This window comes from Balaenoptera physalus, assembly GCF_965194825.1.
Source record: "Balaenoptera physalus genome assembly, chromosome: 13".
In the NCBI taxonomy this organism is placed as follows: Eukaryota; Metazoa; Chordata; class Mammalia; order Artiodactyla; family Balaenopteridae; genus Balaenoptera; species Balaenoptera physalus.
Genome location: NC_138892.1, coordinates 90,035 through 151,432, shown reverse-complemented (window position 1 = coordinate 151,432; position 61,398 = coordinate 90,035). Strand labels below are relative to the sequence as shown.

The following is a 61,398-nucleotide window of genomic DNA, read 5'->3' as shown; positions in this document are numbered from 1 at the left end:
GATGCAGAACACAGCCTCCTGCCTCGATGATTCACTGAGATTCTCCCCCCTCTCGCTTTTCCCTTTAAAAACTGTCATGGCTGAGTAGAGTCTTTGGATTTGGTCTTGGGATATGAGTCTGCCTTCTCCCCAGCTTGCCGGCTTTTCTGATTAAAACATCTTTCCTGTCTACTGACACTTGCCTCTCGATTATTGGCTTTTGAGCGGTGAACAGCTGAACCTGAGTTTGGTAACAAATGTAACCATTTGGTTATTTTTATTCACAGGCAGCATTGATTTCTTTCTTTCTTTTTTATAAGTTTATTTATCTTTGGCTGCATTACGTCTTTGTTGCTGCGCGCGGGCTTTCTCTTGTTGCCGCGAGCGGTGGTGGGGGGCTACTCTTGTTGTGGAGCACGGACTCTAGGTGCGCAGGCTTCAGTAGTTGTGTCACATGGGCTCAGTAGTTGTGGTTCACGGGCTTAGTTGCTCAGTGGCATGTGGGATCTTCCTGGACCAGGGCTTGAACCTGTGTCCCCTGCATTGGCAGGGGGATTCGTAACCACTGCACCACCAGGGAAGTCCAGCATTGACTTCTTTTTTTTTTTTTAATTAATTAATTAACTTAATTTATTTATTTTTGGCTGCGTTGGGTCTTCGTTGCTGCGCGTGGGCTTTCTCTAGTTGTGGCGAGCGAGGGCTACTCTTTGTTGCAGTGCGCGGGCTTCTCATTGCTGTGGCTTCTCTTGTTGCAGAGCATGGGCTCTAGGCGCATGGACTTCAGTAGTTGTGGCACGTGGGCTCAGTAGTTGTGGCTCACGGGCTCTAGAGCGCAGGCTCAGTAGTTGTGGCGTAGGAGCTTAGTTGCTCTGCGGTATGTGGGATCTTCCTGGACCAGGGCTCGAACCCGTGTCCCCTGCATTGGCAGGCGGATTCTTAACCACTGCACCACCAAAGAAGCCCCAGCATTGACTTCTTATTAGGCTGGCTGCTGTCATATTCACAGGTAATGTCCCGTGTATGCAATATGATGGATATTCTTTTGGAGAATCAAAATTGTGAAGACTTTCAAATATGCATTTGTTGGTAGTCAGATCAAAACACAAGAAATATGAAGTTTTTGAAATATGATCATATTTTTCACAAACCTTAATCGGTTACTGGCTCAGTGTTATATTTATGGTTTCCAGTTAAGATAACATCTCAGCCACAACAATGGCTGTACTCACCCCATCTTTATTCAAAACTGAAGTTCCACACAGAAAAGCAATGGACTTTTTAAATGCAATAATGACTTCTTTCTCATTTTCCAGGTCTTTTATCCTACTTCCTAGCCATTTAAAGTCTGGTAATATTTCTTCAAAATAAAATCCTTCTTTTTTAAAAAAAATAATTAATCTATTTATGTATTTTATTTTTGGCTGTGTTGGGTCTTCATTGCTGCACACGGCCTTTCTCTAGTTGCGTCAGGCAGGGGCTACTCTTTGTTGTGGTGTGAGGGCTTCTCATTTTGGTGGCTTCTCTTATTGTAGAGCACAGGCTCTAGGTGCGTGAGCTTCAGTAGTTGTGGTACGTGGGCTCAGTAGTTGTGGCTTGTAGGCTCTAGAGCGCAGGCTCAGTAGTTGAGGCGCATGGGCTTAGTTGCTCCATGGCATGTGGGATCTTCCTGGAGCAGGACTCGAACTTGTGTCCCCTGCATTGGAAGGCAGATTCTTAACCACTGCACCACCAGGGAAGTCCCTAAAATCATTCTTTAAGTGCAACTGGATACAAAATTTTGGAAGAGAGACTGTGGAGGCTAACATATAAACATTATTCATATCAGAATTTCTTGATTTATTTTTCCGGCAATCAAATATCCTACCCCCCCACAACCAAACAAAGTTGCCAACTCATTCCCCGTGAAAACTTTCCATTGACCATCCTCCTGGAGTTCTGCTACAGCCAGCTGGTCTGCATTGGGATCTGTAGATAGCACTATCCGAGCGTTCTTTCTCTGCCAGTCTCAGGGAAATTTCCAGCACAGATTCTCCTTCATATTTGGGCATTTAATGGTAGAAAAGTCTGGATCAGGATCTTTTTGTTCTGGTTATGGAAATGGAGGCTTAAAACCAAACACTTGCAGAGTCAACTGCACATAGTCATGTCCGACCCCATGAAAAGATATATGTACAAATGTCAAGGTGGTCTTTGAGTCTGATTCCCTGTGAAAATCAATCTTTTTCAGATCTTCCATGTGTCTCCTGTAATGTCCTGCAGAGAGTCTCTCTCCAGTAGGCTGGCATTCACTAAATCATTATTCCAGGAAGCATTCCAGGGTTCCACACAGTCCTCTATACGTTTTGGACTTTCTTCATCATGAGGAGATGTGATCTAAACACCAGTTTCCCAATTAACCCTTTGTCTGTTCTCTTCCTTGCAGTTGTGAGAGGCAGTAATCATCACACCTCCAACTGCTTTGAGCTCCTGGACTGCCTATGATGTAGGAACTTATTTTGGAAAAAGGTACACAGAAACATCTTTAGCCAGCAAGACTGAAATGGTGAGTTTAGGAAGTCTTTGGATGCTGCAGCTGCTAGTTACTTGACCCCAGCTGTCATACCCAAGACAAAGTTTCTCAACATCTCTCAAGGTATTTGTGCATCTTCTGTATTGATTGGATTACTGTAAGGTCATTAATATAGCAAAACCCTGCCACCAGAGCAGAACCAAGTCCTGCAGCTCCAAAAGTCATCCAGCAACAAAGAAACTCCTTGTTTGTCCCATTCAGTAACAGATTTTCAAATTGCTCTTTTGTTTTGGCATTGTTTACTGGTTTGCAAAGGGTGGCTCAATATTAAAAAAATCAATCAATGAAATTCACTACATTGATAGCAGTGAGGTGGAAAGACCACACAGTCATCTTAATTAATGCAGGAAGAGCATTAGACAAAATCCAGCAGCCTTTTATAATGAAAGCACTCGGAAAATCAGGAATAGAAGGGAACTTCTACAACATGATAAAGGCCATATGAAAAATCCATAGCTAACATCACATTCAGTGGTGAAAAACGGAAAAATTTCCCCCTAAGGTCAGGAACAAAACAAGGATGCCTGCTTTTACTACTTAATTCAACATAGTACTGGAAATTCCAGTCAGAGGAATTAGGCAAGAAAAGGAAATAAAAGTTACCCACATTGGAAAGGAAGAAGTAAAACCTTTTCAATATGCACATGGTATGATTCTATTTATAGAAAAACCCCAAAGTATGCGCAGGAAAACTATTAGAATTAATAAAAGAATTCAGCAAAGTTTCAGGGTACAAGATCAACACACAAAAGTCAGCTGTTTCTATAAACAGCAATGGAAAAATAAAAAAGTAAATAGCATCTAAAAAAATCTGGAAATAAATTTCACCAAGAAGTGAGAGATTTGTATGTGAAAAGTACAAACATTGCTGAAAGAAGTTAAAGATATAAATAAATGGAAAAAAAAAAAAAGGAAAGACATCCAGTGTTCATGAATTGGAAGACTTAATATTGTTAAGATGTCAAAACAATCTTTAGAAAGAAGTTGAAGGACTCATACTTCCCAAGTTCAAAACTGTACTACAAAGCTACAGTAATTGAAACAGTGTGGTATTGGCATAAGGATAGACATGTAGACCAATGGAATAGAATTGAGAGTCCAGAAATAAACTCATACAACTATGACCAATTGATTTTTGACAAAGGTGGCAAGACCATTCAGACAGAAAAGAATAGTGTTCTTGACAAATATTGCTAGGACAATTGGATATCCACATGCAAAGGTATGAAGCTGGATCCCTATGTTATACTATATATAAAAATTAACTCAAAATGGATCAGTGACTTACATATAAGAGCTAAAACCATAAAACTCTTAAAAGAGGACATAATGGTAAGTCTTCATGACCTTGGACTTGGCAATGGATTCTTAGATATGACACCAAGAGCATGAGCAATAAAAGAAAAAAAAAAGATAAATTGGACTTGATCAAAATTAAATACTTTTCAGGGAATTCCCTGGAGGTCCAGTGGTTAGGACTCGGTGCTTTCACTGCCAAGGACCCGGGTTCGACCCCTGGTTGGGGAACTAAAATCCCGAAAGTCACGAGGCATGGCCAAAAAAAAAAAAAAAAAAAAAAAAAAAATTAAATACTTTTGTTCATTAAGGACATTATCAAGAAAGTGTAAATACAACCTGTAGAATGGGAAAAATATTTGTAAAAGTCATAAATAAGAACTTAATATCCAGAATATGTAAAGAATTCTTATAACTCAACAGCAAAAAGTCAAACAACTCAATTTAAAAATAAGCAAAATACTTGAATAGTTGTTTCTCCAAATAAATAATACAAATGAAGGGGAAATGTATCTCAAAACCACAGTGAAGTACCACTTCATAAGTACTAAGATGGTTTATCTTTAAAAATGGAAAATAACAAGTGCTAGCAAGGATGTGGGAAATTGGAACTCTTGTACATTGCTTGTAGGACTGTAAAATGGTGGTTCCACTGTGGAAAACACATTGGCAATTCCTCAAAAGTTTACACATAAAATTACTATATGATCTTTTTTTTTAAAAAAAAATAAATTTATTTATGTATTTTTGGCTGTGTTGAAAGCCGCACGTGGGCTTTCTCTAGTTGTGGCGAGCGGGGGCTACTCTGCATTGGGGTGCGTGGGCTTCTCATTGTGGTGGCTTCTCCTGTTGCAGAGCAGAGGCTCTAGGCGCACGGGCTCAGTCGTTGTGGCACGAGGGCTTCAGTAGTTGCGGCACGTGGGCTCAGTAGTTGTGGCTCGCAGGCTCCAGAGCACAGGCTCAGTAGTTGTGGCGCACGGGCTTAGTTGCTCTGCGGCATGTGGGATCTTCCTGGACCAGGGATGGAACCTGCATCCCCTGCACTGGCAGGATTCTTAACCACTGCGCCACCAGGGAAGTCCCACTATATGATCCTGTAATTCCACTCCTAGCTACACTGTGCTATGCCCTCCTCCCCCACCCCCCAATTTAAATGTTGAAGCCCTTACCCTCATGTGATTGTATTTGGAGACACGGTCTTCAGGAAGTAATTAAGGTTAAATGAGGTCATAAGGGTGGGGCCCTAATTAGGATGTCATGATGAGGGTCACAGGATAGTCTTTTTAAAAAAAAAATATTTATTTTTTGGCCGTGTTGGGTCTTTGTTGCTGCGCATGGGCTTTCTCTAGGTGTGGCGAGCGGGGGCTACTCTTTGCTACGGTGCGCGGGTTTCTCATTGCGTTGGTTTCTCGTTGCGGGACACAGGCTCTAGAGCACAGGCTCAGTAGTTGTGGAGCACGGGCTTAGCTGCTCCGCGGCACGTGGGATCTTCCTGGACCCAGGCTCGAACCCGGGCCCCGGCACTGGCAGGTGGATTCTTAACCACTGCGCCACCAGGTAAGTCCCAGGATATAGTCTTTTAAGAGGAATCTACCTGAACACAAAGAGGTCATGTGGGCACACAGTGAGATGGCAGCTGCCTACAAGCCAAGAGAAGAGGCTTCAGAATGAAACCTACCTTGCCAGCACCTTGATCTTAAGACTTCCCGGCCTCCAGAACTGTGAGAAATAAATACCTGTTGTAAGCCACCCAGTCAATGGTATTTTGTTACAGCAGCCTGAGCAGACTCTGACACCCAAAAGAATTGAAAACTGCTCATATAAGCACATGTATAAGCATGTTCATAGCAGCACTATTCGCAATAGCTGAAAGATGGATCCAAACGTCCATCAATGGATGAATGGATAAACAACTTGTGGTATTTAATACAATGGAACATTATTTAGCCATAGAAAGGAATGAAGTACATGATATATGCGTGGATCTTGAAAACATGCTGAGTGAAAGACACAAAAGGTCACATATTGTTTTATTTCATTTATATGAAATATCCAGAATAGATAAATCCATAGAAACAGAAAGAATGTAGATCAGTATTTAAAAGGGGATGAGGGGAGGGAGTGTTGGAGAGAAACTACTTAATGAGTAAGGGGCTTTACTTCAGAGTGATGGAAATGCTTTAGAACTAGACAGAGGTGATAGCTGCACAACACTGTAACTGTACTAAACGGCACTGCATCGTGTACTTCAATTTTATGTTACGTAATTTCACCTCAATAAATTATTTAAAAAAGACTCAGGGGTGGTCCTGTGTGTCAGGATGAAATGATCTTTAAGAAGCAGGTGGATTTGAGCAATGTATGGGTAGGTGGCCATGGATACTGCTGGCACCCTGCCTGAGCACTTATCCCCTACCTACTTTGAGTGTTGAAACTCATAGCTGCCCTTTCCCCAGAGAACTGTCCTTGCTAAAACAGGAGCCACTTTGCCCGGACACTAGCAGTCACCCCTTCCACCTCCTCCTCCTCACACACTCGGCCGACCGGCACAAAGAGCCCCCTGGTCTCAAAGTGGGACCATCCTGGCGGGGCAGTTTGTCCTCCAGAGCTTCCCTAGGAAGGGGGAGACTGAAGCTGGTCCCCAGCAGAGACAGAAAACTGCCGCAATAAGTCATCTGAACAAGAGTTGCCTTCTCAGGCTTTGCTTCTAGGGAAACTGATGCAAAATGGTTGTTACGTAAAACCAATACTGATGGTGAATTATATGGTTTTTGAATTATATCTCAGTGAAGCCATTATATTTAAAAAACACTTATTAATCATTTATAATAACTGAAGGGTTGTTTTTATTGTTGTTTTTAAAAGTACATCTCACCAGGGTAACGCATTCCTGAAATTTCCTGGTCGGGTTAAATCTGTGAAGTTGAAATTGTAAGCATCAGTAATCTAAAGGGTAAAAATGCTTGTTCTTGACTCCCAAATACCCATTCTTTTAAAAGCACTGAACTCCACTGAAATGGTCTCTGTGACAATAAATCAAGAGATAACATGAGAGATCACGGCGGTCTCCCCTTATTAATGTGGCTGATGAGCCGCTCGTTCTCGTGTGACTTTTTGCTCAGAGAAATCCATACCCACAAAGCATGCACATCTATTCAATGTAAATAAAAATAAATTTAAAAAATGGAAATGATGTACAAGATGATCATAAAAACATCCTAGTGAACCACAAGTCCTGGAGATAAATGGAAAGGGCAGCATGACAGTTCTCAGCAGCCCTTGCCACCCAAGGAGGTACAATGTCCACACTAGTCCTCAAAAAAAATGAAGGAAAGCCTCCCTTGTTGAAATAGGGGTTTTAAAGGAAGCTTTCCTAAAGTCAATTTCTTACAGTGCAAACAGGTGTGCCTTGTGGTGTGGCTGTATTGACCCTTGATGTTTACAACTACGATGTTTGTGTATTACTAAGTATGGCCAGACCAGTCACCTGCTTTCACGTGATGTTAACAACAAACTTGGGCCTGTGATCTTGGATTCGCTGTTCATCAGTGTACTGGTTGTACCTAGAAAAACTCTGGAAAAACTTATGGAATGAACAGCTCTCTGCTCAAAACCATTTTCTTAAAATGGCTGGTTTCGTTGGGAGACTAAAGAGGAAAAAGGATAGTCAGGAATTAGAAATCATTCCCTTGGTAGAAATGCAACGAATAGGCCCTGAGGTCAGTTCTGGGAGGGGGAGAAAACCCACCTAAATTTCCTTTTATTTAAGAGACACACACAGAATGTTCCCCGATTTTCTTCACTGTCCCACATAACCTGGAGGGTCCATCCTTAATTCTGCCTCAGGGTCTGGTGTGGACCTCTTACATCTGTTGATGGCTCTTGCTGGTGTTGACCCCTTCCCTGCCCGTGACTACAGGGGAGGCAACAACTGTGAAGGGTCAGGTCTCATGGGCCATGGAAGTGGGGGAGCAAACAGGATGGTTGGGTCTGCAGGAGGTATGGCAGGGGATGGCCTGGAAGAATGTCTCAGGTGAGAGCTGAAGGGCTGCCGAAGGCAGGGGTATGCTGAACTCCCTCTCCCCACCGAGCCGGCCATGGGGAGAGGCCTCCTTCCGTGACTCAGGAGGGAGGCGGGCTCTCGATGCGGCCACGCTGCTCTCTGTCCAGCATATCCTCCTCCTCCTGCTCCAAGCTGATGTTCTGTGAACAAGCGTGCAGGTGAGGCCTGGCCTTGCACTTGCCCAGCTGTAGCTCTGACACCTCTAGGGGCAGTGCCCTCGACGAGCACGTGTTGCCTGCAAAGTCAGTCTATTGGGTTATGCTCTGCACCCCTAGGAAGAGAAGCCGCTTTCTCTATGCCACCTGACCTACCTCAAGCTCCTGCAAAACCTCATCCATGAAGTCCCGGGAGTTCTGTTTGTAAGACACAGCTAACCGAATTGCATCGCTGAAGAGCTGGAGGTAAGGTGAAGGTGGTGGGAAGGAAAACGAGGCCGTGGGGCCAGTGGCCTGGACTCTGCCTGCCCTGTACCCACTGGCCCCGTCCCCATCATACGTCCACACAGTACTCCACCCTCAAATCAGCAAGGTCACTCCTCAGTTCACCTTTTCCCTGTCGCCCTGACCCCATGCATGGTCAATGTACCTTTTCTTCACCAAGCCCAACCCATCACCGCCCCTACTGTCAATGCTCACACGAGCCCTTCCTGTCACCACATGCTCAGCACAGCCCCCACAACAGTGCCCGTCCTCTCCACCATCCTTGCAGCCAGCCCTTCTCTCCATCGTTTCCCTGGTAAGTTCAGCACCAGGCCTTCCCCGGCCTTACAAGACTGTCTCTGCAGTCTCCCATTACCTTCACAACGTTGGTACCATCAGCAGCTGAGACAAAGTACAGGGGCAGGGAGAACTTCCTGGCAAAATTGAAGCTTTTTTGGGTCATCTTTATGTCTGCTGTAGAGAGAAGGTAGGACATGGGCCTGTCTACAAAGGGAAAGGGAGAGAATTTTGCAGGGTGGGTCACTGGAGGTCCCCATTCTAGGAAGAGGGATGAGCAGGGACAACCAGGGGACGTGTCTTGGAAAGAGTTCATTTCACTGGGATTTGTGTCTCGAGAAGGCAGGTTGGCTCACTTGGATCCTTACTGGGAGGGGAGTGATGGCAAGCAATCAAGGGCTGTATGTTGGGAAAAAGAATGGACCATTGATGGTTCGTTGGCCCAGGAAAGGAAGAGGAAACGTGTGATGGTGGGTTCCCCCGTGAATTGCTGGCACCCAGATGTCGGGTGGCCTCACCATCGATTTTATTGGCCACCACAATGCATGGAATCTCTGGCCTGAACTCCCGAAGCTCTGTATACCAGGTGCTCAGGTTCTTGTAGGTAATTTTCCTCTGCACATCAAATACCTGCAATTAGCAGAGGAAAGAAGACAGCCCAAGTGTATCAATGTCTCTGCATGCCACCCCCAGGTGACACACACACAAGCAGGCAAACACGGGCTTGCGAACTCGGACCATGCACCGCTCTGAGCTGCATCCCCTCTAACCACAAAGGCTATGCCGTGCCCATCCTTCTCACCCTCTAGAACCTTCATCTTGTCACCTAACCTTATTTACCTATTTTAACCAGATTTTATCATTTTACTTATTGTATCATTTACTTATTGATAAGTCCGTTACAAATGGTAAGCTTTTTGTTTTTTTCTTAGTCTAATTACTGCTTAAACTTTGTTTAAAAACTCCTTTATAATGGGACTTCCCTGCTGGTCCAGTGGTTAAGACTCCACACTTTCAATGCAGGGAGCGTGGGTTCGATCCCTGGTTGGGGAACCAAGATCCCACATGCCACGCGTGGTGTGGCCAAAAAAACCCGACAAAACACCTCCTTTATGATAATCTTAAATGTTTCTAGAGTTTTCTTTCAGTTATTTTGATTTACTTTTAATTATAAACTTTTAATTTTGTATTTTAAACTTTTTAAAAGTACTTTTGTCTTTTATTATTTTGTAGCTTATCATAATCTTATTAACTTTCTCTGATTTATAGTTTTTACCTATTTAGAAGTATCCGCAAGAAGCGTGAGCACTGTGCCTGGCTCTAAGGGCAGGGAGGACAGAAGTCCTAAGACGCTTCAAGTTGCTGCTGCAGGGATCCTTCAAGCCCCTCACAGGAGCTCCTCAAAGGCCAGCTTTCTGTTGCCAAGCCACCCTCCAGAATAGACTCACACGTCCAAACTGCCCCAGCACAACAGTGGATTGAGATGCACAACCCTGTAACCTGCTGGAATGGCAGATCTTACTTCTAAACAACCCAGCCCTTCATGGGAGTAACCGTGTCCAGGGCCAGAGATTCCCCCTGCATGGCAGTGGGCTCTGGTCAGCAGCTGTCACAACTGAGGCAGCAGGAGGTCCACTTGAGAGGCTCTTCTATGGTACTCCCCAGGCCCAATTTCAATAAATGACTACTTTGTCTTGAATTCCCAAAAAAGACTTCTTTTAAAATACACTTGTAATGAAACTTCCGGAATCTGCTTCACACCTCCCATGGCTGCCTGCCATGATCACTGTCAGTTGCCCTTTGTCCAGATCTGGTTTCCTGAGCTTCCTTTCCTTGTTTTGAGAGCTCAGGAGGAGCTGGTTAGGCTGAGAAGCATACCCTTTGGGGTTTCAAGGAGGGGGGTGGAACCCCAGCTCCCTCTGGGACTATCAGGTCCCCATGTGGTCACGAGAGGCTGAGCGCTTTCTACCTGCAAGGCCCCCTACAGCAGGCTGGGGCTGGTGGTAGGCACCTGCAGATACAGGTATGCAGGGATGCTGGCAGGACAAACACCCCAGGTCTCAGAAGAGGGCCCGAAAGGAGCTAATGGAGATGTGTCAGATGCAAGAGGTCACGATTGCTGGCACTAGTCTGCCCCCATTTGCCTTACCTTGTTACCCTCTTTTGTTTTGTCCCATTAGAGGTACTAGCATTAAATTCTGGAAAATTTCAAGAGATCTTGTGCTTAAGGGACAGAAGAGCCTGAGAAAGGAGCCAGCGAGTTTGTGGGCAGGAGGTCCTAAAGGACACAGGTTTACAGTTCTTCTCTCTATTCATGGCCCTTGCCATAGCTGAGTGTCGGGCTCTCCTGCGGCACTTGTTACCCCCTGGCTACTGGGGTGGACCTCTGAGGACTGTGGTCTAGACAGCAAAGTGAGAGGCTGAGAGGGAGGAGGGGGCCACTTTGGAGGGAAAGCTCCCTGGGAACCAGGGCCCACTCAGCCCCAGCACCTGCCCCGAGAGTGCAGCGGATGAGGGAGGCCTTAGCAGCTTGCCTGAGTAGGTAGGCCTCCGTCAGGGAGAGACTGTGTTTGACCCTCAGACGCTCTGCCTGATGACGAAGCCCTGACCTTGCTCCTCCCGCTGGAATGGTGGCTCCATACCCCCCCTCACCCCCCACCCCTGGAAGAGAAGCTGGTCCTGGCATGTGCTCCCTCAGAACCTCTGGGAAGCACATGCAGTCTGAAGCCTGCCCTAATCCCTCCCGCCAGCACCCAGCCCTGGTGAGCAGGGCTCAGCCCTGCTGGGCCCTGCACCCCTTTGCCCCTCAGGCCAGACTTGCCCAGAGCCTTTGCCCTCCAGTCGGTTTCATACCATGATGCAGGCGTGGGCCTTGTGGTAGTAGGAGGCGTGCATGCTCTGGAACCGCTCTTGGCCTGCTGTGTCCCAAAAGTCTGCAACGTGAACACAGCTCTGACTGCCTGATGGGGGACGAAGGGCAGAGAGCCCCGGATGCTGAGCATCTCTGTGCGGTGTCTGTGTTCAGAAACACAGGCACACGTGGGAGGATGGGGAGGAACGGAGACCACACAGCTCGCAGGTGTGTTGTCAGGGTGTAATGCACCTGGGGGTGCGTGGGGGTGGGTGAGAGGGAGACACAGGGCCAGGAGGAAGGAGAATACGGACAGGAAGCCCCAAGAGAGAGAGGGTCAGTGCCTTCCTTCCCCCACCTATAAGATGCAGGACGCTCCAAGGTCAAAACTAGGCCCAATTCCCAAGTGTGCTGATCACAGAGGGCGGACACAGTCAGGCTGGACGTGTGGCCTGGCCAAGGGGAAGGTTGTGACCCCATTTAAAGCCAAACCCTTTGTGGCAGACGACATTCAGACCAACCCTGTTATTTCTTTACACTGGCTGAAGAGCACGGAACAGAACCCTGCGTGCTTCCTCCCACCCTCCCTGGCTTCCTGGCTCTCTGGGTTGTACCCATCACCCTTCATCCACGCCTGGGGCCTCACTTCCCCCTGCTGGACTCTCTCCCCCACCACTTCTCCCTCTTGAGAGTTGGCGTGGCTCGGCACCGTGCTCACCCACAAGGACGGTCTTGCCGTCTACCGTGGCCGTGTGCTTGTACAGGGTCAGGGCGTATGTGGACAGCTGCTGGGGCTGACTGCATTTAGGTTAAGGAGCAAAGATGAATGAAAAGAGACGTAAGAAAGGTGCTGGGGGGTGGTTGCTGGTGTGATGGAATGGGCCCTCTCTCTCCTTTTTTAAGAAGTTATTTAGATTTTAAATTGAATGAGTGCTGCAGAGGATCAACTTCAAATATCACAGGCACAAGCTCCATGGAAAGGTGAGGGGTGGGAGAGGTTGGGATTATGTGCTGGCCAGCTAAGTCCAAGGGAAAACATGGAATGGAATTTTACAGAGCAGCTGTCTGAAACAGCATCACGTAGCTGGCAAATGAGACCGTGGGGATGCCCCAGCTCCTTGTGGATGGGGCTCTTGCAGGCCAGAGAGGAAACCCAGCCGTAAGAAGCAACGTGACAGTCCCAGGGAAAAACAGTCTTCATAAGCCAGACAGCTGACAAACTGTTTATGAACTGTAGTTTGCTTTCTGCAACCCTATCAAAAAGCTTGGGGAATAACATTTCCTGAAGCTGCAAGATGCTGTGTGGTTTAACCATGAGAGCTGGGATGATGCAGGTGGGTGGGGGCAAAGGAGAACTTGGTAGAAGGTGAAGTCAGATACACTTAGAGTCCACCATGGGGGGCTGGGGCCCAGGGCAGGGAGCAGGAGGCTCTAGGGCTCTTCTGAGAACCCACAGCTCTCAATGGACTCACTTGGGAAGCTTTTAAAAAGCATCCCAATTGTCTCATTCCAAACCTGCACAATGCAACGATTCACGGAAGGAGGATGGGGCTGGCAGTTCCTATTTTACAAAGTTGATTCATACCAGAGAATGTTTAAATATTAGAGAGCCCAAGCTCTGAGGTCAGAGACGTTAAGTGACTTGACCAGCGCCAGAGCTACTAAGAAGGAAGAGGTGGGGTTTGAGCCCAGGCATTTGACGAGGTACTGTTAGCCATTCCACTGCCTTCCTAATATAAAGCAAATCCAAATGTGAGTAAGCTTCAAAATATGCAGCACCAACTACATGTGATGCCATGTAGGTCAGCTGGTGAGAAACCAGCATGAAATGAAACCTGTGAATTTACTCACTTATCCCTCCTCCCTGGACCACTGGAGCAAAGGGGTGGGCAGTGGGGCTGAGTTGGCATGAGGGTGGAAAGGGCCACAGGAACAAGGAGCATTTCAAAACTTGAAGGATACAATCCATCCATGAGAAATCTCTCCACAAGTCTGTAAGGAGAACGTGCAAGGTGGTCAGGTGCATCCCTCACCGCTCCTCCTCCTTGCCCCTGTTGTACCACCCAAGGGTTGAAAACTTGGAAGCCAGCTGTGGCTTTCCCCCTCCCATTCCTTCCACAGCTACACAGTTTCCTTTCAAGGACAATGCCCAGGAACCACCCACCCACCCTCTTTCTGACTCCCCTTAAGTTCCTGACACCCTTCGGCTATAACGCTGACCCAGCACCCACAGATGCTTTCCCTGCGGGCAGGGACCCCAGCTTACTCCTTTTAGGGAATAAACAAACAGTGGTACATCTATAATATGGACTACTACTCATAACAAGGAACAAATTACTGATACACCCAACAATCTGAACAAATCTTAAGGGTATTATGCTGAGTGAAAAAGGTCACATGTTGTATAATTCCTTTTATACAATGTTGCCAAGATGACACAATTATAGAGATGGAGTATATTAGCGGTTACAGGGGTTAGGGGTGGTAGGAGGTGAAGTGGGGTGGGTGTGACTATAAATGGACAGCATGGCCAAGGCCTCCGCAGTGATGGAACAGTTTTGTATCTTGAGTCCAGTGATGCTTACACAAATCTACACATGTGACAAAATGACACAGAGCTATACATATGCATTGAACTAATGCCAGTTTCCTGAATTTGATCTTGTACTACAGTTATGTAAGATATAACCACTGGGGAAACTGGGTGAAGGGTACACAGGCCCTCTCTGTATTCTCTTTGCAACATCCTGTACATCTGTTATTTCAAAATGAAAAGTTAAGAAAAAAACAAAACAGAAAAAAAACACAGACTGGGAGAAGATACGTGCAATGCCAATCACTGACAAAGAACTAATATACAGAGATTATGAACAGCTCTGATACATGAATAAGAGAATACACACACAACCTGGGTCCTAAGAATATGAACAGGCAATTCAGAAGAATGGCTAAAAAACATATGAAAAGATGCTCAATCTTGAATGATTTTAATGTAAATTAATGATTTTCATGCAAATTAAAATAAAATGAAGTAGCACACACATCCTTCAGATTAGCAAAGTTGAAAAAGTCGTATGATACCAAATGTTGCAGATTTTGTGGAGCAACAGAAACTCTTGTACTGTGCCGGTAGGAGGGCGAACTTAATATACTACTTTGGAGAGCAACTGGGATAAGTCAAAGTTTGAGCTAATCCTAAAACTGGGCAATTACACCCCAAGTCTAATAGACTGTGTGCCCAAGATGATAGGCATAAAAATATTCACTGCAGTATTGTGTCTAATACCATAAAAATGATAATTTCATAACTGTTCTTCAACAGAAGAATGGACAAATACATTTTAGTACAAAAAAATTTAAAAATATTACTGAGTGCTTGCCATTTGCCAGATACTATGCTAGGTGCCATGATATAACATTTAACAAAACAGAGGAAAATTCCTGTCTTCATGGAGCTTACAGTCTAGTGTGTGAAGACAGACAGTAAACACACACTTAAAATATATATATAGCCACGTGTATGGTCACTGGATTTAGAACAAAAGCATTACTGCAATTCAATGGGGTAAAGGATTGTTTTATCAAGGAATGGTGTGGAAACAATTGGATATCTGTATAGGAAAAAAATGAACCTTGAGGACATTACATAAAATGGAGGAGTATAAAGTTCTTTGGGTCACTCCCTCAACTGAAACAACCAATAACTGGAAAAAATGATCAGAATCAACTCCTTCAGAACTCTGGAACCTGACTGGACACAATGACAGGAGAGTGCTAGATAAAAGGAGAGTGCTGGCCTTGTGCAAAAGAACAACACGCACAAACCAGCAACGGTCGCCCACTCCTCAGGCCCACTGCAGCTAGGCAGTGACCCGTGTTCCAAATGTCTGGCTCCAGTAGAGATACTTTCCTCAAAAAGTTTGGCTGAGGAGCCGGATCTCAGCTCTCTCAGGCTTCAGAGTCTTCCCCTGCTGGCATCTATTGGAAATTTAAAGGGATAGGAATCCCTCCTTTGTTTCTTTCCCCTTTTGGAGCCAAATATTTAGGGAAATCTTTATCAGGTCACTGTCTGATCACAGATAATGGAATAGAAATATCAGTGACCACACACAAAATGGAATATACACTTTGCAAAAATAGTATGGAAAAGTTACAAGTGGATACTCCAGCTCTAAACAAGCAGAAATCAGCTATACCCGAGGAGTGGGAATATCTGAGTTCCAAAGTCACCACATCAAAATACTCAGAATGTCTAATTATCAACCAGAAAATTACAAAGCATACAAAGAAACAGGAAGGTATAGCCTATTCTCATGATAAAAAGAATTTAACAGAAACAATACCTGAAGAAATCCAGACCCTGGAATTACTAGTCAAAGAAGTTAAATCAATTATCTTAAATATGCTCAAAAAACTAAAGAAAACCATGGACAAAGAACTAAAGGAAATTAGAAAGCAATATATAAACAAAATGAGAGTATTAATAAAGAGATAGAAATTATGAAAAGAAACCAAACGGATATTCTGGAGCTGAAAAGTACAATAATTTAAATGAAAAACTCCCTAGACGGTTCCAACAGCATACCTGAGAAGGCAGAAGAAAGGATCAGCAAACTTGAAGATAAGGCAACTGGAATTATCCAGTCTGAGAAGCAGAAAGAACAACGAGTAAAAATGACCAGTGCCTAAGGAGCCTATCAGACAACATAAATCATCCTAACACATGCATCATCAATAGAAGAGGGGTGGGGGCAGAGAGACTGCTGGAAGAAATAATGCCTAAAAACTTCCCAAACCTGATGCAAGACATGAATGTACCCACCCAGGAAGCTCAACAAACTCCAAACAGGATAAACTCACAGAGATCCACATTATAGGCAAATTGTCAAAACTCAAAGACAAAATCCTCAATAAGATAAACAGCCAATTTCTCATCAGACACCACTGAGATCAAAAGGCAGCGGAATGATATATTTCAAGTCCTGAAAAAAAAATTGTCAACAAAGAATTCTATGTTCAGCAAACTAACTTTCAAGAATGAAGGAGAAATTAAGATGTTCCCAGATAAACATAAGCTGATGTGGCTTATTACCAGTAGATCTGTCCTATAAGAAATGGTACAATAAGTCCTTTAGGTTGAAATGAAAGGACACAAGACAGTAACTTGAAGCCGTATGAAGAAATAAAGATCTTCAGTAAAGGTAGCTACACAGGTAAATATAATAACCAGTATTCTCGGGCTTCCCTGGTGGTGCAGTGGTTAAGAATCCACCTGCCAATGCAGGGGACACGGGTTCGAACCCTGGTCCAGGAAGATCCCACATGCTGCAGAGCTACTAAGCCTGTGTGCCACAACTACTGAGCCCGCGCTCTAGAGCCCACGAGCCACAACTACTGAGCCTGTGTGTCATAATTACTGAGGCCCGCGCACCTAGAGCCCGTGCTCCCCAACAAGAGAAGCCACCGCAATGAGAAGCCCGTGCACCACAACGAAGAGTAGCCCCCGCTTGCCGCAACTAGAGAAAGCCCAGGCACAGCAACTAAGACCCAACGCAGCCAAAAAAAAAAAAAAAAACCAGTATTCTCCTATTGTTGGTTTGTAACTCCTCTTTTTTCCCATGATTTAAAAGACAAATATGTAAAACTATAATTGTAAATCTATGTTAATGATCACAATGTATAAAGATGTAATATGTGAGAAAACAATATCAAGGGGAGGGATAGAAATATATAGAAGCAGAGTGTTGGTATACTATTATAACTAAATTGGTATTCAAATAGGCTGTTATAAATTTTAGATATTAATTATAATCTTCAAGGCAACCATTAATAAACAACTAAAAAAATTATACAAGACAGGAAGGGACTCAAAATAGTACACTACAAAAAAATCAAAAAAAATAAAAAGAAAAAGAGTAATGGAGTACTTGAGGAAAAAAAACAGGAGACACATAAAACAAATAGCTAAATGGCAGAAGTAAATCCTTCTTTATCAGTAATAACTTTAATTATTGTTGTTGCAAATGAGAACAGATAAAACTCTCCAATTAAAAGTGAGAGACTGGCATAGTATATTAAAAAAACATGATCCAGGTATGTCCTAACTGTAAGACACTTGCTTTAGATACAAGGTCACAAAGAGGTTGGAAAACAAAAGGATGATAAAGATATTCCATGCAAACAGTATTCAAAAGAGAAATGGGGTGACTATACTACAGTCAGACAAAATAAACTTTTAAGTGACAAATGTTACAAGAGACAAAGAAGGACATTATATATTGATAAAAAGTTCAATCTATCAAAAAGATATAAAAGTTATAAACATATATGCACCGAACAACAGAGTCCCAAAATATATGAAGCTAACACTGACACAACTAAAGGGAGAAATAGACAGTTGCACAATAATATATTGAGATTTCAATACCCCACTTTCAATAATGAGTAGAACAATGAAACAGAGGACTTGAGCCACACTATAAACCAATTAGACCTAACAGACATACACAGACTACTCCACCCAACAATAGTAGTATACATATTCTTCTCAAGTGAACATGAGTTAGGCCACAAAAAAAGTCATAATAAAATTTAAAAGACTTAGATCATACAAAGTATCTTTTCAAATAAAACGGAATGAAACTAGAAATGAGTAACAGAAGAAAAACAAGAAAATTCACAAAAAGGTGGAAATTAAATCAAATAGGGAAGATTTAGTCAAATTAAATCAATAACATAACTGTACATCTTTAGGTAGTAGACATGAAAGAGCAAACTAAACTCAAAGCTAGCAGAAGGAAGGAAATAATAAAGATTAGAGTGGAGATAAACAAAATACAGAATAGAAAGACAACAGGGAAAAATCAATGTAACCAGAAATTAGTTCTTTGAAAAGATCAACAAAATCAACAAAGCTTAGCTAGACTAAGAAAAGAGAGAGGACACAGATGATCAAAATCAGACCTGAAACTGGGGACAGTAACGTCAATTTTACAGAAACAAAAAGAATTACCAGAGAATACAATGAACGAACAAGCTGGATAACCGAGATGAGGTGCACAAATTCCTAGAAACACACAAACTACCACACAGATTCAAGACGAAATAGAAAATCTGAGTAGACCTATACCAAGTAAGGAGATTATATCAGTCTTCAAAAACCTCCCAGAAGGAAAAGTCCAGGACTGGACGGCTTCACTGGTGAATTCTCCCAACCATTTCATGAACAAACACCAATCCTTCTCAAACTATTCCCAAAAATTGAGGAGGAGGGAACACTTCATAATTCTTTCTATGAGGCCAGTGGTACCCTGATTTCAAAGCCAGACAATGACACTACTAGAAAAGAAACCTACAGGCCAATATTCCTCAAGAATTTAGTTGTAAAAATCCTCAAAAAATCCACTGGCAAACCAGATCATATTAAAAGGATTATACATCATCAAAAGGACCAAGGGAGATTTATTCTCAGAGTATAAGGATGGTTCAACTTAAGAAAATTAGTCAAACATATCATATTAATAGAACAAAGGAAAAATCCTACATATTCATCTCAATAAATGCAGAAAAAGCATTTGACAAAAACCAACACCATCTCATGACAAAAACTAGGAATAGGGGCTTCCCTGGTGGCGCAGTGGTTGAGAATCTGCCTGCCAATGCAGGGGACACGGGTTCGAGCCCTGGTCTGGGAAGATCCCACATGCCGCGGAGCAACTAAGCCCCTGAGCCACAACTACTGAGCCTGCGCGTCTGGAGCCTTTGCTCCGCAACGGGAGAGGCCGCGACAGTGAGAGGCCCGCGCACCGCGATGAAGAGTGGCCCCCGCTCACCACACCTGGAGAAAGCCCTTGCACAGAAACGAAGACCCAACACAGCCAAAAATAAAATAAAAATAAATTAAAAAAAATTAAAAAACAAAAAACTAGGAATAGAAGGTAATTACCTCTAGGATAAAGGCCATGTATGAAAACCCCACAGTTAATACTCAATTGCAAAAGACTGAAAGCTTTCCCTTATAATGAGAAACAAGAGAATGCCTACTTTTGCCACTTCTATTCAACATAGTACTGGAAGTTCTAGCCAGAGCACTGTGATGAGAAAATAGTTATTTTGAGTTGCTTCCTAGACATTTTACAGTATGACAATCCTGATCACATCTAAAGTCTGGACATTTAGATGAGGACCTGAGTTTAGGATTCCCGCCACAAGTTCCTGCTTTGCTTTTCCCAGGGCACCTTTTAAAATAAACAGACTTGAGTCTGAGAAAAGTTAGTGACCTCTGCCCCAGTCAGCAAAGCCCCTAGGGAATTACTGACAGCTACCTGGGTCTAAGGATATGTTAATAACAGATAAAAGTGGAAACCACGGTGGAACTGGGGCACCTGGGGTATAAGACTAAACTAGGCATCTGGTTAGGGGCAAGTTTACCCTCATCCTGCGAAGGCAGAAATGGATGTGTGCCCCACTGGTCCAAGGCAGCTGAGACACAGGTTCACACCTTGTGGAGACAAGCTGCCAGCATTGCAGAGCCCCCCTTCAGGGGGAGTTCCACGCCTGTGCACAGAGGCCCTGAAGTCAGTTAAAAGAGTGAATCAATCTTTACACTGGGACTTCCCTGTTGGCGCAGTGGATGGGAATCTGCCTCCCAATGCAGGGGACACGGGTTCCATCCCTGGTCCAGGAAGATCCCACAGGCCGCAGAGCAAATAAGCCCATGTGCCACAACTACTGAGCCTGTGCTCTACAGCCCACGAGCCACACTTACTGAGCCCGTGTGCCACAACTACTGAAGCCCGTGCACCTAAAGCCCATGCTCCGCAACAAGAGAAGCCACTGCAATGAGAAGCCCACTCACCTCAACAGAGTAGTCCCCGCTCACTGCAACTAGAGAAAGCCCGCGCGCAGCAACCAAGAGCCAACACAGCCAAAAATAAATGAAAATTAAATCTTTTAAGAAAAAAAAAAATCTTTACGCTGATTATAGTCAGGCATCATTTCTATCCACTCTTGGCAACTCTGAGGTCTTGCAAGACAGTATCTTCACCACCTTCCTTCGACCTGTCGCTGGCTGTGCCAGTCACACTTCTCACACTTTCCTGTCCCCGTTCCCACTGTCTGCATCTTGCAATCTCTCAGCCCCACACCACACACAGGAAGACCCCAGCTCTCACCTCACCAGGACTGCTTCAGTAGTCTCTAGGGTGACCCGTCCCATACTTTCTGCCAGGACTCATGCATAAAGCTCAATTTCCTCAGTCCTGTGACTTGTCCCTGGGGACGCCCTCCTCCCCAAACACACACAGCTGCTGATGTGACGCTCCCTTGTGCCCCCATGCAGACCTGGGCTCCAGCCAAGACTACTCTCTCACCACTCCCACAGAAGCCATGCTCCTCTATGCCTCTGGAGGACTTTTCTAATAACCCAGGCCCACTCTAGGCCTGGCATTTCTTCCCTAGTCTCCCGACATACTTGGACTTGCCCACAGCGCTGTCCCCCAGGCAGATGATTTTCACATTGTCATCGGCATCGTATTTCTCTTGGTCCAGCTCACAGGGTTTGGCTCTGTCCCCGGCCATTGGCTCCTGGCTGTAGAAAGGGGATCAGCTCAGGGGAGGGGGGTCTTGTCACCATCTGGGAAGATCAAGAAGAGGCTGTTGTTAAAGAGATGAGAAGTCCCCTCCACCAAATCCACTTCCTCTTCCTGGACAGGGGAGACAATGAGCTGACAAGAGAGGGGCCCAAGGAAACACTTACATCTTTCTCTATTCACCACCAACCTGGCTAGCACTTGCTGAATCATGGGGCTGTAATCTTGTCCCCACCCAGATCTTCTGAGAGTGGTTTACCCTATGTCATCTCTTTACTTCAGCTATGCTCAGAACCACAACTCCCACTCCTACCTGGAGAGACTATTCTAAAGCCATGTTGAAGCTTTACAAGTTTTACCTACAAGCGTTTTCTCACTTGTAAAGCAGGGACAAAAATCAGTGCCCACATCACATGATTGAGTTGAGACACTGTCTGACAAAGAGACAGGGCTCTGTAAGCCTGAATTCTCATCACTGAATGACAGATCACACAGCCAAAGAAACCTAACCTGTGTTCCTGGTCCTCTACTTCATGCTTCTCACTTCCACTTCATTTTCCATCATACTGCCATCAGTAGCTGCCTTTTCCTCTCTCAAACTAGGCACTCCCCAGACCCTCTTCTCTAGGGTTATTTCAACCTCTGCTAGTTTCAGGTATCTCCTAAATGCTGCCAAATGATGATGCCAAATCTGTATCTCCACAGAGATCGCTTCCCTCAGTGCCAGACTCAGGTATGCAATTGCCTACCAGATTTTGAATAGCGAACTATTCCACACAGGCAAAAATAACCTGTGAGACCTAAGCCCTGCCCACCCCAAAGTCGCTCCTCACGTTCCCTGTCTGTACAAGACATCACCAGCCACCCAATGCCAACATCGAGGCGTAACAATTCCACTATCCTCATGTCCTTAAGCCCAAATATAACTTCACAAACATTACTGGGAATGTGCCGTAGTCCACACTCTGAGTTAACTCGGCACACAGAAATGATGCAACGACAACGCAGCATCAGTGCTCGCACTAACTGAGGGTTCATCACGGGTACACCTTGCACCCGGATAGGAGACACGATGGCAACGTCTACTGTGGCAAGAGCTATGACAGACGTGCACACAAGGGTGGAAAATACCGACAGGACCCCTGAGTTTCCCTAACTGCAATGCTATTGTTTCTGCTCAGGTAGGGACCCAGCTTTCTTTACCGAGGTACCCTCAGCCTCAAAAGCAGTGACTGGGAAGTGGCAGATGCTTGATAAGCATAATGAGGGGCTGCCCCTTCCACCTCCACCCTGTAGCTGGAGCAATCTGTTCGGAAGCCAAACGCAGCCAAACCCGTTCTCAAAGACCTTCAATGGTTGTCGATGTCCTCGCCATCCAGTGGATAAGTTCTCTTTCACTCAAGTAGTTTTCGGGCACCAAACAGGTCTGAGATCCACTTTACCCCCGCAGCCAGGCTGGGCTGCCTTCGCCCCCGCCCGCCACCGTTGCCAGAACCCACTGTCCCGTTCTTCCCCCCACTGGCCAAGGGCCCGAGGACGGCCTTGGAGGGGCGGTTCCCCCATGCGAGGCCGCCACCCGCGCGGCTTCGTCCTCTCGGCCGTTCCCGGGCGAGCGCTGGAGACCAGGAGCGCCGCAGGTCGGTCCGCCCACGGCCAGCTGCCCTCAGGGCCCCGAGTACCCCTCGGATCCCGCCCCGTCCCGGACCCTGCCCTGTCTCAGACCCCGCGAGTCAGCCCGGGTCCCACCGCGGCTCACTCAGCTTCCAGCGCTGCCCGCGTCCTCGCAAATGCTACGCAACCGCGCAAGGACCCTAGGAGGGCTGCCCGGCCAAAGGCCTGAAGGACCTCGCCGGGGGCTGGCTGGCTAGTGCAGTGCCGGGCGAGAGTACTGCCGGTCAATGAGTATCCGGACCGGGCCGGCCTGGGGCTTCCAATAGCCGGAGTCTGGGGTGGGCTTTGGCCCCCGGGACTGAGCCAGGGTTCAAGCGGCTGTAGGCCTTGGGGAGTGACTGGGCGGCCGGGGGCAACGACTGGGGAAGCGTTCCTGAGGCGTGGGGGCGGGGCCTGAGGCGTGTGGGGCGGGGTGCAGGCATGGGGGCAGGGTGCTCAGGTGCGGTGGGTGGACCATAGGTGTGGGGCGGGCGTCTTGTGTGGGAGTTGGTGCCCAAGTGCGGGGGCTTCTTTGGGGGTGATGGAAGGGGCGCAGGGCAGCGCTGGGGAAAGTGGTAGGGTGGAGCCTCATGTGTGGGAGGCAGAAGACTAGGTGACTTCTAAAGTTTGTAATTCTCTCTTGGGGCGATTCTGAGAATATTTTTCTTTCTTTTTTTTGAAAAAATTTATTTATTTATTTTAAAATTTATTTTTGGTCTTTGTTGCTGCGCGCGGGCTTTCTCTAGTTGCAGCGAGAGGGGGCTACTCTTCGTAGCGGTGCGCGGGCTTCTCATTGCAGTGGCTTCTCTTGTGGCGGAGCACGGGCTCTAGGCACATGGGCTTGAGTAGTTGTGGCACGAGGGCTCAGTAACTGTGGCTCGCGGGCTCTAGAGCGCAGGCTCAATAGTTGTGGCGCACGGGCTTAGTTGCTCTGCGGCGTGTGGGGTCTTCCCAGACCAGGGATGGAACCTGTGTCCCCTGCATTGGCAGGCGGACTCGTAACCACTGCGCCACCAGGGAAGCCCCATGAGCATATTTTTCTACTCCATTGTTGTTAACCGAGAATTGGGACAGCCACGACTGAGCCAGGTTTATCAGGGAACCTAGTTCTCCCTGCACACAGCTCGGCAGTGAGATGCTGGCTCAGGGACATTCATTGATTTATTCAAGAAGTACCTGTTGAGGGCACCTGTGGGCTAAGACAGACATTCCTCCTGGGGACTGAGGGTACAGCGGAGAGCAACAGAGCTGCCATCTTGGAGCTGACCTTCCAGTGGGGCAGACGTGTAAATCAACTAGCTGTTGTAATAAAATTACAGACAAATCCTCTGAAGAAAGTAAGCAGGGAGACGGGAGAAAGCAACAGGGGAAGTGAGCTGGGCTTCAGCGGGTAATTAGGCGCTAACATAGGGAAAGGCCCCACTCAAAGGCTGTCTGGCAAAAGAGCCTTTTGGAACGGAATTAGAGTAGTCATTGTATGATTTGTATTCTTTTAAATTTGTTGTGTTTCATGGCCTAGAATGTGGTCTGTTTTGGTATATGTTCCATGTGAGCTTGAGAAGAATGTGTATTCTGCTGTTGTTGGATTAAGTAGTGTATAGATGTCCATTATATCCAGTTGATTGAAGGTGCTATTGAGTTCAGCTACGTCCTCACTGATTTTCTGCCTGCTGGCTCTGTCCGTTTCTGAGAGAGGGGTGTTGAAGTCTCAAAATAATACTGGAATCATCTGTTTCTCATTGCTGTTCTTCTTTTTGCCTCAAGTAGTTTGACACCCTGTTGTTTGGTACATACATTAAGGATTGCTTGTCTTCTTGAAATATTGACCCCTTTATCATTATGTAGTACCTCTCTTTATCTCTGATAACTTTCCTTGGTCTGAAGTCCTCTCTATCTGAAATTAAGGTAGCTACTCCTGATTTCTTTTAATTGGTGTTAGTATGATATATCTTTCTCCATGCATTTCCTTTAGACAGCAGATAGCTGGGTCTTGTTGTTTGATCCACTCCGACAATCTGTCTTGTAATTGGTATATTTAGACAATTGATATTCAAAGTGATTATTGATATTGTTTGATTAATATCTACCTATTTGTTCCTAGTTTCTATTTGTTGCCCTTGTTCTTTTTTTCCTATTTTTTCTTTCCTACTTTTTTTTTTTTTTTTGCCTTTTGGGGTTTTAATTGAGCATTTTAATTTTATATGATTCCAATTTCTCCCCTCTCCTGTCATATCAATTATGCTTATTTTGTTTTTACATTTTTGATGGTTGCCCTAGAGTTTGAAATGTACATTTATAAAATATTCAAGTCCAGTTAATAACACTATACCACTTCACAGATAGTGCAGCTGCCTTATAATAATGAAATACTCCTATTCTTCCTGCCTGTCCTTTATCTCACTTATATATAAGCATACATAACTGAATGCATTGTTGATATTATTATTTTGAATAAACTGTTATCTATTAGAGCAACTGAGAAAAAGAAAAATTAAAAGTTTTACCTTCACTTATTCATTCTCTGATGGTAGATTTGGATCCAAGTTTATGATCTACCTTATTTTCCTTCTCTCTGAAGAGCTTCTTTGTAACATTTCTTGCAAGGCAGGTCAATTTTTGTTTGTCTGAAAAAGTCCCCTTCACCTTTGAAAGATACTTTCATAGAGCATAGAACTCTAGCTTCGTGGTTTTTTCTCTCAGTACTGTAAGTATTTCATTCCACTCTCTTCTTGCATTCCTGGCTTCTGAGAAGTATGTAATTCTTACCTTTGTTACTTCACGGGTAAGATGTTTTTTCCCTGTGGGTTTTTTCAATGTTTTTTCTGTATGTTGGATTTTCTGAAGTTTGAATATGGTACGCTTAGGTGGTTTTTTTTTTTTTTTTTGGTGGCATTTATCCGGCCTGTTGTTCTCTGAGCTTCCTGGGTCTCTGTTTTTGTGTCTGACATTAATTTGGTGGAAATTCTCAGGCTTTAGTACTTCTGTTCTGTTCTGGGTTGTTTTCTGGTATTTCCATTATGTGTATGTTACACCTTTTGTCTTGGATATTCTGTCCTGGTTTTTATATCCTCAAGCTCAGAGATTCTTTCCTCAGCCACAACCCGTATCCTAATAAGCCCATCGAAAATGTTCTTCATTTTTGTTACAGTATTTTTGATCTCTAACATTTCTTTTCAACTCATTCTTAAAAATTCCATTTCTGTTCTTACATTATCCATGTTATTTATTTTTTCCATAAAATCCCTTAGCATATTAATAAAAGTTGTTTTAAATTCCCAATCTGATAATTCCAAATTCTTGCCATATCTGACTCTGGTTCTGATGCTTGTTCAGTCTCTTCAAACTAAGTTTTTTGTTTTTGAGTATGCCTTGTAATTTTTTGTTGAAAGGTGGACATGTACTAAGTAAAAGGAACTGCAGTAAATAGGCCTTAGTAATGTGATGTTAGATGTGGGAGAACAGAAGCGTTCTGTAGTCCTGTGACTAGGCCGCAGTCTTTGGTGAGCCTGTGCCCCTGGACTGTAAACTTCACCAGTTTTTCCCTCCTAAGGTGGGACGGGATGGTTAGAGCTGGCTGGAGTTGAGTATTTCTCTTCTGTCAGTTCGGTTGAGCTCTGATAAAACCCTAACAGGTCAGGCTCTGGTAAAATGGTTTCTCCTGAGGGCAGGCCTTGTTAAGAACAGAATGCCCTGGTGTATTTTAAAATGGTTATTTTTCCTTTCCTTCGGCTGGAAGCATGAGGGATTTTTCTCCAGTATTCACTGTGAAGACCTGGAGCTCTCCTGGAGGCAAAACTCACAAAAGTGTGGGAGCTCCCCTAAGACTGGGCCCACCCTGGAGTTTTTAGCTCTCAGATTTGTCCACACTGAGTGTCCAGTGACTTGTCAATTACAGCAGGTAGGTTTTCCTTTCCTGATGCTGGTTCCTGCGATGTGTTTCTACTTGTGGGTTTCTGCTCTGCCTGTCTTTCTCTTCATTTTTGGGGGCAGTGGTTTGCTCTGTGACCTCACCTCTCCAAGAATAGCTGGTGATTTTTCAGTTTAGCTTCTTACTTGTTAGGACAGAGTGTCAACTTCTGAACTCCTTGCATGCTGGACCGTAAACTGGAAGGCTACCAGGTACTTTCTTTTGGGGGTGTATTTTCATTGGTGGCTGGTGGAGTTCACAGCCAGACACTTTGGACTTTGGTACCAACATCTTTGCTCCCCTTCCCCCAGAATAGATTATTATTATTATTATTATTATTATTTTTGCTACTCTTTGAAGTTGCATGTCATCACAGCTGAGCCTCTGTCTCCTTTGGTCACTCCCATTCATTCAAGCCCACTCCAGCCTACTTTGAATGCCCAACACTACAGAAATTGCACATGCCAATGTCATCAGTGACCTCTCTGGTGCCAAATATAGTGAGTACATTCCAGGCTTAGTTATACCAGACTCTCAACAGCATTCAACTGCTTTTTTTGATACCACAGTCTCTTGGTTTCCTTCTTGCTTTTCTGGCTGTTTCTTATTCTCTTTAATTATCTTAGATTAGGATTATGGTGAGAAGTTAGGGCTTAGTAGTTAGGGTCAGGATCAGGGTTTGAGACAGTGGTCGGGGGTCCAAGATCTAGGATAGGGTTCAGGGATCAGAAGTTAGAGATAGGGTTCAAGGGTTAGGAGTCAGGGGCTACGGTTCAGGTTTGGGTTGGAGTATGGGTTAGTTAGGGTATGGGTTTGGGTATGGGTTAGAGTACAGGATAGGGCTAGGGTTAGGGCTAGGGCAAAAGCTAGGTTTTAGTATTTAGGGTTTAGGACTAGGGCTAGGGCCAAGGGAAAGGGTCTAGGGGCTAGAGTTAGAGGGTTACAGGGTTAGGGTTAGGAGTAGTGAATTTAGGCATAGAGATTAGAGATTAGGGTTTGAGGGTTGTGTTAGTGTTAAGGGTAACTGGCCCACATTTCTCTCCTTTTTTTTCCATCTCCCTGAGACCTCTAGGAGGACGGCATTCTCTAAGGGTCGCTCATGAATGAAAGGTTGAACTGGACCATTAGTTGGGTTAGGGTTAGGGGTCAGAGTTAGGGTTTGATATCTTCTCTGCTTTTCTGACATGTATTGTCATGGTTGTTTGGAAAAGTAATTTACTTCCCAGTCATTTCAAACATACAGAACACTTTCAATAACAGTAAAAAGTGCTCACATTTGCCACTTCACATGAAATATTCTGGTGTATTTTACCCAAAATAGGGACATTCTCCCCAGGAACCAGCATATAACCCCAAAATGAGTAAATCAAAAGGTTTCCACCTTATAATTTAATCCACAGGCCCACTTCCAACTTTCACCAGGTTTTCCAGCTGTTTGAAAGTGTCTTTTTGCATCCTGATCCAGTTTTCTTTTTCTGGAATCGTTACTGAGATTTTCCCTTATTTTTACAGTCTTCATGGGTTTAGAGCACATAATATGAGTCTGTGTTTGGGTGGCCTTTTCTGTGTGGCACCTTTTACTTTGGATGATTTCAGTGTTCATCCATGTTGTAATACATATCAGTACTTTTTTTTTCATTGTGATTAGAAATGTGTAACATGACATTTACCATTTAAACGTTTTAAGTGTACAGTCCTGTGGCATTAGCTACCTTCTCACTGTTGTACAATTCTCACCATCCATCTCTGGGACTTCTTCATTTTCCCCAAATGAAGCTCTCTATCCATTAAACACTAACTCCACTCAGCCCCTGGCAACCACATTGTTTTTGTCTCTGAATTTGACTTATCTGGATACCTTATATAAGTGGAATCATATAATACTTGTCCTGTGACCAACTTATTTTTAGCCTGGTGACTTCAAGTTTCATCATGTGTGCGATGTGTGGGAATTACCTTAGTTTTAAAGGCTGAATCATATCATATACCACATTTTGTTATTTGTTCATCAGTCGATGGTTACGTGGGTTGCTTCCACATTTTTGGCCATTGTGAATAATGCTGGTATGAATATGGTTGTACAAATAACCGTTCTACTTACTGCTTTCAAATACTTGAGTCTATGCCCTGAAGTGGAATTGACAGATCGTATGTTAACTGCTTAAGTGTTTGAGGAGCTGCCATATTGTTTTCCACAGCGGCTGCGCCATTTTACTTAATTTCTTTGTATGGTAGAATAATAGCATAGTTTATGGATCTACCCATTTTGTTTATCCATTCACCCTTTGATGGACATTTCAGTCATTTCTACCTTCTGGCTCTTGTGAACAGTGCTGCTATGAATATTCTTGTATATATATTTTTTGTTTGAACACCTATTATTCAATTCTTTGGGGTCTATATCTAGGAGTGGAGTTGTTGAACCATAAGGTAAAAAGGTAATTGTATAGATATATTTTTTAATAAGTTTATTTATTTATTTTTGGCTGCATTGGGTCTTCGTTGCTGTGCCCGGGCTTTCTCTAGTTGCGGCGAGTGGGGGCTACTCTTCGTTGCGGTGCGCGGGCTTCTCATTGCAGTGGCTTCTCGTTGTGGAGCACGGACTCTAGGTGCGCGGGCTTCAGTAGTTGTGGCTTGAGGGCTCAGTAGTTGTGGCTCAAGGGCTCTAGAGCGCAGGCTCAGTAGTTGTGGCACACAGGCTTAGTTGCTCCGCTGCATGTGGGATCTTCCCGGACCAGGGGTCAAACCCGTGTCCCCTGCATTGGCAGGCAGATTCTTAACCACTGTGCCACCAGGGAAGCCCGGTAACTGTATTTTTATCTTTTTGAGGAAATGTCAAAAATGTACACATAGGCTGCACCATTTTCCATTTCCACAAGCAATGCTTAAGAGTTCCAATTTCTCTACATTGTTGGCAACATTTGATATTTTCTATTTTTTTTTATAACCATTCTAGTATGTGTAAAGGGGGATTGCATTGTGGTATTAACTTGCATTTCCATCATGATTACCGATGTTTGACATCTTTTTAAGTATTTATTGACTATTTGTATTTCTTGTCTAGAGAAGTGTCTATTCAAGTCCTTTTCCATTAAAAAAATTGGGTTGTCTTTTTGTTGATGATTTGTAAACGTTCTTGATATATTCTGAAGAAAAAACTCTTGTCAGATATATGATGTGCAAATATTTTCTTCCATTCTGTGAGCTGTATTTTCCCTCTCTGTATATCACCTTTTGATGCACAGAAGTTTTTAAAATTGAGGAAATATAATCTGTCCATTATTACATGGATACTGTAACCGTCCTCCTTTGCTTATCTGTAACTTCCCACTCCAAGGGTAAGATAACTGGCTTCTACCTCTGTCATTTATTGAATTCATTGCTTGCTCCAGTCCAGATTACAGATTTAGTAGTTTCAGTATTGTTAGCTTCTATCACCATGGGAAAGAACTTAGACTCCAGTATTTATGCATGGTACATTTCGCCTTTGTTCTACAGATTCCATTGTTTTCCATAGTTAATTAGGTCAAGTACCTTTTGCCCCCCCCACCTCACCCCACGAACAGTGAGTTTTGTCATATACTACTAAATCAGTTAGACTCCTTGTCACATTCTCTATTCCATCCTGTGAAACTCCCATATCCTAAATAACTAAATTTGAATATATATTATTTACTTGTTGGGTTGTAAAAATCCATGGGTTTAAACTAATGCATAGTGGCAGGTATCCCACATTAAATTATCATATGGAATATTTCAATGCCCACCCCATAACTTGTTTACATCTCTGTTTTACCTGTTCCAGAATGTCATACAAACGGGATCATACCGTGTGCAGCCTCTTCAGACTGGATTCTTTCACTTAGCAATATACATGTAAGAATCACCCATGTTTTGTGCATGGGTTGATGGTTTATTCCTTCCTATTTCTGAATAGTATTTCATTACATGTGAATGGGAGGAAGAATAATTTTCCCTCTACCCTCCTAGGTTCTTGGATGAGGACCCCCCCCCCCATAATAAGAGACATACATAATCATCCAGACAAGTGCATACAGACAAATTTCCAAAATTTTGGCCGTGAGTCAGTAAAACGGAATAATACAAAATCATCTGTTTATGTAAAACAGTAGACTCTGAATTGTGTTTCTGGCAGAGGGAAGACAAAGATTGCTTGCTTAGTGAGAGCTAAAGCTTTTTACTAATATATGGGGAGAAGACTTTTAAGATTTTTGATTTGCCCTGATGTGTAATCTTATGGAGGCTGTGGACTAAATTCTGGACAACGGAATTTCTGGAAATACTATGTGTCCATCTTGGTTTTTTTTTTTTAAATCAATCTGAGTGGATAAAATATCTAGTTTGTCTACAATTAGCTTTTTCCTTTCTGGTCTCAGGTAGTGATTTTAGTGGAGTAAGTTACTGTTCAATGGTTGGGCGTGATAGGCAAGAAAGCATTGCGCATTTTTTTTGGGGGGGGGGAGAGGGTGTTAATTGCACTTATGAGGTGAAGAAATAAATGTCTAATTTTTTTGCAAGAAACATTATCAGCCTTGAGACTAGTTGAATATCTTGAATACTGTAAATCATGTTCAAATATCCTTAATAATAATATATTTTTGTTTTTGTTTTTGTTTTTTTTTTGGCTGCACCAAGTGGCATGCGGTTTCCCCAACCAGGGGTCGAACCTGTGCCCCCTGCAGTGGAAGCCCAGAGTCTTAACCACTGGACTGCCAGGGAAGTCCATGATATATTTTTGAAATGTCTCATGTTTTATGACAGGAGGCAAGAAGCACAATTAAAGGCAAGACACCCTCAAGTTAGAGTTATTTCCTTGGATGTTCACATTTAAAGACACAGGTATTGCTGGCAGAAGGGCCTGAGGAAGGATGGAAGCCTTTTAAATAAGAATTTCTGGGGCATATTTCCTGTTATCAGAGATGTAGGGCAATTGCTATTCAAGTTTATCTTCATTCTGGAGTGTAGGACAGTTCTCTTTCCAATCCCCAGACATGAGAAGAAAGTGGAGACTTTCATATCGATAAGAAGGGTGGGTGGGCTTTGAATTCCTCCTAGAGCTGCATTTGTTGCGTGCAGATGAGATTAGTAAAGCAAGGATGGTTGTTTTTAATTCTTCAAGGAATTGTGTATCTTGCTCAGTGATTATTTCAAGAGGCTGAACTGTCCATCCAACTTCACTATCTTGAATTTGCCTCTTTATAACAAGGAGAAGATTTCCAACTAAGATGTAAATCAAAGAATTCTTGTGTGCGGGTTTAGAGCTGTGTGCCTTCGGGATGTTTTCATGAATCCTTCCACAAAGGCTCGGCGTGCTCTGTCTCGCTCAGAGCGCGTGGTTCCATTTTAGCCCGGGTGGTCTTAGCAGAGGAGGCCTCACAAATAGCTCCTCTCAGGCCTGAATAGCAGCCGCCAACTGGGCCAAGTTCTGAAAATTAGCAGGAGGTTCTGGCCAAGGATCTGGCCATTTGCAGTCTCGGTGAGGATTTTCTCCAGGGGCCATCTGAAAAATGGCATGAGCACAGTGTATATATATGGGGGTGATGGTTGATTGTGTACATGGATTTTATTTTTTCCTCTAAATCTGATTTCCATTCTTTTGTTTTGTTAAGGAAGTGTTCTTAGGTTCACTATGATACTTCTTTGTCTTTTTTAAAAATTTGATCATCTGAGAGGTTTCAATAGGATATTTGTTTTAGGGTGAGAACATTTATTTATTCATTTATTTATTTATTACATCTTTATTGGAGTATAATTGCTTTACAATGTGTGTTAGTTTCTGCTGTACAACAAAGTGAATCAGCTATATATATACATGTATCCCCATATCCCCTCCCTCTTGAGCCTCCCTCCCACCCTCCCTATCCCACCCCTCTAGGTGGTCACAAAGCATCGAGCTGATCTCCTTGTGCTATGTGGCAGCTTCCTAGTAGCTATCTGTTTTACATTTGGTAGTGTATATATGTCAATGCTACTGTCTCACTTCGTCCCAGCTTCTCCTTCCAGCCTTGTGTCCTCAAGTCCATTCTCTACATCTGTGTCTTTATTCCTGCCCTGCCACTATTTTGATCAGCATCAATTTTTTAGATTCCATATATATGTGTTAGCATACGGTATTTGTTTTTCTCTTTCTGACTTACTTCACTCTATATGACAGACTCTAGGTCCATCCACCTTACTACAAATAACTCAATTTCATTCCTTTTTATGGCTGAGTAATATTGCATTGTATATATGTGCCACATCTTCTTTATCCATTCATCTGTAGATGGACAATTAGGGGGTGAGAACCTTTTAAAAAAATCCTTGCAAATATCTTATCAGGTGTTTGGCCAGGACAACCAGTAAATCCTCCTGCCAGTATTGAACCCTTTTTTTTTCCTCCCAGGCGGTTTCCAAAGGTATACTTATTCCTAAACATGCCTCAAAACCAATATGCCTTATTATAGCTTAACCGTGGACAAAAAGATGTCACTAAAGAGGGTGAAAAAAGAGCAGCCGTGATACAGAGTCACTCCCAAAGACAGCCAAAAGAAATAAAGACTACATGAGTCCCTGAGAGCTGGCAGCCTCCTTAAGTAGCACATCAGCCTCAAGTGGGGTGCAACCCACATTTCTGGACAACCAGCTACAAATTCTAAGGACCCAAATGTGACAGTTGGCTGCCAGTGCACTCAGGCTGTACAACCAGTGTTCCTTGCAGGAGGAAAGACACAGAGGGAACACTCTCAATGGATCCAGGCCAATCTCCCAGGATACCAAATGGGGCAAACGGGAAAGCAGTGCTGTACCTGGAGGGAAAGGACACTGAGAGGACCCAAAACTGAGGGCCATGCAAAATCACAACGCCCAGAGAAGAGGTCCCCCCAAGTGTTTCCTCCTGCCAGTCTAGATTAGCAAAGGAGAAGACAAGGAGAGATTGTCACTGCCCTCATTTGACCCAGTCAGAGCAGATATCTGGGGGGCTGACTTGGTCAGAATTATTACCTTTTCTTAGTTCTTTCAGACATCCTGAGAATCCATCACAGCCTCCGGAGTGAGCAGTGTGCCCCAGCCTTCCCTTTGTGTTCACCAAAACTGTGAAAAAAGAAAACAATTTCCTCGACCTTCTCAGGATTCGTGGCTGGGGCTTGTAAATTAAACTTACAGAAGACAGGTTAACAGGAGAAAAGGTTTGTTTTCATGCATATAGGAGCCAACCAAAAAAGTCACTCAATGCTAAATAATGAGAGTCAAAGGCTTATAACCTAACTTAACAGGGAAAGGGCGAGGGGAGAATTGGCTTCTATGGGAAGAACAGAGAGGTTTCTTCAGGAAAGACAAACAGGTTCTTTGGAAAACAATGGGATATGAGAAAGTTTGTGATAATGTTTGCATCTTCTTCAGGGTCATAAAACACCTCACAGAAGGGACTTATGATGGGTTTATTCTTGGTCTCTCTCCTGGGAATAGAAGCCACCCTGAAGAGGGAATTTACAGCAGTTGTCATTTCTCAGAAGTTTCTGCTTTTATTCAGATGAGGGGAGCTCCAAGGAAGCTTTTTTCCCTGCATCTATTGAATCTCAAGTATCTTCAGCTTAAATTGTCTTTATACCAACCATGGGGTTCTGTCTGGCTCTCCATACCTCCAACTTTGTTCTTCAAGATTCTTTGATCTATTCTGAGCCCTTTTTCCACATGAATTTTAGACTGGTTGTCAATTTCTGCAAAACACCACCTGGAATTTTGGTAGGGATTGACTTGAATCTTTATTTGTGGAGTATTGCCGCCGTGATAGAATTAAGCCTTCTGATCCATGAATATGGAATTATTTTCTATGAATTTAGCTCTCTCTTAGTTTCTTTCAACAAGCAATTGTTGTTTTCAGTGTACAAGTCTTATCCACATTTCCCTCACCTCTACTGGATGCTGATTCAGAACATATACAACCTCCTGGAGAAATTGGCCCCAACCCTGCCATTTACTGCTGCCTAGCTGGCCCGGAGCTGAGTCACCAATAGCTTTTGTTCTTTACTTGATTCTTAATTCCTTTAGAATTCATTATTTTACTCTCATAAGTGGTTACTGTCCTTGTAATAAATCTTTAAAAAATGAAATGATGTTATTTTAATTATTCCATCGATGAGTGATAAATGGATCACACTTAACATGATTTTAATCTTTTTAGAATTATACACATATTATAAAGTGATATACACATATTATAAAGAATTGAAATATCACCTAAAGGAGAAGAGAAGAGGTTTGCAAATCCCACCCCCAGAGGTGACCATCATGAATGGTTTGGTGCATCTCTCTCAGGCTCTGTCTCTCTCCTGTCTCTTTCTACCTCTGTCTCTCACACAAGCAGATTCATTGACATCTCTGTTTATTTCACCTCTTTGTGGTCTTACAGATGGGATCCAGGCTGCAGATGGTTGGTCCTCATGCTTCCCACCTAAGAGAATCCTGAGGTCTCCCCTTTCATGAGGTAGACACCCTGTCCCCACTTTCCTAGCTGCAAAGCATTCATTCATCCACGTGGACCAGAAATGATGGATCCCACTCCCTCTCCATGAACATTGGTGTTGTTTCCAATCACTTTCTGTTTCAGCCAGTGCTGTGATGAGTATCCTTGAAGTGACATCTTTGAAAAATGGCGCAGGAATTGGAGTGGGATCAACTCTGAGAATCAGCACCGCTAGTAAAGGGATGCACCTGTGGGACTTCGATGGGTCCTGCACACTGTTCTCCCAGAGAGGAGTGTCTGGTCGCTCTTCCCTCTAGGGGATCTGCTGGGGCCTCTTCTTCCTCACTTTGTCCCCTGGGCTGGTGGTCACCAGACTAGAAACCTGCCAGTGTGACGGTGACCAGAGCCGTCTCCATAGTGTTTATGTTTGCATGTGTCCTCATCTGAGAGGCTGAGCATCTCTCACATACACGGGCCATCTGCATGGCCTCTCCTTGGAATTGCATGTGTTTGCTGTCTTTTTAGAACATTGATTTTCAAGAGGTTTTTGGACCACAGGTATTCTCTGGCCTTGGTTATGAGGAATGCTTTTCCAGTTTGTGTGTGTTGGCTCCTGCAAATCAGTTCATTCTGGGAACCTTCTGTCGTGACTACTGTGGTGCCAGTTAGCTTTGTGATGACAAAGCCAACTCCCCTCCCTGCCTGTTTATGAGAAAAGGCCTGAGTCTGAGCCACTATAGATTCTCTAGATATCTTGGCACACAGACTGAGCCCCACCCTCCCATCCTGCCAGAGCCCTTGTACAAACACCTCCATTTGAAGAGTTCTTTCACCTCATGCAGAAAATAAACAGCACACCCCCCTCCCCCCCAATACCCAACAAACAAGCAGACAGATATCCAGCTGGCCTCCTTCTACCTCAACCTCTCCAGAGAGTCACTCTCTTAGAAATACCTTAAGCTCAATGACATACCGCTGTCTCCCTTTCTCTGGCACCATGCCAACCCTGGGTGAGCCCCGTCTTATGTGGGCACGATGGCACCACTCAGGTGAGCCGGAGACAGTACCCCAAAGTGGCCTGATGGTACCACCGTACATTGAAAATGACCTACACACCAAATCGGCCTTAAACATGGTGGTTCAGAGACCAGAGATGTGCATGTGCCTCCGATAAAATCATTGCTCAGGAGACCCCAGCACCTATCAACGATCTTCTCCATATTTTTCTGACCTTTATTCTTCCTCTTTTCAGCTGATATCTTGCTAGATCGTTCATGGAGAAGTTAGATCCCATTTGGCAAGAGCAGAATCATCTTCCCAACACATGAGAAGAGAACAGTCACAGGCCCGCACCCATCTTATCCCTCCTTGCCTGCCCAGCCCGTCATGTCAGAAACATGTGTCCCTCCTCCTGTCAGAAGCCTAACCCCAGGTAAAGGACTTAGAGGTAAAGGAAACCAGAATATTGTCTTGAGCTACGGACACTTCAAAAAACAAAGCAAAAACAACCCCCCCCCCATACAGCAGGTGCAGAAGGGGGTGCTGAGCCTTCTCCTCTTTCTTCCTGGAAGCAGCAGATAACATGTCCCCCCACCCCACCCCCAGAGGAAGACGCCTTCCCTCTGCTGGAAGGAGAGTGACATTGTGATCGTCAAGGGGCAGAGAGTGGAGAATGAGAGAATTCTGTACAAACAGACCTTGTTCAACATAACTCTCAACCTCCTTAGCCTCCCCACATAGTGTAGTTCCTTTTCCACAATCGCCTCTCTTTGTTCAACCCAACAGAAAAGAATTTAGGTTTTGCCACTTCTCTGGGTCTTTCTTCATTTCCTTAGAGGGCGCCCTGGGTCAGGTAAAACTTGTGGGAAATAAATGTGTATGGTTCCCTCCTGTGAGTCTGTTTCATGTCCATTTAATTCTCAGGACCAGCTTTCAGCTCTAAGAGGGTGGAGGTCAGGTTCTGTCTCGGCCACATCTTCCTTGCCGGCATCTTTGAATTCTACCTCCTTCCTTGGCTTGATTCCTCAGCATGCTGACATGCTCTCAGCGACCATCTTCAGAAACTCTGTGAACATGGGCTGTGTCTTTCAAAATGAAACACATTCTTACTATACGATCCAGCCCTCAAACTCCTTGGTATTGATGGACCTAAATGAGTTGAATGCTTCCATCTACACAGAAACTTGCATATGGACGTTTACAGCAGCTTTATTCATAACTGCCAGAACTTGGAAGCAACCAAGATGTCCTTCAGGAGGTGAATGGACAGATAGACTGGGCTCCATCCATGCAGCAGAATGTTCTTCGGCACTGAAAAGAAAAATGAGAGAGAGAGGGAGCCACGGGGTGACAGGTGGGGCACCTTAACTGCATGTCACTCACTGAAAGAAGCCAATCTGGAAAGGTGCCATATCTTAGGGTACCAACTACCTATGACATTTGGGAAAAGGCAAACCACAGAAAGGGTGGGTTGCTAGGGGTTTGTGGCGGGGTTAAGGGGTAGGGTATGATAAATAGGTCAAGCACAGAGGACTTTTAAGGCAGTGAAACTATTCATTGTGATACATTCATGGCGAGATACATTTGTCAAAACCCACAGAATGTACAACTCCAGGAGTGAACCCTAGTGTAAACTCTGGACTCTGATGATCATGATGTGTCCATGTAGATTCATCAATAGTGACCAACACACAGAATGTTGATCGGATAGTGGGGGAGAGGGAAGCTCTGAGCACCTGTGTGAGTGGGGGGGAGGGGGCGGATGGAGAGAGCAGTAACAGCAGAGCAGGGGGCATGTGGCACCTCTCTGTACTCTGCCCAATTTTGCTGTGAACTCAAAACTTCTTTAAAAAAATAATAAACCCCATTTAAACAAAGAAACAAATGAACATTCCAGTAGCATCACATGACTCCTCCTCTTCAAGCCCTCAATTTGTCTGGGCAACTTGAGAGTCAAACTTCAGTAGGCACTTGGCCTTTCAATCAGCATCCTTTCAAAGTTTCATCTGACACCTGCTCTTTATCTCACTACACTCTTTTTTACACATTTTTAATTGAAAAAAATTTTTTTTGGCTGCCGCGTACAGCTTGCCAGATCTTAGTTCCCTGACCAGGGATTGAACCTGCGCCCTCAGCAGTGAAAGCACAGAGTCCTAACCACTGGACCACCAGGGACTTCTCCAACACTTTTTAAAAAATATATTTATTTATTTATTTGGCTGCACCGGGTGTTAGTTGCGGCATGCAGGATATTTTAGTTACTGCATGTGGGCTCTAGTTCCCTGACCAGGGATCGAACCCAGACCCCCTGCATTGGGAGCACGGCGTCTTAACCACTGGACCCCCAGGGAAGTCCCTCTTTTTTTTAAAAAAATATTTACTTATATATTTGGTTGCATCAGGTCTCAGTTGCAGCAGGCGGGCTCCTTAGTTGCAGCACGTGGACTCCTTAGTTGCAGCATGTGGGCTACTTAGTTGCAGCAGGTGGGCTTCTTAGTTGTGGCATGCGAACTCTTAGTTGTGGCATGCATGTGGGTTCTAGTTCCCTGACCAGGGATCAAACCCTGGCCCCCTGCATTGGGAGCGCAGAGTCTTATCCGCTGCACCACCAGGGAATTTCCCCCTCCTCTTTTTAAGATAGTTTTTTTCTTCTTTTTAAAAATTGGTGTATACTTGACAGGCAATATTATATATTAGTTTTCTGGAACACAACATAGTGACTTGATATTTTTATACTCTACAAAATGATCACCAAGATAAGTCTAGTTACAATTTGTCACCATACAATGTTATTACAGTATTATGGACTCTATTCCCTATGCTGTAGATCACACCCCAGGACATTTGTTTTATAACTGGAATTTGGAACTTCTCAATCTTTCTCAACTATTGCACTCATCCCTCCACTCCCTCCCATCTGGCAACCACCAGCGTGTTCTTGGCATCTATGAGTCATCTTCAAGATTTTCTGTATAGAGTACCATGTCATCTACAAACAGTGACAGTTTTACTTTTTCTTCTGCCATGAGATTCCTTTTATTTTTATTTTTTAAAATCTAATGACTATGACTAGGACTTCTTAGACCATGTCAAATGAAAGTGGCTGGAATGGTCAGGGTTAGAGTTAGGTTTAAGCATAACTGGCCCTCTTCCCCTTCCTCTCTCTCCATGTCTCTGAGACCTCCATGAAGGACAGGACTAGTCCACAGTCACAAATGGCTCAGGGAGTTGAGCTGGACCATTGTTTTTCTGCCCCCTAGTCCTGGGCATAGTTTTGTGTACTGTCTGTGTATCTTCTTTGGCCAGGTGTCCATTCAGATCTTTCCCTATTTTAATTGGGTTGTTTGTGTTAAAATTATTTGTATGTTTTGAGACAAAACCTTTATTAGATATGTGTTTGCAAATATTTTTCTCCTGGTTTGTGACTTGTCTTTTGATTTTCTGAGCAAGGTCATTCACAGAGTACAAATCTTTAATTTTATTAAGTCCATGTTATTGCTTGTTTTCATTTTTAGATTGCCTTTTTGTGTTGTGTGTTACAACTCCAAAGCTCATGATTTACATGGGCAAACCCAAGCTCATGTCAATTTTCTTCTATAATTTTGAATAGTTTTGTATTTAAAATTTGTCTGTGGGGACTTCCCTGGTGGTGCAGTGGTTAAGAGTCCGCCTGCCAATGCAGGGGACACGGGCTCGAGCCCTGGTCCGGGAAGATCCCACATGCCACAGAGCAACTAAGCCTGCGTGGCACAACTACTGAAGCCTGCGCGCCTAGAGCCCATGCTCGCCCACAAGAGAAGCCACCGCAATGAGAAGCCCGTGCACCGCAACGAAGAGTAGCCCCGCTCGACGCAACTAGAGAAAGCCCATATGCAGCAACGAAGACCCAACGCAGCCAAAAATAAATTATAAAATAAAATAAAATTTGCCTCTGAATAACTTTGAGTGAATTTGGTATAAGTTGTAAAGTTTGCATCTACATTCACTTCATTCCAAATGGTTTCCAATTAATTGTTCCTTAACTAATTTTAGAAAACTTTTGGGATAGAGACTCCGTTTTAGTTTGAATTTCCAGTTTAATGGATTCAGCAGTCCTGTCAGTAGGGCGCGCTGCCTCCAGTGACCTGTGAGGGAGGCGCGGCCTGCACTTCCTGCACTGACCACAGGGTGGCGCCGAGTTCGCCTCTCTGACCCACAGCGCATGCTCGTTCCCTGCGAACTCGATTGTGAGGTCAGCTGAGAGGAGTTGAGCCTCCTCAGGCGCGGGCGCGGGGGCGGGGCCTTCGGGTAGGACGCCCGGCTCAGCGTCTCTGCTGAGAGGAGCTCGGTCTCCGTCTCCTTAGGACTCGCTGGGGTTTCGGCTTCAGGACAAAGTGGGGCTGCGTCCACGCTGACTAGAGAACTAGGTTTCCTGAGGACCCAGGTGATGCCTGAGGAAAAGGTGAAGAGACGGTGAGGAAAAGTGGGGAGAAGCTTCCTGTGGGCGACTGACCGTTGAGGGGGCCCGTCTTCGTGTGAGCGAGGGAGGGCTTGGCGTGGAAAGCTGGGTTTTTGTTCAGGTTTGTGTGCAGGGTGTGCAGCATGAGTTATGGGGCGTCCAGTTTTCCCAGCACCATTTATGGTGGGGAGTGTCGTGCTCCTTGGTGTGTCCTTGGTCCCTGTGTCATAAATTCACCGACCCCGTCCGTGGGGGTTGAATTCTGGTCTCTGTGTCCTGTTCCTCTGGTCCCTGTGCCCGTTTTGAGCCAGTTCCACACTGTTTTGGTGACTGTCGCTTCTCAGCAGAGTGTGACGTCAGGGAGGGAGATGCCTCCAGCCCGTTCTCTTTTTTCAGGGTTTCTTTGGCTATTTGGGGTCCTTTGGGGTTCCACACAGATACTAGGAGGATTTGCTCTATTTTGGGGGAAAATACCATGGGATTTTGGGAGGGATTGCATTCACTGTGTCCATTGCTTTGGGTAGAATGGATATTTTAACAATATTAATTGTTCCATTCCGTGAGAACAGGATATCTTTCCATTTATTGGTGTGTTTTTCAATGTCTTCATCAACGTCTTAAAGTTTTCAGTGTGCAGGTCTCTCACCTCCTTGGTTGACTTTATTCCCAGGTATTTTGTTCTTTTTGATGCATTTGTAAATAGGGTTGCTTTCTTTCTCTTTCTGATGGTTCATTATTAGTGTTTAGAAATGCAACTGATTTCTGTGTATTGATTTTGCAACTTTCCTGAATTTATTAGTTCTAATAGTTTTTTTGTGGAATGAAGTGGAAAATTGGAATTCAAAAGTCCCACTGTTTCTACCATATCCAGGTCGTCCACAACACGGAGGACAGCGGCTCCTAATATAACCTTCCCACAGCGCCTCTAAATGACATGTGGACTTTGGGTGAACTGGATCTGGGTAAGGCTTGGCTTCTATAGGGAAGTTTGATGTTTTCTCTGCTTTTCTGGCATGCTATTGACATACATGATGTTTTGAAAAGTAATTTACTTTCCAGTAATTTCAAACATACAACTTTACATACATAAGAACAAGTCTTGTACCTTGATTAAATATATTCGTAAATATTGATGTGACATTATTAAAAATGGAATTGTTTTCATAAATTCTTTTTCAGATTATTTTTTGCTAGCGTATGCATATATGATAGATTTTCATGAATTGATATTTTGTTCTATAACTTTGCTTAATTAGTTGATTAGCTCAAATAATTTCTTTGCTGATTATAGGTAGTTTTATATATAAGATGATGTGACCTATGTTCTGTGAAGAGACACGGTTTTAATTTTTCCATTCACCCACGGATGCCTTTTATTTCTTTCCTCAAGATTCTGGGTAGAACTTCCAGTACACTATTGAGTAACGGTGACGAAGGCCAGCTTCCTGGCCTTGTTCCTGATTTCAGGAGTAAATCGTTCAGTCTTTAACATTGAGCATGGTGTTTGCTGTGGCTTTTTGTACTACTCTTTTCCATATTGAACAAATTTCCTTTTAGTCCTGCTTTCTTGAGTGTTTATCATGAAATAACACTGGATTTTCATTGTAGATTTTTTGCATTAATTGATACGATTATGTGTTTTTACTTCATACCATTTTTGTGGTTTAATACATTGCTTACTTTTAATATGTTGAGCAACCTGAAATTTCTGGTGTAGAGATACTTGCTTATGGCATTATCCATTTAAAGTTCTGTTGGTTTCATGTTGCTATTATTTTGTGATAGATTTTTACATTCATATTTATAAGTTATACTGGGGTAGTTTTCTTTTTTTTTCTTTATTTTTAAAATCTTTTTTAAAATAGTGGTTTTATTTCATTTTAATTATTTATTTATTTTGGCCACGTCCCATGGCTTGTGGGATCTTAGTTCCCCAGTCAGGGATCGAACCCGAGCCCTTGGCAGTGAAAGCACAGAGTCCTAACCACTGGGCCACCAGAGAATTCCCCAGTTTTCTTTGTCAAGATGTATTTGTATAATCTGATTAGACTTGGCTTGGTGTAAGTGGTTTGGAGGGTTAGCATTAGGGCTGGGGCTGGTGTGAGGGTTGGGGCTGTGTATGGTTTATGGTTGCTGTGATGGTTTAAGTTTTAGGGTTAATGAGTTATTTATGGGTATGGTTAATGAATATATTTTATGGTTTGCTTATGGTTATGGTTTTGCTTATTGGTTAAGGTTTATGGTTTTGGTCTCAGGGTGTTAGGGTTCTGTGTTAGAGTGGGTGTTAAGGTATGGGTTAGAGTTGGGGTACAGGTAGGATACGGGTGGAGCATGGGTTAGGCTAAGGTACAGGTTTAGGGTACGGGTTAAGCTAAAGTTAGGTCAGGGCTTAGGGTCAGGATCAGAGTTTAGGGTTAGGGTCAATGTCAGGATTAGTGTCAAGGTTGAGCGAGGCCATTGTTTTCTGCTCCTCCAGTGCTGGATTCTGATTGACAGATGAATGAAATGTCTGCTCTGGTCACCCACTGTTTCAAATTGAGCTCAGCCTTAGTCAAGGGTTCTTAGGGCCTCAGAGGTCATGCAGGGTTTCCCTCCACCCTCCCTCCTGGGAAGGGTGATGCAGGCCCCACTCTGTGTGGGCAGCCCCAGGTCCAGCATGGCCCTGACATGCAGGATACTAAGTAGACGTGATGTAAGACTCGGTGCATCAGTCTGCCAGCCCCCACGTGCTGCCTTCTTTTTTAAAAAAAATTAATTATTTTTGGCTGTGTTGGGTCTTCATTGCTGCACGGAGGCTTTCTCTAGTTGCGGCGAGTGGGGCTTCTCATTGCAGTGGCTTCTCTTGTTGCAGAGAACAGACTCTTAAGCGCGTGGGCTTCAGCAGTTGTGGCTCGCGGCTTCTAGAGCTCAGGCTCAGTAGTTGTGGCACACGGGCTTAGTTGCTCCACAGCATGTGGGATCTTCCCGGACCAGGGCTCAAACCCCTGTCCCCTGCATTGGCAGGTGGATTCTTAAGCACTGTGCCACCAGGGAAGTCTGGTGTTGCGTTCTTGAGGGCTGGTGGGGCCCTCTTGGGACTGGACAGATCCTTTGTTCCATCTGCACGGGTGTCCAAGCAGGTCTCAGAACAGCCCTTGGCCTCTGAGCGTCCAGGCAGGCACCCACGTTCCTCCAGCTCAGGTCAGCCTTGGCCCCTCAAGCCCCCGTGGCCAATTACTGAGCTGATTGTGTCTTTACTCTTTAAAATTAAATCACTCTCTCCAGGTGGGCGAGAAGTTTACTTATGAACTTAGTTCCGTCTTCTCCATTCTTTGGCCACTGAATAAAGCCTGTGCTCTGTCGGTCTCAGCTTTGGTTTCGTTATTCGCCTGTTTGAACCAGAATGGAAAAAGGAAACGTTCCCTGTCGAGACAGTGATCCTCAGCCAGGCTAGGGCCCGAGTAGGGTTCATATGACTTGATTTGGTAACAGTGTATAAGGGGACGGTGGTCTCTGCCCGTGGGGTGGTGGAGGGCACACCTATAGCCACAACACTGGTTCCGTGGGCAGCATGGTCCCCTGTGGGCCTGGACCGTGTGCTCTCGTCTCCCCACGCCCGACACCACCTGACGGTCATGACGTGGTGACACTGGCTGCTGGGCGTCCAATCAGGAGGGACCCAGAGGCAGCTCCTGGTGCCAGACCAGACGTGTCTTTTCACGGGCCATGGACATACTGGGTCTGAGGACTTTGCTTTGTGTCTAGAGAACAGACGGAGCCGCTAGAAGCTGATCTGTGCTGTGGATTTGAAACTCATGGGCAGGGCAAGAGCTCCCACTGGACACTGGCTCGGAAGCTTCCGCACGGGTGATGACCACACCAGTGCTTCCTGCTTGAGCCCTCCAGGCTTCCCGCCTGCCTCCTGGGGCCCCAGATACTGGGCTGATAGGGCTCAGCGGCTGCTGGGACTTGAGGTCCAGATGCTCCCAGGTGTGGGGTAAACACGCCACTACCCACTGGAGCCTCCCTTCTCTGAGGTTCAGGAAACAGGAGGACCCACCAAACTGAGCCCATCCCTGGGCTCTGCTGCAAGTCTGCTCAGATTTGCTCTCCTGATCCTGAAGACAGACCTGCGGGAAACAGGGCCTGCGATTCCCATTCTGATGGTGTTCTGTGGAATTTCCATGGGACCCCTTTCTACCCTGTTCTGAGCAAATTACTAGTCAATCCATGCTACTGTCACCCGATAAACAGACTGGGAAGTTGAGACTCCAAGAAGCCAAGTAAGCTACGCAGAAGCACAGATGTGGGAGCAGGAAGTGGGGTCCGTGCCCATCGCCCGCCCAGGGTGAACGATTGCTCCCAGCAGGTTCCATGTCCCCCCTCTGAGGGGACTGGTTCACAGGGCCTCCTCTTAGGCGGATTCACTTTGCAAGCCTTCCCTTCAGCAAGATTCCTGTTACAAAACCTTCCTTTCCTGGGATTCATCTCACAATCCTGTTTTTGGGGTCACCCGGGAAGTTTATATCACCCTGAAGCGTGTTCAGCCTCACGTCACCAGAGCAGCTTTCCTGGGTGACACTCACCACTTGCCCGTCCACTCCCAGCTGAGACCCAGAAATGCCCCCTTGGGCCCCAAGCCCCACGGCTCTGCCTGGGTGCCCACTCCCCTCCTGCCTGGTCCATCCCTCTCATGTCCCCTGCAGGGTCACCAGGAGCTCCCACTCATCCTGCCTACTGACCTCGTCACTGTGGCTGGGCCTAGATGGGGGTTCAGGGGGCCCGCAGTAGCTCCTGGTTCTCATCTCACCCCAGCACCGCCCACAGGGAAGTGGCTAAGCAGCTCTGTGCTGGCTGCATAGAGAGGACGCTCATTCACATGCTCCTCCCAGCCCCCGGGGCTCTCGTGGGCAGACCCCTCCCAGGATATGGAGCTCACCTGGGCAGGCACCCAGCAGCCCCCGGGGCTCTCGTTGGCAGACCCCTCCCAGGATACGGAGCTCACCTGGGCAGGCACCCAGCAGCCCCCGGGGCTCTCGTGGGCAGACCCCTCCCAGGATACGAAGCTCACCTGGGCAGGCACCCAGCAGCCCCTGGGGCTCTCGTGGGCAGACCCCTCCCAGGGTATGGAGCTCCCCTGGGCAGGCACCCAGCAGCCCCCGGGGCTCTCGTGGGCAGACCCCTCCCAGGGTATGGAGTTCCCCTGGGCAGGCACCCAGCAGCCCCCGGGGCTCTCGTGGTCAGGACCCTCCCAGGATATGGAACTCACCTGGGCAGGCACCCAGCAGCCCCGGGGCTCTCGTGGTCAGGACCCTCCCAGGATATGGAGCTCACCTGGGCAGGCACCCAGCAGCCCCCGGGGCTCTCGTGGTCAGGACCCTCCCAGGATATGGAGCTCACCTGGGCAGGCACCCAGCAGCCCCCGGGGCTCTCGTGGTCAGGCCCCTCCCAGGATACGGAGCTCACCCGGGCAGGCACCCAGCAGCCCCCGGGGCTCTCGTGGTCAGGCCCCTCCCAGGATATGGAGCTCACCTGGGCAGGCACCCGGCAGGGCTGGGCACACAGGAACCGTGCACGTGGCCCTCGTTGCAGAGCACTCCAGCCCGCCTGTTGGTCAGAGCTGACCCTGAGCACCTCAGAGCAGGACCTGAACTAACAAACAGCAGCTCCGACAGGTCTGTGACCCTGGGCTTCACTCTGTGCGGCCTCCCTCCGCCTGGTCTTCCGGGGGCTTCCACTGCAGCCAGGGCACCAGGCCTCTGTCTCCACTCACCACCCCTCCTCTCCCTGACTCCTGGGTTCCTCTCGTGTGGAGAGGGTCTTCTTGAAATTGTTTCCTACTCACGAGCCAGTTAAAATGATTAGAAAATCAGCCAGAGTTGTAGCCCCGTGTGTATCCTGACCCTCAGGACCCCACACCTGTTCCTTGGGCCTGGCCGGCACAGCAAGGCCCGTTTTCTGCAGTTATGAGCCCCTGAGGGGCGAGGGTTGGCTGACCTGGGCAGCCTGACCCGGCCGGCCGGCCCTCCCCAGGTGTGCCTGGGCTGAGGTCAATGTAAACACCCCTCCCGGCAGCAAGAGCCCCTGCAGCTGTGCCTGACGCCGTATTCTCTGCCCCGTCAGCAGTCTCGGGGCCGGGCTGGTGGGAGGGAGGGAGGGGCCACGGCCGTGAGGGTGGCCCGGTCTGAGCAGGCCGCTGCTGGAAGTTCTCCCCGGGCAGAGGTGAGGAAGCGAGAAAAGGGCAGTGGGGGCCAGGACAGGAGGGGTAACTCGGGTAGGGAATGGAACGCTTCCAGAAGAGCAGCCGGGGCCAGGACCGTCCTGTGTGACGTGCAGGAGCCCACGTAGCACGTGTGCTGTCGCTGGGGTGGCTGCAAGCCCTTTCCTCCAGCCTGTGAGGTCCTTGCACATATTCAGGTGGCTTTCCTGGGAAGGGTGGGTAAAGTTCAGGAGCAGCTGGCTTGGAGGTCAGCTAACGTTCACAAAGAGACGCCTCCGCACGGTCCACGCCCCTTTCCAATGAGGATGGTCCTTGTGGGGGGCTGCTGGCAGCATGTGAGAAAACGCCCCGCCTCCGACAAACTTCAGAAATTTTCATCAGTGTAGCCAGTATCTTGATAGGGTTTTCCTCTGACTAGTGGGTTCTTAATTAGCAACATGAATGTGACATTAAATGTCCTCAGTCAGGATTGAAATACCCCCAACATGTACCGGTGTAAGAACCTCGGGAGGCCGTGTGCAACCCGCTCCTTTTGGGATGGACTTCCTACTTGACCCCTCAACACTGTGGTGTCCAGCCACTGATTTAGGGTTTCTGGGGGCCCAATGCTGACTTTAAGGCTGAGTGGTGGTCTCAGCATGAGCTGGGGTTTGAGAAAAGTGTGATGGAGTTAAGTCTGACTTTCTGTGACAGCTGGGGAGGGGTTTGTAAAGCACCTTGGCTTTTAGGGCAAAGGTTTGTTACTGGAACAAAGTGTCCCCTCCAAAATGGGCTGAAGCTCAAGATGTCTCTGTCCCTTTCATGTGAGAGTCCAGGGCAGGTGGGTGGCAGGGCCCAGGCTCTGTCCACCTTGTTTCTCCTCCCTGCTTCCAGGTGAGGGCTCCAACCAGCAGGGTGGGGTGACCAGGTGGGCATCATGCCCTCCGTCCTAGGATGCAGTCTGGCCAAGGCCCTCACCACCTCCACCTCTCCCCCTTGGTAACACGAGACACTACACCCTAGCTGTAAGGAGTGGGAAGGCTGGGAGGTGCAGGGTAGCTGTGAACAGGAAAAAGGGAAATGGGATCTGGTGGGCAGCTGTGTGGCCCTGCTGTGAGGGTCACCTGGACGGTAGCGCACAGACTCTGGGTCCTGTGAAGCTTCGATGCTTTGTGGTTCTGGAAATCCTATAGGAGACGGTCCACAGCAGGTGAAGCTAATGCTCTCAGTGGAGGTGGTGAAGCCAAAGATCTCAGTTCAGACTGAAGGTGCCGTTGTACATACAGGACAAGACCATCTCGTGTGAATGGACTTCAGGCACGTTTAACGTGAATGCAGTCATGTTAATGCCTAGCACCTTCTATCTTGTGCCTCTCCTCAGGGACCCCCTCCTCAGTTCCTGAGGATCCTGTAACTCCCGTACAGGGGGATGGAGAGTGGGCTCTGTCCAGTCTGAGCCCTGAGTTACCCTGCGTGTGAGTCTGCTCAGGACCGCCGTAACAAATACCACAGACTGGGCCGCTTGAATAGCAGACCTATCATCTCCCAGTCCTGGATGCTGTCCGAGATCAAGGTGTGTGCAGGCTGGCTTCTCCTGAGGCCTCTCTCCTTGGTGCTTAGACAGCCGTCTTCTCCCCAGGTCCTCACATGGTCTCCCCCTGTGCCTATCTGTGTCCTAATCTCTTCTTGTAGGACATCAATCCTATTGGATTAGGATCCACCCTAGTGACCTCATTTTTACCTTGATTGCCTCTTTAAAAATCCCGTCTCCAAATACAGCCACATCCTGGGGTCCTGGGGGTTAGGGATTCAGCATGTGAATTTGGAGGGACATGACTGAGCCTATCCCATCCTCCTTAGGAGCCAACTGTGCCTCGGTCCTTCCTTCCCTCAAGTCACACGAGGTGATGTAGTGGCTCAGGGAGAGGCCACTCGTGCAGAGTCTGTGTCCCAGCTGGGGAGCCCTTCTCTGCTCTCTTTGATCAGGCCGTGGCCGTGCCAGTCCCCTCCTGAGGTGAGCGGTTCTTGGGTTTCCTGCCGTGTCGCCTGGCCGGCTGAGGTGCTCATTGTCAGGGAACCCAGGAGCCAGCAGCCTCGTGGGGATGCCGGGGACTCTCAGGGCCTTGGCAGATGTCTCTCCCAGCAGATACCCTAGCGAAAGTGGGGAAACATTTGGGGGATTACAGGTGGGGGAGAGTCACAGTCTCGTTTATGCTTCAGAAAGACCACGTTGGGGTGGGATGTGAGGTGCACCGTGCGGGCAGGGAGTTTTGTCAGGGCCTGATGGAGGAACCAGGCACAGGATCGGGCTTGGGCCAGGGCTGTGGGTGTAGAGGTGAATTAATGTGGGAACTGGCCACAGACTGTTGTCGAAATCTTGGCTTCCCCGTGCACCGAGGCTGAACAGAAATATGGAGCCAGGGATTTTGGAGGAAGAGAGAGATGGTTTTATTCTTCTGCCAGGCAGAAGGGAAGACACAGCCGGCTGGCGCCTCAAGAACTGGGCACCCCCTCCTTGGGAATCAGGGAAGGTTTTATATGTGGGGCTCTTGCAGTCCGGGGTATAGGATGAGGATCAAAGTAGTGAAGGTCTTGCATTCCTCCTTTTCTTTGCATTATTTCAAAACAGTCATAGTTGGCATCAGGCCGCCCGGTAATTGGGGTCCAGCAGTCTGGTAATTGCGTCCGTTTGCTTCTGGTTTATCGGCCGGTGACCTTGTTTCTGAAATGCAAAGACTATAGGGGGTGACTTGTTATGAGGGGCGTATAGAATGTACGTGCTGGACATAATAAGGTTAGGGAGTGAGAGGCAGGGGATGTAACTCACACAGAGTTAGGGGTGATGGGTGCCAGAGGTAAATTACGTAGTGTCAGGGAGTGAGGTTCGCTTTGTAAAGTACAAATCTAGTTACTACAAATTAGTGACAAAGTAAAACGAGGAGTGATGAACTCTTTCAGGCCAGGTTATGTTTCTTCTCTAGCCTGTTCGCTGTTCCCTTTGTTTTCCTTGTTCTCAGGGGAGGGAAACTTCATTTCTATTTTTGCTGCAACAAGACTCTGGAGGAGCAGATGACAGTCAGTGGGGCACAAGGAGAGTGGGAGCCTGGGAGACCCCAGTGTTACCGAACAAAACTTGGGTCCGCTTGCCCGAGTGCAGTAAAGCCAGTCTACTGACACCGGGTGTGGTGAAGGGAAGTGCAGCTTTAATTGTAAAAGTGCCAATACAAGGAGAACAGGCGGCTTGTGCTCTAAATCCCCGAACTCCCTGAAGGATTTCAGCACAGCAATGTTAAAGGCCAGATGAAGGAGGGGGGTCGCAGGGTATGAGATCAGCTGGTGCACAATTCTCTGGTTGATGGTGAGGTAACAGGCGGTTAACATTCTAAATTCTTAGGCATAAGTTCCGGGGCTACCTGTTCAAGATCATCAGGTAGTTAATTTCTTCCGTTTGGTGGTGGTTTCAGCATCTGTAAAACAACTCAGGAAGTGTGCCTCAGATACTGTTATCCAGGTACTTCAGAGAGGAGCTCCAGCAGAGGATGTGGGGGAGGGGTCTGTCCTGGGAAGGCCCCGTAGGGTCCTGCTCGGTTACACCCCATGCCTGGGCTCGGCAACCAGGGAAGGTGGGGCTGCTCCTGGATGTGGGGAGATGCAGGATCCTGGTCCCCTGAGGGCCCTGTTAGCCCCCAAGGTGAGATGGGGGTGCAGTGACTGGACAGAGGCGTCTGGCCTGGGAGAGGGGTCCAGGCTGGAAATGTCACTGGAATCATCGCAGGGAGGAAGAAGAAAGGCCAATGGGGGCAGGTAGGTCACAGCAGACTACGTGCAGGTGACTGTGGTCCTGTTGGAAGCAACTCAGAGCCAGAAAGGAGTGGCCGTCAGGGGCTCAGCTCCATTCTCTTGTTCCTTTGTAAAACCGCTGTGTCAGAGTTTGAGACACTGCCAGGAGACGTCTGGGGCCAGTGCTGCCATGGCTTCATCAAAGGGGTCCAGGGGGAGCACAGAACCACTGCAGATCCCGCCCATGTCCGCACTGGGAATGAATCCCATCGGGGCTCCTGGGCTCACAGACTTGAGGGAACCTCTGTCCTCAGGACTGGTCTTCCTCCTTCCTCTCACCTGCTGGTCAGAAGCCCAGGAACCCCCATCCTGGCTCCACCCCCAGGGCCTGGATTCTGGGACAGCTTAGGGGTAAGCAAGACCCTCATGTTCCTTTATCTGCCTGGGGGCGAGAATGTCTTAAACGCTGCAATTGACTCATGATGGAGGGCTGAGTGTTTCCAGCAGGTATGGGTGGAAAGATGGGGCGTGGAGTTCCTATGTCTGCAGGGTCTTCCCAGCATGAAGATCTGAGTGTTTCCCCTGGCCAGTCAGCATCCTCCCAGGAAGCCCAGATCCAGGATTACGAGGGCAGAGGCTCTCCCCTTGCTTATCTGTAACTTCCCACTCCCACAGCAAGGAGCCTGGCTCCCACCGTCTGCCAGTTATGTATGCATTGCTCCTTTCCAGGTTACACGTGCAGAGGTTTCAGAATTGTTAGCTACTACACCCTGGAAAGAACTTCGTAAAATGAAGCCCACTGTATATGTACGGTCCAGTTTGCTTTAGTCTACAGATTCCATTCATTTCCAAAGGTAACTTAGGTCAGCACCTTTTATCCCATCCCCTACAGTGAGTTGTTTCCATATATTTCTAATACAGTTAGATTCTGTCACATTATGTATTCCATCCTGCCACACTCCTACATCCCAAATAACTAAATTTGAATAGATTATGATTGACCCCTTGGGCTATACACATCTGTGGGTTTAGACAAATGCATAGTGACAGGTATCCATCCTGGAGTGTCACATGGAATACTTCAAACCCCCCACCGCATGATCTGCTTATCATCTGTGTAGCTTTGCCTTTCCCAGAGTGTCACCAATGGGGTCATACTGCGTGCAGCCTCCTCAGCCTGGATGCTTTCACGTAGCAGTATATACTGAGGATTTATCCATGTCTTTCCATAGGCTGATGGTGCATTCCTTTCTGCGGAGTAGTATTCCACTGCATGTGTATGGGCGGAAAAACAATTTTCCCTCTACTTTTCTGGGTTCTTGGTTGAGGCCCCCCTGCCCCTGAAATAAAAGACAGATTACCAGGAGAAAAGCAGAAGTTTAATTACATGTATACCTTCTGAATACAGGGGGGATAGCAAGGAAAACTGAGTCACTCCCTGAAATGACCAAAACCATCCCCTTAAATACCGTCTTCAGCTAAAACAGAAGAAAGATGCTGGGGAAGGGGGGAAGGCCAGTTTTGGCAGGTTATCCTGCAAAGCACAGTAAACAAGGGTATGAGTGTTTGCACATTTAAGTCAGGACTTCTCCAGTGAAAAGAGTTACTTAAGATTTAATTATCCTTCTATTTTTGGTGCAAAGAGGGACATACCCTTATAAATGGAGACTTCTCTATTGTAAATGTCCTTCATAAAACGGCAATCTCAGTTTTCTGAGATTTTTTTTTTTGAATAAATTTATTATTTTATTTTTGGCTGCATTGGGTCTTCGTTGCTGCATGCAGGCTTTTCTCTGGTTGTGGCGAGCAGGGGCTACTCTTCATTGCGGTGCGCAGGCTTCTCGTTGTGGTGGCCTTTCTTGTCATGGAGCACAGGCTCTAGGTGTGCAGGCTTCAGTAGTTGTGGCACACGGGCTCAGTAGTTGTGGCTCGCAGGCTCTAGAGCGCAGGCTCAGTAGTTGTGGTGCACGGGCTTAGTTGCTCCGCGGCATGTGGGATCTTCCCGGACCAGGGCTCGAACCCATGTTCCCTGCATTGGCAGGCGGACTCTTAACCACTGAGCCGCCAGGGAGGCCTTTTTTTTTTTTTGTTTTTAAAGCAGACCAATAATCCTTATGCCAGAGAGACATATTTTGGGGTGGCATATTCTACTCGCCTTGACATGGATGTACCCCAATTTGCTTATGCATTCATCTTTTGAAGGATATCCTGATTTCTTCAAGTTTTTAGCCATTATGAAAGTGCTGTTGTGCATAATTGCATCCTCGTTTGCATTTGGACATAGATTTTCAAAGCAGTTGCCTAAATGCTGGAAGCATGATTGTTGGATCCCAACGTGAGACTTGTTTAGCTCTGGAAAAAACTGCCAAATTGTCTTACAAAGTGGCTGCACATGCATCCCCCCAGCTATGAGGGAGAGCTCCTTTTGTTCCTCACCCTCTAGCCATTGGTATTGTCATATTTTTGGAGCTTAGCAGTGCTAATAGGTGTGCTGTGATATCTCACGATTTTAATTTGTAATTCCCTAATGGTATAGGATGTTGAGCTTGTTTCTGTATGACTTTTACTATCTGTATATCTTTTTTGGCGGGATGTCTGTTCAGATCATGCTGTTCACGTTCACGCTGAGAGGAGCCCTGTCTCCTCAGGACCCGCTGGGGCTTTGGCTTCTGGGACACGCGGGGCTGAGTCCACACTGATGGCCGGGCTTCGGGACAAGCCGGGGTCGAGTCCACACGAACGGAAGCCGGGTCTCCTCAGGACCCCCTCGGGCTTCAGCTTTGGGACACTGTGGGGTCCAGTTCATGCTGACAGGAGCCTGGTCTCCTCAGGACCTGCCGGGAGGTGACGCCACTGAGGGAGAAGGTGAGGAAAAGTGGGCAGAAGGTTCCTGTACGTGGCTGACCGCTGAGGGTGTCTGTCTTCAGAGGACCCAGGAGAGGAAGGGCTTGATGTGGAAAACTGGGTTTTTGGCCCCTTTTGTGTGTGGTGTAGACAGAGTGCAGTGTTGTTCTTTGGCGTGTGGCGTCTGGTTTTCCCAGCACCGTTTATTGAGGGGACTGTCCTTTCCCTGGTGTATGTTCTTGGCTCCTTGCTTGTGAATTAACTGATCACATACCTGTAGGTTGGTTCCTGGGCTCTCTGCTCTGTTCCTCTGGTCTGTGTGCCTGTTTTTGTGCCAATTCCACACTTTTTTGGGATTGTAGCTTCGTAATGAAGTGTAAAGTCAGGGAGCGAGATGCCTCCAGCCCGTTCTCCTTCCTCAGGGTCGCTTTAGCTCTTCTGGGTCCTTTGTGGCTCCACACACATCTTAAGATTGTTTGTTCTGTTTCTATGGAAAATGTCATTGCACTTTTGGTAGGGATTGCATTGAATGTGTACATTAATTTGGCTAGGATGCATATTTTTTTTAAATTAAAAAAAAATTTTGGGCCACACCATGTGGCATGCAGGATGCGGGATCTTAGTTCCCCAGCCAGGGATCGAACCCGCGCCCCCTGCAGTGGGAGCGCAGAGTCCCAACCCCTGGACGGCCAGGGAAGTCCCACCTTAGAATGCATATTTTCACACTATTCTTTTTACCCAGGAGCACGGGGTATCTTTCCATTTATTTTTGTCTGTTCAGTTTCCTTTATCAGTGTCTTCCAGTTTTCAGTGTGCAGGTCCTTCACGTCCTTGGTTAAATTTACTCCTGGTTATCTTTTTGGATGCAATTGTAAGTGGGATTTTTTTTTTTAATTCTTTTTCTGATGGTTCATTATCAGTGTATAGAATCACAAATGATTTTTGTGCATTGATTTTTCTTTTTTTGTATCCTGCAGGTTTACTGAATTCATTTTTTAGTTGTTACAGTTTTTTGGTGGTTGAATGTGGAAAACTAGAATTCAGAAATCCCACTGTTTCACCTACATCCACATCATCCACAGCACCCAAGACATAGTGGCTCCCAATGTAATCTTCCCACGGTGCCTCTCATAGTATGTGGACTCGTACGAGGGTGATTGGCGTCCCCAGTGCGGGTGAGCTGGATCTGGGTAGGGCTTGGCCTCTATAACAGAGTTTGATGTCTGTATTTCTGGCGTGGTACGACATGGTTGTTTGATAAGTACTTTATTTTCTAGTAAATTTCCAGTGTATAAAAAATTTTAAATAGCAGTATCAAGTTTTCCACATTCACAAAATACTCCAGTTTGTTTTACCCTGTGAGAGTGGGAGGGCCACTCTCCCAGGGAACCAGCACATAACCCCAAAATGAGGAGTAATTATGGTTTCCACATTATAATCCTATCCACAGACCTGCTTCAACTTTCACCAGCTGCCCCAGCTTTGTGGAAATGTATTTTCCCATTCGAATACAGTTTTCTTTTCCTGGAACCATCACTGGGGCTTTTCCTCACTTTAAAAACCTTGCTGGATTTAAAGTGTACAAGATGAGCATGATCTGGGTGGTTTTTCTGTGTGGCTTCTTTCACTTAGGATGTTTTCAGTGTTTATCCACATTGTAACATTGATCATTATTTCATTCATTTTTTCCATCGTGATTAAAAACACATAACATTTACCATTTAAACCATTTTTTTAAAGCTTTTTAAAAAAATTTATTTTATTTTTTATTTTTTGGCTGTGTCGGGTCTTTGTTGCTGTGTGCAGGCTTTCTCTAGTTGCAGCGAGAGGGGGCTACTCTTCGTTGCCGTGTGCAGGCTTCTCATTGCAGTGGCTTCTCTTGTTGTGGAGCACGGGCTGTAGGCGCATGGTCTTCAGTAGCTGTGGCACGAGGGCTCAGTAGCTGTGGCTCGTGGGCTTAGTTGCTCTGCAGCATGTGGGATCTTCCAGGACCAGCGCTTGAACCCATGTCCCCTGCATTGGCAGGCAGATTCTTAACCACTGTGCCATGAGGGAAGCCCCATTTAAACCATTTTTAAGTATACAGTTCTGTGGCATTAACTACATTCACATTGTTGTAAAAATATCCTCACCATCCATCTCCAGAACTTTATTTTCCCCATGTGAAACCGTAACCATTAAACACTAACTCACCTCAACCCCTGGCAACCTTATTCTACTTTGTCTTTGAATTTGACTTATCTGGATACCTCATACTAGTGGAATCATAGAACGTTTGTCCTTTTTGTGTCTGGCTTGTTTCACTTAGCATAATGATGTCAAGGTTCATCCACATTGTAGCAAGTGTGAGAATTACCTTAGTTTTAAAGGTTGAATCATATCCCATTGTGTATATAATACACTATACTTATCCATTCATCTGTTGAAGGATGTGTTGTGTTGCTTCCACCTTTTGGCTATTGTGAATAATGTTGCTATGAATATGGGGTACAGATATCTGTTCCAGTCCTTGCTTTCTAATGTTTTGGGTGTACACCCTGGAGTGGAATCAAGGGATCATACATTTTCCATGTTTTTGAGGAGCCACAATACAGTTTTCCACAGTGGCTGTATAATTTTACTTTATTCCTTTATATGACAGAATAATGCAGCTTATGGATCTACCTCATTTTGCTTATCCATTTACCTGCTGATGGACATTTAAATCTTTTCTACCTTGAGCTATTGTGAACAGTGCTGCTATGAATAATTGGTGTACAAGTTTTTGTTTGAACACCTGTTTTCCATTTTTTGGGTATATATCTAGGAGTGTAGTTGTTGAACCACATGGTAATTATATTTTATATTTTTGAGTAAATGCTAAAGTTTTGTACACATAGACTGCACCATTGTACATCTCCACAAGTAACTTTTAAGGGCTCCAATTTCTCTACACTGTTGCCAACATTTGTTATTTTTATTTATATATTTTAAAATTTATTTTTATTCTAGTGTGTGTGAAGGGGCATCACACTGTGGCTTTAATTTGCATTTCCATCATGACTACTGATGTTTGACATCTTTTCATGTCCTTATTGACCATTTGTATGTCTTGCCTGGAGAGCAGTCCATGCAAGCCATTTGTCTGTTTCAAAAATTTTATTGTTGGTCTTTTTGTTGATGAGTTGTAAAAGCCCTGGGTATATCCTAGGTAAAGAGTCTTATCAGATATAGAATGTGCCAGTATTGTCTTCCATTCTGTGGGCTGTCTTTTTACTTTCTGGATAACCTCTTTTGATGCACAAAGGTTTGTAATTTTGAGGAAATCCAATTTATCTATTTTTTTCTTTCATTTCTTATGCTTTACTGTCAACTCTAAGAAACCATTGCTAAATTCATCGTCAGGAAGATTTAATTCCTTGGTTTATTTGAGAGTTCATACAGTCATCCCTCGGTACCCACTAGGCCAGGCTTTAGGCCTGGGGTTGAGTCAGTGTGAGGGTTCAGGGGTCACAGTTTAGGGTTACGGGTCATTGTTGGAGAGTCATGGTTGGAGAGTTATGGTAGAGGGTTGTGGTTAAAGGGTCAGGGGCGAGGGTCTGGGGCTAGGGTTGTTAGGGGGTTAAGGTTAGAGGTTAGGGTTCTTAGGGTAAAGGTTAGAGTTAGGTTTAAGCACAGTTGACCCTCATTGCCTTCCCCTCTCCTTCTCTCTGAAGCCTCCAGAATGGATAGGACTTGCCCAGGGTCAAACAGGAGTCAGGGAGCTGAGGTCAGTAGCTGTTTTTCTGGCCTCCCTTCCCCCAGTCCTGGGCTCTGAGAGAAGAATGAAATGTCTGTTCTTGTCTCGGACTGTTTCTTATCCAACTCAGCCTCTGTCAAGGATTAGGGAGGGTGTCAGAAGTCATGCATGGTTTCCTTCTGCCCTCCCACCTGGGAAGGGTGATGCCGGCCCTACTCTGCCTGGGCATCCCCAGGTTCCAGCACAGCCCAGACAGCAGGGCACTCAGTGGACATGTGTGGGTTTATACAGGACTGGGTGCAGTGACCTGCCAGCCCCCACATGCTGCCTTCTTAAGGGCTGGTGGGGCCCTCCTGGCACTGGAGGCATCCTTTGTCCCATCCGAGTGGGCATGAATAGACGATCAAGTCTCAGGCAGGACAGCCCTTGACCTCTGACTAGCCAGGCAGGCATCTGTGGTCCTCTAGTTCAGTCCAGCCTGGGCATTGTCAGGCCCTCATGTATAGTTACTGAGCTGACCATGCTTCCGGGCAATTGAACAGCTACCTGGTCAGTGTAGACATTCCTTTGAGAAGTTTCAACTACCAACATGCATGTGGTTGAGAAAAAGGCCTCCCTCCCCTTCACAGCCTTGTAGCTTGCCAAGAGAAGTAATAATCCTCTAAACATTGGAGTGTGTCCCTGACACAACAACCATACAGCAGACCGTGGCCTTGCAATCCTTTGTCCTTTCAGTTGTTAGAAACTTTTGACATTCATAGTCATTAAGAATCAAAGATATGGGGGCAACTGGACCTCCCAGTGGAAGGTTCACAGTGACACTGCATTGTCTTGGAGAGCCATATGCATCCACGTGGCCTCTGGAAAGCCTGCCAATTATGGGTTCCATGGCTTGGAATAATTCTTGAGCCTCCCACTACTTCATTGCACAAGAGTTTCCTTACCACCCTAGCATTTGGTTTCTTCCTCTTAGTAAAGGAGAGAGAAGAAACTGGAAAAGGAGCAGTATTGTTTTTCAGGGATGGGCAATTAATATGGCCAGGGAGATGGCATAACTCAAGGGCTCCCACTTCTCAGGGGCAGGAATGAGGTCTGTGTGTCTTCTGAGGGCACATGGGCTGTTCTGGGCCTGCCTCTGAGATGTGAGGACCTGATGCCCAAGGAAAGAGACTTGAGTTTACCACCACCAACGATCCTGACTTTTCAGTAAGTGAAAGAACTTCTTGCAGTCTTGGGAGGACAGTAAGAGCACTGGATGAGTAGCTGCAGCCCCTGAACCTGAGTGAACCCCTTTCTTCCTTTTGTGTCAGATTCTGTGCTGTTCAGTGAGCGGTCGTTGACTTAGAATCTGTTGCTTTCTGCCAGCCAGCATCTGTTCTCAGGCCCAAGTGCCTCAGTTTTCCTTTGGGAATTACATCTCACCTGCTTCCAGTCCAAACAGTTGCAGAAGGATGAGCCCATGTTGCACCCAGCTCGAAGATGGGTTTACAGCCCACATCTAGCCAGTCCCACTTTCCATCTTCTGGTGATGGGCCAAGGATGAGAATGCAACCCAAGCCAGATCAAAGGCATTTAAAACCATGACTTTCTTGGAATCCATGAAAAGGAGAAACTCTTTCTCGGAGAATGGATGGTGAGTGGTTGTCAGCCTAGAATTGCTGTTGGCCCAAGGGCAGTGAGAGAGCCTGTGCCTGTGAATGGGGTCCCCCAAAGGCACTGAGCAGGACAAAGTTTTGGAGAGAAGCAAGGTCACACTGAGACAGTGTGAGCCACTGGACCTGCCAGGTCCAAACCCATTCTTCAACTTGCCACTTGCAAGTATTAATTTATTTCTACCCTTACAATAAATACTAATTTATTTTACTTCAGTAAGTGTGTCCAGTCACTGGGAAAAGAAAAAGTCCTGGTTGATACATCTGAATCAATACTCCCTGATCCTTCCTCAGGTGTCCTCACTGGGTAGGCGTGGCTGGGGGAGATGAAGACACTGGGTGGGGTCAGATACTAGGGGAGCTGCCAAACAGCTCTGCCCCTGTTCCTTCCCTGTCCCGGGAGAGGGAAACCCTGGAACAGTGATAGGATAACCAGTATGGGGAAGAGGTTCCTCAGTGATTAACTGGTCTTTTTGTATTTTCCTTAATTTAGGGTGCATTTTGGTAATGTGTTTTTACAAAGAAATCCCCCTTTTCCTCTAGATTTCCAGTTTGTTACAGTAGGTTTCTCTTATTTGACTTTTAATCTTTCCTGTCTAATTTTCTACAGAATCATGACAAATAATGAACAAATATTGATACTTTATTATTAAGTGAAGTCCCTATTCATGTTCCCTTTGTTATACCTTTCCTTGTTCCAGGATGTCAAAGGACATGGGGCCATCATGTCTGTTTAGTCTCTTCTGGGCTTTGACAGTTGCTCAGACTCTCCTTGTTTCCATGACCTTGACAGTGTGGAGGAGGACTGGTCAGGTATTTTATAGATTGCCGGGCACTGAGATTTGCTTGGTGGTTTTGTCATGGTTAGACTTGGCTTTGAAAAAGCAGACCACAGAGGTGAAGTGCTTCCTCTTCACTATATATCAAGAGGACAGGCTCTTAAGGAAACTCCTCACTTATATTCTTAACTTTGGTCACCTAGCTGAAGTAGTGTGTGTCAAGTTTTCCCACAGTGAGGTTAATTTTTTTCCCATGTCCATCCTGTGCGTTTTATTTAGGAGGAAGTCATAATGCGGAACCCACACTTGAGGAGAGAGGGGTTAGCTTCACATCCTTGATGGACAGCTGAGTGGCTATATACATTGCTTAGAAGCTTTCTGCATAGGAGATTTCTATCTAACGCCATTCATCAAAAACTATGTAATTTATTTTTACCAGTTTGGACACGTGAATAATTACTGTAAACTTTTGGTTATAATCCAGCACTACATTATTAGACTGCTTACTTAATTCTTGCTTTGGCTGGTGAGAGCTTTTTCCATTTGCTCCTGTTTTCATTTTACATAATTTTTCTTTTGTGGGTTTTTAAAATTTTTGGTACTTCTTTACTTTCTGATATTTTAAGATTATCCTGCTTCATAGATTTACTGTCTCAGTCCTAGCATCAGCCCTTTCTTCAAAGAGCCCTTGTTCCTTTTATTAGAGAATGGTATTAAAAACTTACACGTGGGAGCTAAATATGCTCAGCTGACAGTGCATGGAAATATGTACATGTATCCCAGCCTATGCATATACACATAATTATAAAGGTTTCCATGTGGAACTATGTGTAGGCTAAAGATAGTTTATACTGATATCTCCAAGCAGATCTGTTATGACATGGATATTGTAACCTTCTCCCTTTGTTTGACTGTAACATCCCACTCCAGTGGTAAGAAACCTGGCTTCCACCATTTGTCATTTATTAAATTCAGTGCTTGTTCCATTCGATAGTAGTTTCGGTACTGTTAGCTACTACCCCTCATGGAAAGAACACAGAGTCCACTGTGTATGTATGGCACATTTTGTCTTTGGCCTACAGATTCTGTACATTTCCAAAGTTAACTTAGGTCAAGCCATTTGTCCCACTACCAACAGTGAGTTTTTTCATACATTTCTGAATCAGTTAGATTCTTTGTTACATTCTGTATTCCAGTCTTTGACACTCCCATATCCTAAGTAGCTAAGTTTGAATAGATTGTAAATTACTTGTTGGGTTGTAAAAATCTGTGGGTGTAGACAAATGCATAGTGACAGGTATTCACCACTAAAGTATCATATGGACTATTTCAACCACATATTCCGTAAACTGTTTACCATTGTCAGTTTTGCCTTTTCTAGAATGTCATATAAATGAGGTCATACAGCGTGTAGCACTTCAGACTGGATTCTTTCACTTAGCAATGCAAGTGTTAGATGCATCTATTTTTTTTTTTTTGCACGGGTTGATGGTCCATTCCTTTATATCTCTGAATACTATTGCATTGCATGTATATGAGAGGAAAAATAGTTTTCCCTCTACACTTCTATGTTCTTTATTGAGATCTCCCTTGTAATGAAAAAGAGACGAACTGGAGAAAACGATCAGAAGTTTAATATATACCATGTGTACCTCCTGTATACTTGAAAGATACCCAGGAAAACTGAGTCACTCCCTGAAATGGCCCAAGCCATTACCTTAAATGCTATCTTCTGCTGAGAACAAAAGAAAGATGTTAGGGAATGGAGGAAGCCATTTAAGGGATGATATTAGTCAAAGCCCAGTAAACAAGGGTATGGTTGTTACACAGATTTACATCCAGGCCTGTTTCATTGACAAGCTTTTTTTTTTTAAACATTTATTTATTTGGCTGTGCCGGGTCTCAGTTGCGGCCTGTGGAAT

At 45.6% G+C, this 61,398-nt stretch overlaps 1 protein-coding gene and 1 pseudogene across 14 annotated transcripts; both read right to left on the bottom strand.

Moving 5' to 3' along the window:
- Positions 1–1,365: 1,365 nt before the first annotated feature.
- On the bottom strand, positions 1,366–6,732 carry LOC309641302 (glucose 1,6-bisphosphate synthase pseudogene; annotated as a pseudogene). The gene is made up of 2 exons: positions 6,720–6,732; positions 1,366–2,808 (listed from the first exon to the last, which is right to left on the bottom strand). The product of its transcript is annotated as a glucose 1,6-bisphosphate synthase pseudogene (transcript).
- RABL2B (RAB, member of RAS oncogene family like 2B) lies at positions 5,858–22,913 on the bottom strand. 13 transcript variants are annotated; one of them, XM_082420868.1, is made up of 9 exons: positions 22,821–22,912; positions 20,947–21,108; positions 13,437–13,466; positions 12,193–12,272; positions 11,477–11,583; positions 9,142–9,253; positions 8,703–8,830; positions 8,219–8,302; positions 5,858–6,759 (listed from the first exon to the last, which is right to left on the bottom strand). In XM_082420868.1, exons 2-9 carry the CDS (start codon positions 21,051–21,053, stop codon positions 6,754–6,756), a joined length of 654 nt encoding a protein of 217 aa, XP_082276994.1. In that variant the 5' UTR covers positions 21,054–21,108; positions 22,821–22,912; the 3' UTR covers positions 5,858–6,753. The 13 variants fall into 13 exon arrangements, with proteins under 13 accessions (XP_082276994.1, XP_082276993.1, XP_082277002.1 ...); XM_082420867.1 differs by having other exon boundaries at positions 5,858–8,047; positions 22,821–22,909; XM_082420876.1 differs by having other exon boundaries at positions 5,858–8,047; positions 8,703–8,797; positions 22,821–22,909.
- Between the last annotated feature and the right edge of the window lie 38,485 nt (positions 22,914–61,398).

Bases quoted from the DNA above. Each gene is read 5' to 3' on its own strand.
- RABL2B (XM_082420867.1), bottom strand. From the start codon at position 21,053: ATGGCCGGGGACAGAGCCAAACCCTGTGAGCTGGACCAAGAGAAATAC. The intron at 12,273-13,436 runs GTATCCTTCAAG...ACCTAAATGCAG, and splicing joins AGATTTCTCATGGATGGATT to TCAGCCCCAGCAGCTGTCCA. The intron at 8,048-8,218 runs GTAGGTCAGGTG...GCTTGTTCACAG, and splicing joins AGGTTTTGCAGGAGCTTGAG to AACATCAGCTTGGAGCAGGA.